The sequence below is a fragment of the Neoarius graeffei genome, chromosome 15 (genome assembly GCF_027579695.1).
Source record: "Neoarius graeffei isolate fNeoGra1 chromosome 15, fNeoGra1.pri, whole genome shotgun sequence".
NCBI classification, from domain to species: Eukaryota; Metazoa; Chordata; class Actinopteri; order Siluriformes; family Ariidae; genus Neoarius; species Neoarius graeffei.
The window spans coordinates 36,068,721-36,136,819 of NC_083583.1; the positions used below are offsets into that span (position 1 = coordinate 36,068,721).

The window sequence follows — 68,099 nt, forward strand, 5'->3', positions numbered from 1 at the left end:
CATCGATGCCTCTCACTACTAAGAGCGGGAATGACCTTGACGAAGTAGATGACTATAAGTATCTTGGCTGCTGGGTAAACTCGACAGAGCATGATATTAGATTCCGCAAGGCCCTTGCCTGGCAAGCTCTTAACAACATGAGCAAAGTCTGGAAGGCTAGTGTCTCCCAAGAGCTGAAATGTAGACTTTTTGTTGCCACTGTCGAATCTGTGCTGCTGTATGGTTGCAAGTGCTGGTCGCTTCCACTCTTGAGCGATCAATCGATGAGTCCTACACCCGGATGCTTCGGACAGCCCTAGATGTCCACTGGCAGGACCTGGTACCAAATGAGATCTTGTACGGCGATCTCCCAAGAGTTTTAGACAAAATTGCCTGGAGGCGTTTGGGATTAGCAGGCCACTGCTACAGACACGGCAACCTGGCTGGGGAGCTCGTCCTGTGGGAGCCCCGACATGGGCGGAGAGGCAGGGGTAGACCGCCCTCTACCTTCATTGACACCCTTAAGAGGGATGTTGGTGCGGCCTCTACCACAGAGCTCGCCGACTGCATGGCTGACAGGCTGGATTGGCGCGCCAGGCGTGAGACTTGGCTGCGGCCGCCGTGATATGTTTTATTTTATTTTGTCTTCCTCAGGGTAGTAAAACTCACTTTCACTGTGAAGACTTGTCGCTCTCCATGCTGTAAAATTAATGCCATTTTGAATTCTTGTTCACGGCTTTAATGCAAATTGCTTCCTCCTCGGTATACAAGTGCACTTCCATGGTGGGAAAAAACTACATTTTGCCACCTATATAGTCCCCTATTTATACAAATAGGAGTCATTCAGGATTCAGCCATGTTTTTGCTCGGTGTTAGCAAATTACAGGTTTTTAGCTTTCTCCTGAAATGTTTTATTTCTTCTTCCTCAGGGTAGTAAAACTCGCTTTTGCTGTGAACACTGTCGTTATCGCTATCCATGCTGTAAAATTAATGCTATTTTCCTGAGAAATGCTGGCAAAAATTTAAGATTTTTGATAATCATAAATAAATCTTAAAAAAAAAAAAAGATATATGTTGACAAAAAATGCTACTATGTTTGTTGCTCATGTCGCTCCTTGTTGAGTTTTTTTATGCCCGAGTTTGAAACCAATCTGGGTTTTCTGTGTCGAATAAGGAAGCTGCTTCACCTTTAAGAAAATCAAACACTTTCATGAAGGCGATAACTCGAACGCGAGCAGAAAAAACAAAACAAAACAGATTCATAAGCAAACTCTCCCATCCTCACTTCTGACTTTGTCTTTGTAAAATACATTTTAAATACAATCATGAATTTCTCTGGAGTTTTCAGGTTGAGCTCCTCTCCTCGTATTCTTTAACCACTCATTTCCTCGTTGTTCTTGAACCACTGGATTCCATTTGTTTACATTTTTATTGATAGCGGGGAGACGGTAATGCCTTTTATCCATTTCTCTGCTTGAACAAGCAAAAACAGCCCAAAAATTAACCATATTGAAGACAGATTAAGCTGCTTGCATGAAAGCCGGTGTCTGTCTGACCCCAGCTGTAATTATCACGTGATGCGTGACGTCATGCACAAGGAGTCTATAAAAACAGTACGCATACCATACTACAACAGCGGGGGTAGATAAAATAACTTGCAAAGCAGTAAATGAAACCGAGACTAAGAATACAGCCAAGACATAATGGCAGATACGTAGTGAGGGACGCTTTTAGGAACTGAAATAAAAGATCAAAAAGCCTAATTTTTGTGGTGCTAGTTCATAATATATGCTCATTCCAACTTGCCCGAATGCATGTTTCACTTGCCCCAGGCAATCGGGCAGTCCTTAATGTCGAGCCCTGGACTTAAGATAGCTGTCCTGACCATCTTACACCAAATGATGGAGACAAAGGGCGTGCACTACAACTCGAGCAAAACTCTCATGATTTTATTCCAACATGGGAAATTTGTCTGCGACAGTGAAGTTGCTTGAAAGATCGTTTGGCGTAAGGCTGGCATTAATGGTATGTACACACAGGCCACACCTTCTTAATGGGGACTGAGGCAAAAACAAACGGATAGAAATAAAGAACATTAGCAAATCCAGCTTTCAATGTCAAAAATACTTTTATTGAAATGTTAAGATACGGCATGTCATTTACACACTTAGCTGATTACAGTTTGACTGTATGTTAAAATTAATAAAGGCAGCAAAACATGATGAGAGAACATAGAAAAGCTGAAATAACCAGAACACGACTGATTCATGCCTGCCATCATTCAGTAAAAACTTCTACTTGATTTGGTCAAAATGTTTTTGTCTAAAACAAAACAAAAAAAACCCTGAAAAGTATACAAGGCCACTGAAATTCCTCTCCTCACTGAGCTTCTGCACTTCCTACATTCAGACTGGTCCCTTCCACAACATTCCTAAAGCTCTGCATGTTAGCGTTTCCTGCTCCGATACACTGAACTATTATCATTAAGGTAAATTCAATCAAGTGTATTACAGGAGGAGAAACACAAAATGTGCGGGGGGGGGGGGATAGTGAGCAAAGGCACCAAAAACTCTGAAGTGGTATGAATAATATACAGCCATCTGTGTAGATAAAGGAGCTGTAAAATGAAACTGAAGACGTGAAAATTTATCTTTCATGCTGAAGCTGAGCTGGAAAAGCTGTAAGGAATTATAGAGGCATCAAAATAGCTGATCTGTTTACACCTCACATTAAAGGAAGGATCAACAATCTAACACACACACTTACATAGACAAGACATGTTTGTTGCTTGAGTTTAAAAGGATAATTGTCGCCAGCATTTAATGGAATTTAACGTCACCCAAAACCTTATGTCGATATTCACCTCAAACCACAGCTAGATCCGCATCCAGCTGCACCTTTTATGAGGAAAAGTTGGCACTCAAAATTATGCAGCAAAAAAACAACAAAAAAAAACCCCACAACGCACCGGCCTTCTTTTTGCCCACCCAATAAACAGGACAGATGTGCAAAACGACTTATGAATCTGGAATTATGGAAAGTTCAAAACACCTACACAACTATCAGATATTAAGTGACCCTCTGGAAGCTCCACCACCTTTCCCAACTCACGTTAATAAGGTTTTGAAATTATGTGGTACCCTTGAAAACTAGTCCTTCAATGTTTATCTGATTTCGCCAACATTGGACACGTGTGCGCCATGGCACAGTGCTTCGATTGGCTCCCATTATCTATACTGGATAAGCAGTACAGATAATGGATGAATTGGGGGGGGGGGGGGGGGGGTGTTATATAAAATCAGTTAACTAATTGTCACCAAAAATCTACAGCAGAAAAATGGTTTAAAAAAAAAAAAGATTTAACCAAAATAAGATTAAATAGCACAAAAGTTTGTTAAATTTTTCTATAATGCTATTGAACGACGTGAAAGTTTTATGAGGATGTTTTCAGCCCTCCTTACATTTCAGACAGCGTTTTTTTTTTGCTATTTGGTTCATTTTAATTATGTGCAAACCAAACCAAATAGCAAAATCAACCAAAATAATAAATTGCACTCTGATCCCAACTCAAGAAACAGACTAATAAGTGTGAAAGCACACAAACACTCAGCACATGTGACTTTTCACTGAACTATTCCATTAACATGAGGCGACTATGGGTTAGCATGCTGCGTTCAGAAACGCTCCTGACCGAGCTTCGTGTCCCTGAGTGAGCCCTGTCTAAAATGGGAATGCAAACACACACGCACAAAAAAAAAAAAAAAAAAAAAATCAGCAAAAAGATAAAGAACTATAAAATGAATAAATACAAGCCACTGCAACGGTACCACTGGACAGAACCGTCATTAAATACATGTTCCTCTATGTACATAGGTTTTTTTTTTGTTTGTTTGTTTTTTTTTTTAAAAAAAAAGCTCTTGGTCTGATATAGATTGGCATTTGTCACATCTCTGGTTCAGAGTTTTCTTTCACACGTTGGTGTCTTGCAGCAGTGGCTCCTTGGCCTCTGGAGGCTGAGCGTTGTGCTGGTGCCCGTGAGCCGAGGCATGTTTCTTCCAGCTGCCCACTCGGCTACCCAGCTGTGTGTGTTCAGGGATGAACAAAGCCACGAGCAGCGCCAGGAGCACTGAGCATGCTCCAAAAAGAAACGGAGGACCAGGAATTATCGCGCTCTGGAATGAGATGGAGTGACAAAATCAGCATACTGATAAAAGTTTAAAAAAAAAATGTTCCAGACACAGAAATAATCATATAACTATATGATCATAAAAATGTGATTATTATATTATGCAACTGATGTAATGCTCATTAACTGAACAGACATCAGTTTTAGACACGAGGGAGTGTGTGAAGTGTGCGGAGTGGCTGACCTGCTGGTGGAGCTGGGTGTGATGCTCAAAATCTTCACCTCTCTCAGGAACCTCATCCAGCTCCACGTGAAAGATGTAGAAGATGAAGCCATAGAGAGCTGGGCCGAGTCCGTTACACAGACCACGGATCCCTGTTATCATTCCCTGACCCACACCTGTACGTGTGTACACACACACACACACACACACACACACACACACACACACACATTAAACCTCGAAACATCACCTGTATTACAGTGCTGTTGAATTCTGAACTCTGATTGGTCAGATGTTATTGATTAATTTTCTAGAACAGCAGCTCTGACAGTAACGCAGCTGCACATCACATGCACTCGGTTCGAATACACCATCATTTCTGTAGTAACAGTGGGACTTGGATGGTGGACGCTCCACATGAACTGATAATAAATAAATAGTTTGTAATCACTGACGTGATACGAGTTGTTTGTAAAAGGTGTAACTAAGTTCTGTCTTGATGTCAGAGGAGTTTTCACTTTGCAAAACATGAAAAACCGCATTTAAAAAAAAAAAAAAAAGTCTTACTGTTGTATTATGATATTCGCACACCCTTCATAAAAGTCATTTTGCCACACTAATAAATCCAAGCGCATGATTCTCACCTTGCTGGTCTGGGTCTGCAGTGCGGGACACGAGAGCACTAACTGCGGGGAAGGTGATGCTGGACATGGCAGCTACGGCACCCGCAGCCCACATCATCCTAACAAGACAAAGATCATCATCACACATCTCAATCACTTCTGTAAATTCACATGACCACAAGGCCCTGCCCTCACACTCACCACGGCTCTGAACCAAACCCGTACCACGCCAGCTGGAGGATCTGGAAGCCCAAACCCAGCAGGATCGTGTTCTTGTTCCCGATGGAACGCATCAGTAAACTTAACACTACAGTCTGAAGAAGAGAGCATACACACAGACACTTAACAAATACGAATCTTCAAGTATGGAGAGTATAAAACTGGAATAATTAAAACAAACCTGTGCAACAATTGAAAGTAATCCTAGCACAGCTATGAAAGCAGCAACACTTTCCGATGAAAAGCCCATTATCTGTATAAAAAACAATTCATTCTTTATTCAAACACTAATGTTTCGAGAATATGCCACAGAACATTACAATTAAATAGAATTAGTGTGATTACATGATTGCACTGCCATTTAGTCTTTATAACTCCTAAAAAATTAAACTTTTTTTAAAATAAATTTCCCAACAGTAAACCTCAGAAAAATGGAATTAGTTTTTAACTGCAATAAAAGTGTATTTAAGGAAGACTACAAAAAATTCAGTCAATTATTCATATAAATTAACTGACAAAATCGATGAATCATCTTGAATGTGGCTTATAAAGGAGAAAGGCTGTAATATGTGTTTGCTTTTATCGACAGAAAAATCCATGGAGAAAGTATTTGATAAAGAATGTGTTAAACAATAAATACAAGGTACTTGAAATTTGTGGATTTAAACCATCTTTATTTAAACTGTACCAAATCATAAAATAAATTATATATTTTATAAAATCCATCCATTATCTGTAGCCGCTTTATCCTGTTCTACAGGGTCGCAGGCAAGCTGGAGCCTATCCCAGCTGACTACGGGCGAGAGGCGGGGTACACCCTGGACAAGTCGCCAGGTCATCACAGGGCTGACACATACCCCTTTGCCACCAAATCAGTTCCAGGGCTGGTTCGGGGCCAGTGCTGGTGCTGGTGCACAACTCGTTCAATTTGTGAACCAGCTGAGAATCAGTTTGCTTTTCCATAGCTCGGGGTGCTAAGGGGAGCCACGTCATTATGTCACTGTATACGTCAGTTACGTCGCTGCGTTTGCATAAACCTTGGCGCGAACATTGAAGCAACAACAACACAGAGAAGAAGAAGCAGCAGCAGCAACAACAACAATGGATGACTGCTTCTTTACTGCAGCCATGATATCTTGTCGCTTACTTAAAAATGGCGCCCTCTTGCTATTGTTGTTGGTCTTAACAACTCCGCCCCCCCCGCTGACGTAAGCGGTTCTTTCCTCTGGCCCAGCAAAGAGCTGGTGCTACCCTGGAACCGGTTTTTCTGGCCCAGAGCCAGTTCTTTGTCAGTGGAAACAGAAAACCCGGTTCCAAACTAAGCACTGGCCCCGAACCAGCCCTGGAACTGATTTGGTGGAAAAGGGGCAACAGAGACAAACAACCATTCACACTCACATTCACACCTACGGTCAATTTAGAGTCACCAGTTAACCTAACCTGCATGTCTTTGGACTGTGGGGGAAACCCGAGCACCCGGAGGAAACCCACACGGACACGGGGAGAACATGCAAACTCCACACAGAAAGGCCCTCGTCGGCCGCTGGGCTCGAACCTTCTTGCTGTGAGGCGACAGCGCTAACCACTACACTAAAATCATTATTCACATTAACTATAAAATATCATTGTTTTATAATTGACACAATGTTAATCAATCATTGTGGTCCTACACTTAACCATTAAAAATGTGTTAACAAATCACAGACAGCAATTTAGAATTACTTAAGTTTTCTTGGCTGTATTTAGGCAGCAACTACTACATTAAATGTAATTATAATTGGACAAAAAGTATGCAATTATGTAATAAACAAAAACGGACAATCATTGGGTGGTTGGTATAGTACTGGAGGAATTAATAAAAAAAAAAAACCTCTGCTTTTATTTTCCTGTAACAGCATGGCATGGAGTTTTATTCTCCTGTAACAGCATGGCATGGAGTTTTATTCCTTACTTATGACATGTATACAGCAATAATGATGTGATAATCAGACCTGTCGCAGGTAGAGAAAGAAGCTGGAGTACTGGCCAGCCTCAGGAAGGTACGACAGGAATACTGTAATACAGATGAGCAGCACCGTCGAGTCCTGACCCACCTTCTTCAGGGACTAGAGAAAGAGAAAGAGAGAGAGAACACACGAAGTATGTACTTGGCGGTTTCTTTTGCACTGAACAGAAAACACAGATCATTGTGCGCTCTTGCATATGAGCCTATGAACAGCGTTCCCAATCCAAAATAAAATCGCTCTACACTGCCTTCACTACATCTGAACTACTTTGCAAACTGTGTTGCAGCAAAGACAGACAACACCCTCTTTCAGATTATCACTCCGTTCTCAAACTGGACAGAAGGTGTTAATTTTCTAACACCGACTCTGACAATAGCACTGCTGCAAATCACGGGTTCACAGCCATGCACTCGAAAGACATTGTTTCTATAGTAACAGTAACTTTGGGGTGGTAAAAGATACTTCACTTCACCACATCACTATAACAGCACAAAACAGAGGGTTTCATTCCTTACGGATTACATTTTAATACACGTCTTGTACATCTAATTTCTTCTGTAAACTTTACAGCTTCTCGAGTCTGTCCAAACAGCGTGTCAACTTTAATTAAATCCTGTTGTAGATCAGGGTGTAAGAGTCGAGTCCTGTACCAGCCCCTGTTTACACTGCACTCTGTGCTGATCTCTCTTTATACAGCAAACACCACCACCACCGTGCTGAACATGCTCCGCGCCTACAGAGACCTGGAACCTGCTGACTGTGACTCACAGATGGATGTTCAGCGTGCATGTGATATTTCAGGACGCTGAATATGGGATACATCACTGTTCCCAGCTTTAGAGCTATTTTAGAAATGTGTGTAGTACAACACTACAGTACACCTCAGTAGACTCGATGGTAAAATGGTATCGGACTGTATTTTACCACTTTGGTATCTGTACTTCATTATGCACAAGGATTCTTCTCTCCATCTGTCTATTCATCCACCCATTTGTCTAACCATCCAGAAGCTATTCAAATTTTCTATTGAGCTATATATTGCATATACAGTTGTGTTCAAAATAATAGCAGTCCAACATGACTAACCAGATCAATCACTGTTTTTGGTAGAAATTATATTGCGACATGGCAAATAGGTGTAGTCAAGTCATAGAAAACCAACAGACCCAACATTCATGATATGCATGCTCCTGAGTCTGTGTAACTGAATAATTAAGTGAAAGGGGCGTGTTCAAAATAATAGCAGTGTGGAGTTCAATTAGTGAGGTCATTCATTCTGTGAAAAAACAGGCATCAATCAGGTGGCCCGAATTTAAGGATGAAGCCAGCACATGTTGTACACGCATTTCTCTCTGAAAACCTGAGAAACATGGGTCGTTCCAGACATTGTTCAGAAGAACAGCGTGCGTTGATTAAAACGTTGGTTGAAGAGGGGAAAACGTAGAAAGAAGTGCAGAAAATGATGGGCTGCTCGGCTAAAATGATCTCCAGTGCTTTAAAATGGACAGCAAAACCAGAGAGACGTGGAAGAAAACGGAAGACTACCGTTCAAATGGATCGAAGAATAGCCAGAGTGGCAAAGACTCAGCCAGTGATCAGCTCCAGGGTGATCAAAGATGGTCTGAAGTTATCTGTGAGCACTGTGACAATTAGAAGACGCCTGTGTGAAGCTAATCTATTGGCAAGAAGCCCCCGCAAAGTCCCACTGTTTTAAAAAAAAAAAAAAAGACGTGCTGAAGAGGATACAATTTGCCAAAGAACACATCGACTGGCCTAAAGAGAAATGGAGAAACATTTTGTGGACTGCTGAAAGTAAGATTGTTCTTTTTGGGTCCAAGGGCCGCAGACAGTTTGTCAGACGACCCCCAAACACTGAATTCAAGCCACAGTACACTCTGAAGACAGTGAAGCATGGTGGTGCAAGCATCATGATATGGGGATGCTTCTCTTACTATGGTGTCGGGCCTATTTATCGCATACCAGGGATCATGGATCAGTTTGCATAGATCAAAATACTTGAGGAGGTCATGTTGCCTTATGCTGAAGAGGAAATGCCCTTGAAATGGGTGTTTCAACAAGACAACGACCCCAAACACACCAGTAAGCGAGCAGCATCAGGGTTCAAGACCAACAAAATGAAAGTTATGGAGTGGCCAGCCCAATCCCCGGACCTTAATCCAATAGAATACTTGTAGGGTGACATCAAAAATGCTGTTTCTGACGCAAAATCAAGAAATGCAGAGGAATTGTGGAATGTTGTCAAATTATCCTGGGCTGGAATACCTGTTCACAGGTGCCAGAAGTTGGTCGACTCCATGCAACACAGATGTGAAGCAGTTCTCAGAAACCGTGGTTATACAACTAAAATATTAGTTTAGTGATTCACAGGAACACTAAATCCTAAAGATTTTCAGTTTATACAGTAAATATTTGAGTTTGCAATGAAAAATGCAGACACTGCTATAGTTTTTGAACAGCCCAATATTCATTTTTCTTAATTTTCTGTCAAGTAATTAAAATATTGATGCATTTTTCTTCATGTTTTGATGTAGAATATAATGTGTAGTGTTCCCAATGCATGGAAATAAAAACTAGTATAAGGATTTTGAGCTTTTTAAAAACGTGAGTAACATACTGCTATTATTTTGAACACGACTGTATATTTTATATATATTTTCTTACATTTGCCTATTCAACCAAGGTTCTATCCATCAATCTATCCATTCTTCTATCAAACATCCATCCATCCAACATTTTGTCTCATCATCTGTCAATCTATCACATCCTCCATGTATCCAGTGGTCCGAATCATCAGTTTATGTATTCATCCTATCCATTTGTCCATTTAACCATCTTTCTGTCTGTCAGCCAAACCATCTATTCTTCCATTTGTCCACTCAATCCCTCTTGTCGATCCCTGCAATCATTGGTCTGTCTGACCACAAATTCATTCATCAGTCTGTCCAGCCACCCATTCATTTGTCCATCCATTTGTCCAACCACCCATTCATCCATCCTCATATCTGTCTGGCTGGCCATCCAACTATCCATGCATCCATTGATTTGTCCAACCATCTATCCTTTCTTTCATCCATCGCTTCGTCCAGTCATTCACCTCAAAATCCTTAAAGCACCACAAATGAGTTAAACTACAACACAGTAAAGTACACTCACGGCAAAGGGATCAGCCTGTTCCCAGGAGATCGGCGCTCCCCATGACGCTGGTCTCATTTTCTCTGGTAGCGATTCAGGAACGGCCACCAGGATGAAGCAGATGTCCAGCATGGCGATCGCTGATGCTAAAACCACGACCAGACTGTCTCCATACGCTCGGCTGAGGTAGGCACCAATGGCTGGGCTGGTCACCAGGCTCGCTGCAAACGTGGCTGAAACCTAGTGGAAACCATTGGAAGAATAATACGTGAAAACGCAGTGTAAAAATAGGAAGTATAACCTTAGAACGCAAACAAACTGAGCAGTATGTTTAATTAATAGGAAAAAAAAACAGCTAAAGTAAATGGAACTAGCCTATATTAAAAAGATCTGGTGGGAGGAGGCAAACTGAATAGACAAATATATAGCTTAACACACCGCAGATGGCTCCTCCATCTTAAGGGGTGATACAGCAACTCCTTCCTCCCTGCTGCTGTGAGACTGCACAACCAGCACCTCACCAAGTACAGCACCAGTCACTCCTCACAATAATGAACAATACTGTCCAGATCACTTCTACATCCATAGAAACCCCTCTGAACGTATACTGTGTGCACTGACTATCAGCATCAGTACTTTATAGCGAACTGCTAGCTACACATGGTTAAAATGGCTCTTGTGCAATATACCGACTTGCTATCTGGGTAATACTGGTAATAATACCTGTGCAATACTTACACGTGCAATACCACCTTTGTAATACACTTATGTTAACTATATATCTCTAAATTTGTAGTTTATTTCTTTTATATATCCTTTTCCCCTCCTAGAACTGCCACCTTATTGTGGTGGAGGGATTTGTGTGCTTGAATGATCCTAAGAGCTATGTTGTTGGGGGCATTACGCCCGTTAGGGTTTCCCAAGGCAGACAGGTCCTAGGTGACAGGCCAGACCAAGAGCAGTTCACCAAAACCCCTTATGGGGGGGAAAAAAAAAAAAAAAAAAAAAAATCAGCCGGGGCCCCACCCTGGAGCCAGGCCCGGGGTTGGGGCTCATATGTAAGCGCCTGGTGGCTGGGCCTTTGCCCACGGGGCCTGGCCGGGCTCAGCCCAAAGCGGTGACGTGGACCCGACCTCCTGTGGGTTCACCACCTACAGAGGTAGCTGTAGGGGGCCGGTGCAGGGTTTATTGGGCAGCAGTCGAAGGCAGGGGCCTCGACGACCTGATCCCCGAACACAGCGGCTAGCTGTTGGGATATGGAATGTCACTTCGCTGGGGGAGAAAAGAGCCTGAGCTTGTGCGGGAGGTTGAGAGGTACCGGCTAGAGATAGTCGGGCTCACCTCCATGCACAGCTTGGGCTCCGGAACCCAGCTCCTCGAGAGGGGCTGGACTCTCCACTTCTCTGGAGTCGCCCACGGTGAGCGGCGACAGGCTGGTGTGGGCTTGCTTATAGCTCCCCAGCTCAGCTGCCATGTGTTGGAGTTTACCCCAGTGAACGAGAGGGTCGCCTCTCTCCACCTTCGGGTTGGGGAGAGGACTCTTGCTGTTGTTTGTGCCTACGGGCCGAATAGCAGTATAGAGTATCCAGCCTTCTTGGAGTCCCTGGGAGAGGTACTGAGAGGTGCTCCGACTGGGGACTCCATTGTTCTACTGGGGGACTTCAACGCTCACGTGGGTGACGACAGTGACACCTGGAGGGGCGTGATTGGGAGGAACGGCCTCCCCGATCTGAACCCGAGTGGTGCTTCGTTATTGGCCTTCTGTGCTAGTCACGGTTTGTCCATAACAAACACCATGTTCAAGCATGGGGTGTCCATAAGTGTAAGTGGCACCAGGACACCTTAGGTCGGAGGTCGACGATCGACTTTGTTGTCGTTTCATCTGATCTCCGGCCCTATGTCTTGGACACTCGGGTGAAGAGAGGGGCTGAGCTGTCAACTGATCACCACCTGGTGGTGTGTTGGATCCGCTGGCGGAGGAGGAAGCCGGACAGACCTGGCAGGCCCAAACGTATGGTGAGGGTCTGCTGGGAACGTCTGGCTGAGCACTCTGTCGGGGAGGTCTTTAAACTCCCACCTCCGGGAGAGCTTCTCCAAGCTTCCGAGGGAGGCGGGGGATATTGAGTCTGAGTGGACCATGTTCTCTGCCTCCATTGTCGACGAAGCTGTTCAGAGCTGTGGCCGCAAGGTCTCCGGTGCCTGTCGTGGCGGCAATCCCCAAACCCGGTGGTGGACACCGGAAGTAAGGGATGCCGTCAAGCTGAAGGAGTCCTATCGGGCCATGTTGGCCTCCGGGACTCCTGAGGCAGCTGACTGCCCGCAGCTCGGGCAGTTGTGGAGGCAAAAACTCAGAACTGGGAGGAGTTCGGTGAGGCCATGGAGGAGGACTATCGGTCGGCCTCGAGGAAATTCTGGCAAACCGTTCGGCACCTCAGGAGGGGGAAGCAGTACTCTGCCAACACTGTTTACAGTGCGGGTGGGGAGCTGTTGACCTCGACTGGGGATATTGTCAGGCGGTGGAAGGAATACTTTGAGGATCTCCTCAATCCCACCGTCACGTCTTCCATTGAGGAAGCGGAGGCTGATGACTCAGAGGTGGACTCGTCCATTACACAAGCCGAAGTCACTGAGGTGGTTTGCAAGCTCCTCGGTGGCAAGGCACCGGGGGTGGATGAAATCCGCCCTGAGTATCTCAAGTCTCTGGATGTTGTGGGGATGTCTTGGCTGACACACCTCTGCAACATCACGTGGCGGTTGGGGACAGTGCCTCTGGAGTGGCAGACCGAGGTGGTGGTCCCTCTTTTTAAGAAAGGGGACCGGAGAGTGTGCTCCAATTATAGGGGAAATCACACTTCTCAGCCTTCCCGGGAATGTTTACTCCAGGGTACTGGAGAGGAGAATTCAGCCAATAGTCGAACCTCGGATCCAGGAGGAACAATGCGGTTTTTATCCTGGTCGTGGAACATTGGACCAGCTCTATACGCTTCATAGGGTGCTCGAGGGTTCATGGGAGTTTGCCCAACCAGTCCACATGTGCTTTATGGAAGAGAAGGCATTTGACCGTGTCTCTTGTGGTATCCTGTGGGGGCTGCTTCGGGAGTATGGGGTTCGGGCCTCTTTGCTAAGGGCTGTCCGGTCCCTGTACGAACGGAGCAGGAGTCTGGTTCGCATTGCCGGCAGTAAGTCAGACCTGTTCCCAGTGCATGTTGGACTCCGGCAGGGCTGCCCTTTGTCACCAGTTCTGTTCATAATTTTTATGGACAGAATTTCTAGGTGCAGCCAGGGGCCGGAGGGAATCCTGTTTGGGAACCACAGGATTTCATCTCTGCTTTTTGCGGATGATGTTGTCCTACTGGCTTCTTCAAACCAGGACCTTCAGCATGCACTGGGGCGGTTTGCAGTAGAGTGTGAAGCGGCTGGGATGAGAAGCAGCACCTCCAAGTCCGAGGCCATGGTTCTCGAACGGAAAAGGGTGGCTTGCCCTCTTCAGGTTGGTGGAGAAGTCCTGCCTCAAGTGGAGGAGTTTAAGTATCTCGGGATCTTGTTCACGAGTGAGGGAAGGATGGAGCGCAAGATCGACAGGCGGATCGGTGCAGCCTCCGCAGTGATGCGGTCGCTTTACCGGTCCGTCATGGTGAAGAAGGAGCTGAGCCAAAAGGCGAAGCTCTCGATTTACCGGTCAATCTACGTTCCGACTCTCACCTGTGGTCATGAGCTTTGGGTAATGACCGAAAGAACAAGATCGTGGATACAAGTGGCCGAAATGAGTTTCCTTCGCAGGGTGGCTGGGCGCTCCCTTAAAGATAGGGTGAGAAGCACAGTCCCTCGGGAGGAGCTCGGAGTAGAGCCGCTGCTCCTCCACATCGAGAGGAATCAGCTGAGGTGGCTCGGGCATCTCTTTCGGATGCCTCCTGGACGCCTCCCTGGGGAGGTGTTTCAGGCATGTCCCCCCAGGAGGAGGCCCTGGGGAAGACCCAGGACACGCTAGAGGGACTATGTCTCTCGGCTGGCCTGGGAACACCTCGGTGTTCTTCCCGAGGAGCTGGCCGAGGTGTCTGGGGGGAGGGAAGTTTGGGCTTCCATGCTCAGACTGCTGCCTCCGTGACCCAGCCCCGGATAAGCGGAAGAAAATGAGATGAGATGTATCCTTTTTTTGTATACTTAGTACTTTTGCACTACTCCTTCACTGCCTTATCTTTTTCTCTTTATATATTTTGCTGCTATAACAATGTAAATTTCCCCTTGTGGGATAATAAAAGGCTAGCTTATCTTATATATACACACTTCATATGAAGCTGGAATAGTAATGTAAATGAAAAACAGATTTTAGGATAAATTGCTCCTAATTTTGTTTTTAATTAACATATCAATAAATGCAGTCTGGCATAACAAAACAATATAATTACACATCATAGAACAAATTTAATTTCAATTCATGACCTGTGTGTGTGTGTGTGTGTGTGTGTGTGTAAGTAAAAATATACATCATGAATATTTGTAATAACAGTACACACCAGGCCATATGCCATGCTGCGTTCATGCTCCTGCGTAATGTCGGCCACATACGCAAAAACCACAGAGAATGTCACAGCAAACACTCCGGACACAGAAATAACTGCAAAATACCACCTGAAGCAGAAGCAGAGGTCAGAATTACAGTATAGCCGAACATGCATCCGCCTCTAATTAAATCCACATCTTCAAATTAAATCACTCATTCAAAATTGTTCCAGCACTTTTCTCAGTGTATGGCTTCTCAACGTCACATGAGCGTGTCTGGCACCAATATCAAAGATATCATGTCACAATACTTAAAATCATCTTTATAATACAGAATACAGTATGAGGACATAGAAACACTGATTCTTTTTAAAAAATAAATTCAACATATACTACAAAGAAAAACAGAAAATTAAACAAAACTGGTGCAAAAAAATATTTCAACATCAGTTACAGTGATGAGACTGGAGACACATTAAGGTAGCTAGAAATGTGAAGCGTGTTGAGCCGTTATTGGAAAATAATTAGTGACCGATGGTATGATGAAGTGGAGTTACTGTTCCCACCCTTGCCCCTTTTCCACCAAAGCAGTTCCAGGGCTGGTTCGGGGCTAGTGCTTAGTTTGGAACTGGGTTTTCTGTTTCCACTGACAAAGAACTGGCTCTGGGGCCAGAAAAACCAGTTCCAGGCTAGCACCAACTCTCTGCTGGGCCAGAGGAAAGAACCGCTTACGTCAGCAGGGGGGCGGAGTTGTTAAGACCAACAACAATAACAAGACCGCGAAAGATCGCCATTTTTAAGCGACGAGAAGCAGCAGCTGTACAAACGCGAAGTCATCCATTATTATTATTGTTGTTGCTGCTGCTGCTTCTTCCGTGTTGTTTTTGCTTCGATATTCGCGCCAAGGTTTATGCAAACGTAGCGACGTAACTGACACATACAGCGACGTAATGACGTATACAGCAAAGTAATGACGTGTCTTCTTTTAGCACCGTGAGCTATGGAAAAGCAAACTGGTTCTCAGCTGCCTCACAAGTTGAACGAGTTGTGAACCAGCACCAGCACTGGCCCCGAACCAGCCCTGGAACTGATTTGGTGGAAAAGAGGTACCTGAAGTCGATTATTATTTATAACAGCATATACCAATATGTTTTACTCCTCTTGTCATGTCGTCAAAAAATCCACAAGTATAAACATCTCTGTCCTGAAGAGTCTGGAAAACTTTAATTTAAAGCTTTAACATAAAAATGTATGCTGCACTCGAATTACCTCATAAGTGGTGATTCACAGGCCAAAACTTTCAACGTTTGTGAGCGGCAAATTAGCCAGATAGATTCAGCTCTTCAAAATCTCTAACTGCATAACCAGTGTTATAAATTGAACAAGTGAATATATCTGCATGTTGAATAATCTAAAGCAAATACTTTTATATACAGTGCAACTCATTTAAAGTCACGAAGTGCCAATTTATTTACTTCTGATCCTGTGTAGAGTCATGTCGACTTGATGTCACTCCATAAACCAGGAAGAAATTTGTAGTTGAGAAGACTATCCTAAGAAGTCGGAATTTCAAGTTGAGGGGGTGTTTTCTTTGGGTTTAATCAGTTTACGTGGACCATCCGCTGTACAGGTCCCTGTGAATGAGCCGTTACTATAGTAACTGTTGTGTGGAACAGGTTTCCATTAAATGTCCATAGAGCCGAGTCGCCTACAGTCTTTAAGAAGCTTCTAAAAACGTATCTTTTCTAGAAGGCTTTTAGTGATGAGACAAGGAATTATCTTCAAATTATATTTTATGCATATTTTTAGCATGAATTATAGCATCCATATATTTATCTACATATCTACCTATTCAGCTTGTATTTTTATCGACATACTTTTATTATAATTTCTCTTATTTATTAATCTATTATTTTTTGCACACGTGAGAATATGTAAGTGGTATATGCACATTATAAATATTATTATTATTAAGAGCAAATTCATATAAACCTGTGAAATTAATAAACACCTTCTGATCAATCAGATTTGAGAATTTAACATCTCTCTGTCATACATACACATGACAGAAGCGTAATCATGAGATTCACTCTGTAGTCATTTAGACTTCTAAAATATCTGACTTGATGGCTAATAATGCACTAACGTCATGTCTAAATAACAATAATTACAAACTTGTACAAACTAAAATAATCATCAGTTGGAGATGCCGAAATCTTTAGGAATTTACAACCCCATATTGTGTGATGTTATGCAGTAAACAAATGCTCCTAAAAAGGATGTTAGGAGTGTAATAACAGGACTTAACTTGACTGAACCACTGAAAAACCTTAAAATACGGTTTAGCTAACTGCTAGTTACCTGAAGTGTCGATGTTGCCATAGAAGGGACTGATTTCCCCAGTTCAAAGAGCTCGGAGGTGAACGTCCAAGTCGTTATCTTGTAATTACTATAATTCTGACTTGAGGTGAACCTTCTAATGCTACCAAACTACCTAAGAAGTTTGTTGATGCGTTTGCACTAATAAAACAGCTTCATCTGCCTATTTTTTTCCCCCAACTACTCTTAAAGTCTACGCTGATAGAGTAAATGGAAAGAGCTACTAAAACAGTAATGGAACGTGTAAGGTGTGGAAATAGTAGTGAATGCTGGTAAACGTACCATGGGCTAATCTTCATTAGAGGGATAGGAGCACAGGTGAAGAAAACGGTGAGGAGAAGAAATGACTTCCTGCCCCAGACATCAGACAGAGCACCGATCAGAGGAGCGCTCAGAAACGACAGCAAACCCTGTGACCAACAAGAACCAATCGTTTATGTCTCCAGCCATGCTTTATTGACATCAAACCTATCCGACAACAGATTAAGTACTGCACCTTAACTCCCTGTATGAGGCCATTCATCAAAAACGTGTGCTTTGGAAATGTTTCATGAAGAACCTGGACAATTGAAAACAACAATAATTAGGATCAATACTGATGATGATTTAGCACAGTATCAGGTTTTAAAAGAAAATAAGTTTGAGTATAAAAATCAAATTCAACACCAAGAAATGTTTGCATCTCAAGAGCACTTTGCCACTTATTAGTCCTTTTGCTCAATCTGAATCAGAATGAAATTGATTTTTTTTTTTTGCCATTTGGTTTAGTTTTATTTTCTGTTGAAATAATGGTGCCGTGTGGCATCACCTTCATTTTCTGGAATCAAACTTCAAAAATGACAAAGCAAAAGGTGATATGACAGATAATAGATCATAACTTTTTCATTTTTAAAATAAACATTCATAAAAAAACAACAGGATTTTTTTCCAGGTAATTAAGGCTTTTCCAGAACAAATTACACTGTAACCCTGTTATAATGAACGCTTACTACAAACTTTCACATATAACAAACCAAGTTCATGACGTCCCCCGCCTTTAATGACAAGGAGTCGGACTCTGAAAGTAAATAATCACTGAGCCATGCATTCTTCTTTCCCCAGAGACAAACAATAAGTAATCAAGTCCACAGTCAAGTTAACAGTACACATTAACACCATAAAACAAAAGCTTAACTAACCAAGCTCAGTTGGCAATCACTGACTTAAAAAAAAAAACAAACCTTAAAAGGACTTTATTTTACAAGCTAAAAACAACTTTACATGAGTCTTTACTCCATATGCATTGTTGTCATGGCGACTCGCTGTTATGTCCACGTGCTCTGAGCGCGCAGCGCCATTAGGACTAATTACCATGCAGCTGTCTCAGATTAGAGCGCAATCACAGCAAGAGCTTATCAAGACTCCCTAAACACACAGACTTTGCAAAGTATACGTGCTGTCGCTAGTGCCTCACATTACCAAGCCTTTGTGCTGTGTACTGCTTTACTGATTTTGACTTGCTTTTCTATTTTGGACTTTGTGATTACCTCTGATATTCTTTTTGTGCCTCGCTTGACCGTTGCTCGTTCCATGACCATGCCTTTGTCATTATTTTTTTAATTGTTTGCCTCCCATATTTAAAATAAAACACTCTGCCTGCAATTACACCAGTCATCCACCTCCATTACATGACACTCGTAAACATAAGATACTTTCTGTCGAAGTCAAATTTCATATCCTGGACCATCTAAAGCATGGTGAGAACGCAGGGAATTTGTCTAAAGAACATGGTATCCTAAAAAATTCAATTTCAACTTTTACAGAAAAAGAGCTCCGAGACTTTATCCATAACTTCATTCAACATGATGCACTGAAAAGAAAGAAAGATGCGGCAAACAAACGATGGCAAGTGCGACTTACAGTGGGGCAAAAAAGTATTGTCAGTCACCAATTGTGCAAGTTCTCCCACTTAAAAAGATGAGAGAGGCCTATAATTTTCATCATAGGTATACCTCAACTATGAGAGACAAAATGAGAAAAAAAATCCAGAAAATCACATTGTCTGATTTTTAAAGAATTTATTTGCAAATTATGGTGGAAAATAAGTATTTGGTCAATAACAAAAGTTCATCTCAATACTTTGTTATATACCCTTTGTTGGCAATGACTGAGGTCAAACGTTTTCTGTAAGTCTTCACAAGGTTTTCACACACTGTTGCTGGTATTTTGGCCCATTCCTCCATGCAGATCTCCTCTAGAGCAGTGATGTTTTGGGGCTGTCGCTGGGCAACACGGACTTTCAACTCCCTCCAAAGGTTTTCTATGGGGTTGAGATCTGGAGACTGGCTAGGCCACTCCAGGACCTTGAAATGCTTCTTACGAAGCCACTCCTTCGTTGCCCGGGCGGTGTGTTTGGGATCATTGTCATGCTGAAAGACCCAGCCATGTTTCATCTTCAGTGCCCTTGCTGATGGAAGGAGGTTTTCACTCAAAATCTCACGATACATGGCCCCATTCATTCTTTCCTTTACACGGATCAGTAGTCCTGGTCCCTTTGCAGAAAAACAGCCCCAAAGCATGATGTTTCCACCCCCATGCTTCACAGTAGGTATGGTGTTCTTTGGATGCAACTCAGCATTCTTTCTCCTCCAAACACGACAGGTTGAGTTTTTACCAAAAAGTTCTATTTTGGTTTCATCTGACCATATGACATTCTCCCAATCCTCAGACAGGCCTGGACAAGTACTGGCTTAAGCAGGGGGACACGTCTGGCACTGCAGGATTTGAGTCCCTGGCGGCGTAGTGTGTTACTGATGGTAGCCTTTGTTACTTTGGTCCCAGCTCTCTGCAGGTCATTCACTAGGTCCCCCCGTGTGGTTCTGGGATTTTTGCTCACCGTTCTTGTGATCATTTTGACCCCACGGGGTGAGATCTTGCGTGGAGCCCCAGATCGAGGGAGATTATCAGTGGTCTTGTATGTCTTCCATTTTCTAATAATTGCTCCCACGGTTGATTTCTTCACACCAAGCTGCTTCCCTATTGCAGATTCAGTCTTCCCAGCCTGGTGCAGGTCTACAATTTTGTTTCTGGTGTCCTTTGACAGCTCTTTGGTCTTGGCCATAGTGGAGTTTGGAGTGTGACTGTTTGAGGTTGTGGACAGGTGTCTTATACTGATAACGAGTTCAAACAGGTGCCATTAATACAGGTAACGAGTGGAGGACAGAGGAGCCTCTTAAAGAAGTTGTTACAGATCTGTGAGAGCCAGAAATCTTGCTTGTTTGTAGGTGACCAAATACTTATTTTACCGAGGAATTTACCAATTAATTCATTAAAAATCCTACAATGTGATTTCCTGGATTCTTTCCCCCATTCTGTCTCTCATAGTTGAGGTATACCTATGATGAAAATTACAGGCCTCTCTCATCTTTTTAAGTGGGAGAACTTGCACAACTGGTGGCTGACTAAATACCGGTACTTTTTTGCCCCACTGTATTTCCTTGACTTCATACATATGCAAGTGAAATAAGTATAAATATAAATAAAATCACAGTGGGTCTTGTTTTATTCAAGTGTGAGTGTTTGGTGTGACAGGTGGGTCTATTTCAGTGTAACAAACTATTTGGACATCCCCCAAGGAGTTTGTTATAGTGGGGCTGCAGTGTAATTACATTTCACAAAAACCCCAAGAGCTAAGCAGAGTTTTGCCTAAAATTTTTAAAGCCGTTTAAAGCTATCAAACTATTTAATTTACGATTGATCAATTCTCATATCAATTTAACTATCAATTTAACAATTGAACCATTTAATTTAAAACTATTAAGCTATTTAAAGCTGTACACCCAACTCCAGTGAAATGTTCAATAGGTTGACTATTGTGCATGTTCAGTTTCATGGCTCACTGAATCTCAGACATATTTTGTAGTCACTGTGATAGAAAGCACAAGTAATATATTTTGACTTACCACGAGCGTGGGTGCAGTCAACAATCCCCAAGCGAAGAACTCCAAAAATATGACAATGACAGCATGGTAAACACTGGGGGACCCAAAACCCTGTGGCTGGAATGAGACATATACACAGGTAAATACCTGGTAGTAGTGCTGGGTGATACATTGATAAATCATCATTATCCCAGTATGACCATTCATATTGTAAGCCAACTGAGTATCGTATTGCATCGCAATTTAGTGGAAATATCAACCTTCCTCCAGAAATGAACAGGCAGCTGCAGTATTTTTACCACCATGAATAGATCAATGAAGAAGTGTGTATAACGTAGCATAATGCATAGAACTAGCTTAATAAATATTAGGCCCATTATATTACAAACTCGATTCCAAAAAAAAAAAAAAAAAGTTGGAATGCTGTGTAAAACATACAACCCCAATTCCAAAAAAGTTGGGATGCTGTGTAAAATGTAAATAAAAAACAGAATGCAATGATTTGCAAATCTCATAAACCCATATTTATTCACAATAGAACAAACACCACATCAAATGTTTAAACTGAAACATTTATTATTTCATGGAAAACATTAGCTCATGGCGGCACGGTGGTGTAGTGGTTAGCGCTGTCGCCTCACAGCAAGAAGGTCCGGGTTCGAGCCCCGTGGCTGGCGAGGGGCCTTTCTGTGCGGAGTTTGCATGTTCTCCCCGTGTCCGCGTGGGTTTCCTCCGGGTGCTCCGGTTTCCCCCACAGTCCAAAGACATGCAGGTTAGGTTAACTGGTGACTCTAAATTGACCGTAGGTGTGAATGTGAGTGTGAATGGTTGTCTGTGTCAGCCCTGTGATGACCTGGCGACTTGTCCAGGGTGTACCCCGCCTTTCGCCCGTAGTCAGCTGGGATAGGCTCCAGCTTGCCTGCGACCCTGTAGAACAGGATAAAGCAGCTAGAGATAATGAGATGAGATGAAACATTAGCTCATTTTGAATTTGACAGCAGCAACACATCTTAAAGCTGGGACGGGGCAATAAAAGGCTGGAAAAGTAAATGGTACTAAAAAGAAACAGCTGGAGGAACATTTTGCAACTAATTAGGTTAACTGGCAACAGGTCAGTCGCATGATTGAGTATAAAAGGAGCAGCTTAGAGAGGCTGAGTCTCTCAGAAGTAAAGATGGGCAAAAGTTCACCAATCTGCGAAAATCTGCGTCTACAAATTGTGGAACAATTTCGTAATAAATGTTCCTCAACGTAAAATTGCAAAGACTTTGAATATCTCATCATCTACAGTACATAATATAATCAAAATATTCTGAGATTCTGGAGAAATCTCCGTGCACAAGGAACAAGGCTGAAAATCAATATCGGATGCCCGTGATCTTCAGGCCCTCAGGCAGCACTGCATTAAAAGCAAGCATGATTATGGAGTGGAAATCACTGCATGGGCTCAGAAACACTTCCAGAAATCATTGTCTGTGAACACAGTTCGCCAAGCCATCTACAAACGTAGGTTCAAGCTCTATCCTGCAAAGAAGCAGCCATATGTGAAAATGATCCAGAAACGCCACTGTCTTCTCTGGGCCAAAGCTCATTTAAAATGGACCGAGGCAAAGTGGAAAACTGTTCTGTGGTCAGATTAATCAAAATTTGAAATTCTTTTTGGAAACCATGGATACCGCGTCCCCCGGACTAAAGAGCAGAGGAACCATCCACCTTGTTATCAGTGATCAGTTCAAAAGCCTGCATCTCCGATGGTATGTGGATGCATTAATGCCTATGGCATGAGCAGCTTGCACATCTGGAAAGGCACCATGAATGCTGAAAGATATATACAGGTTTTAGAGCAACACGTGCTCCCATCCAGATGACGTCTTTTTCCAGGAAGGCCTTGCATATTTCAGTAAGACAATGCTAAATCGCATTCTGCATCTATTACAACAGTATGGCTTCATAGTAGAAGGGTATGGGTGCTGTACTGGCCTGCCTACACTCCAGACTTTTCACCACTTGAAAACATCTGGCGCATCAGGACACAAAAAATACGACAAAGAAGACCCAGGACTGTTGAGCAGCTAGAATCCTGTATCAGGTAAGAATGGAACAACATTCCTCTCCCAAAATTCCAGCAACTGGTCTCCTCAGTTCCCAGACGTTTAAAAGAAGGGATTTAGAAGAGAAGAGGGGATGCTATACAGTGGTAAACATGGCCCTGTCCCAACGTTGAGATGTGTTGCTGCCATCAAATTCAAAATTACCTTATTTTTTTTTCCTTAAAACGGTACATTTTCTCAGTTTAAACATCTGATATGTTGTCTATGTTCTATTGTGAAAAATATATGGGTTTATGAGATTTGCAAATCATTGCATTCTGCTTTTATTTACATTTTACACAGCGTCCCAAATTTTTTTGGAATTAGGGTTATAATTAAAAACAGAACATATTTAATATAGGTCGAAAAGGATTTGCAAATCATTGTATTCTGGTTATATTTATGTTTTACACAGCGTCCCAACTTTTTTGGAATCGGGCTTGTACAATCTTACTACGGGAGATGAAGGAGCAGACACTGGGGCACAGGTGGAAAAAAACAGGGCTTTAACAACCCAAAACTGTAGCAGGCAACAGGAAAAAAAAATACATACAGGCCAAAACAAAGCCAAAACACCAGGAACCCACAAAGCAAATACTGGTAGAATTCTGGAGCCAGCATGGCACTGGAGTTCATGAACGAACGCACTGCACTGGGTGTGGCACGTTTATGGTGTCTGATGAGCCTGAAATGGCCGCAGGTGGGCACAAGAGCACGTGAGTGCACCCTAGCTCCCTGGCATCTGCATCCTTACAGACGGTCTACACTTGCTGTTACCATCTTTTGTCCCTGAACATTTTCATAACATAATATCGTGAGAAATATCAACATCATGAAAATGTCAGAAAATATTGAGAGAATTCTTATAGCATAACTCCCGGCTCTATCTGGTAGTAAGAAATAAAACATATCTGGGTGTGCTGTTCGAGGAAAACAACGACAGTGAATATAATTTCAGATAACAGCAGGTTCTGTGTTTTATTCCTCTTATACCACAGCAATGTCAATTATTACATTATTACTGATTAAAGAATAACAGCTCATACTATTTATTTATTTATTTATAGTTCCATGTTAATGTTGTGGAACGTTCAAGAAACAAGTTAGCTCCTGCTCTTCATTAGAACTATAAGCAGTCATTCCCTCACCAGACTTTTTTCCTCTTTCATAACGTGAATAACACGCATCACAAAGTGTAAACTCCCTTGTCCTGAACATGTCAAAAAACTTTACCTCGGACACTTGAGATTCATTCTATAAATGTTAAATGAACATCTTGCAGAACAAATGCACCATATCAGCAATTACACATGCTTTTTAAATCCAGTTATGTGGCGTGTCCTTCATATAAATCCCCATGAATAAGCTGTTGATGTAGAAAGAATAATTAGAACGAGCGCATTAATATGAACCTAGGATTTGAATTACAGCTGGAATGACTGTCAGAGCTGCTGTTATAGAAAACGAATCAACTTCTAGCCAAGGAGAATCGAGAATTCAACAGTGCTGTTCGATAAAATAATATAAAAGTGGATGTGCGGGTGCACAAATATTTAAGCAATACATTTCTAGGTCGTAAATTATCCAGGGAATCTAATTTGAAGCGCCCCTGAAGTTTTATGCATATACGTGTGTGTGTGTGTGTGTGTCCTAGATCTGAGCTTCATCAAGCACAAGCAGCTGTACTGTACAAGTTGTAAAAACACTGACAAATTTAACAGAACTGAAGATAACCATCATAGCAACTATATGCAAAATGAAAAATTCGAGTTTGGAACAAGTCCGCTGTGTTTAGAGACCATCACGTCGTTTCTGACGGGCTGTAAAATAACATTCTTACGGCTGTAATGATAACGTGCGTTTACTACAGCCATACACTGCCATGTCTCAGCACAGGAACGATACTGCACTGAAAAAACTTTGGCTGCGTTTAATACGTCAAGTATGTTGCTATTAAATACCTTGACCTTAGTTTCTCTCTAATGTTGCTTGATTTCCATACTTTGTTAAGTTATACAAATACTGATCTTGCCTTCTGAAGTCTGCTTGTGATATCTTTTTCTGTGGCATTATCTTTACGCACTATGCTACCCAGGTATGTGAACTGATTAACTTCTTCGATACATTCATTTCCAAGGTGAATAGGTTGTGCTTTATTTGACAGCTGAACCGTTTTAGGGTTGTTTTTTGTTTTTACTGATGTTTAAACCCACTTTTGCTGCATTTGCAGAGAGAGCGTTCATTTTGCTTTGTAGGTGGTTACTTGAGCTCGCTAGTAATGCAATATCATCTGCAAAGTCCAGATTTTCTAGGGTTGAGTGAAGAGACCACCTTATACCCCTCCCTCTGCTTACCAATAGTTTTACGCATTGCCCAGTGAATTGCCATGAGAAAGAGAACAGGTGACATTATGCAGCCTTGTCGGACACCACTGGAGATGTTAAACCAGTCAGAGGACTTGTTATTGTGTGAAACGCTGCAGCAGAAGTTCACATAGAATAGTTTTATGATGGTAACAAACTTTCCAGGGAAACCGTATGATTAATATTATGATAATATTATATTGTTATATGGTTTTAACTTGCATTTGTGGATGCAGTGACGAACCGTGTTCACAGACGATGGTTTTCAGAAGTGTTCCTGAGCCCATGTAGCGATTTCCACTACAAAATCAATTGCAAATTCTTTGCAATTTTACACTGAGGAACGTTATTCTTAAATTGTTGCACTGTTTGCCCACGAAGTCTTTCACAAAGCTGTGAACCCCTCCCCATCTTTACTTCTGAGAGACTCAGCCTCTCTGGGATGCTCTTTTTATACCCAATCAGGTTACTGACTCATTGCTAATGAGCCCTTTTTTTTTTTTTAACCTTACACAACTTTTCCAGTCTTTTGTTTCCCCCATCCCATTTTTTAAAAATAAGTTGCTGGCATTATACTCAAAATGAGCATTTAAAAAAAAAAATTTAAAAATAAAGAAAAACTAAGATTTTTCAGTTCGAACATTTGATATGTTGTCATTGTACTATTTTCAATGAAATATAGGGTTCTGATTATTTGCAAATCATCACATTCTGTTTTATTTACATTTTACACAAATACAGAAGGTGAAAAATTTCCTCATGTTCTGAAAATAGAAGGATGGATGTCAAATCTAAAAGCTCAGGAGAATATTCAGAACGAGCGACATATTCCAACAGAAACATGTACATATCCACAAGACAGCAAAACAGAAACAGAGTTACAGTTGTGGTCAGAAGTTTACATACAGTGACATGAATGTCATCTTGGATATGAATGTCATGGCAAAATTTGGGTTTTCAGTAATTTCTTTGAACTGTTCTTTTTCTGTGGCAGAATGATTGTACGGGCGGCACGGTGCTGTAGTGGTTAGCGCTGTTGACTCACAGCAAGAAGGTCCGGGTTCGAGACCCGTGGCCGGCGAGGGCCTTTCTGTGTGGAGTTTGCATGTTCTCCCCGTGTCCGCGTGGGTTTCCTCCGGGTGCTCCGGTTTCCCCCACAGTCCAAAGACATGCAGGTTAGGTTAACTGGTGACTCTAAATTGACCGTAGGTGTGAATGTGAGTGTGAATGGTTGTCTGTGTCTATGTGTCAGCCCTGTGATGACCTGGCGACTTGTCCAGGGTGTACCCCGCCTTTCGCCCGTAGTCAGCTGGGATAGGCTCCAGCTTGCCTGCGACCCTGTAGAACAGGATAAAGCGGCTAGAGATAATGAGATGAGAATGATTGTACAGCATACAGCTTGAAAAAAAAAAAAAAAATTATATATATATATATATATATATATATATATATATATATATATATATATATATATATATATATTTTTTTTTTTTTTTTTTTAAATCACTAGAATTTGGTGCACAAGTTTTAATTTTCTTTGGGTTTCCTGTAATCAACACACGGTCAACATTATACATACAGGGTCAAAAATTTACACACACTTAGATTATTAATTCAGAGGTGCTGAAACTTCCAAAATGTCTCTTATCTTGCCAAGGCCGAGGTCTCTTAACTTCCTGTTAGTGATCATGATTGACTACAGCTGGTAGCTTCTCTGTGCCTTCATAAAAAGGATTTGTTTACCACACTCACTGGATTGGCCAACACACAGTAAAATGGGAAAGTCCAAGGAGCTCAGTGCAGATCTGAGAAAGAGGATCGCAGATATACACAACTCCGGAATGTCTCTTGGAGCCATTTCTAAACAACTACAAATTCCAAGGTCAGTTCAAACAATTGTATCCAAGTTGTTGTGAGGTGTCGTCACTTTGCCAAGCCACTTTGCCTCAAGAAAACCCAAACTGTCACCCTCAGCTGAAAGGAAATTGGTTTGGATGGTCAGGAACAACCTGGGAACCACCATGGCACAGCCCTGCCATGAACTGGAAGCTGAAGAATCACTGTCTACAGTTCAGATCACCATGGACTAAGAGGCTGTTATCCAAGAAATAACCCCCTGCTCCAAAACTGACACCTTCAAGCTTAACTAAAGTTTGAAGCGGACCACATGGACAAAGAAAAAGCCTTCTGGAGGAAAGCTGTATGGTCAGATGAGACAAAGATTGAGTTGTTTGGCCACAATGACCACCATGTACAGAGGGACACTGTACCAGCTGGTGGTGGTGGTAGCAGCATCATGTTCTGGGGCTGTTTTGCTGCCAGTGGAACTGGTTCATTGCACAAAGTGGATGGAATAATGGAGGAGGAGGACTACCTCAGAATTCTTCAGCATAAACCATCAGAAACTTGAACACGACTTGGGAGTTACAACAGGACAATGAACCCAAACACGCATCAGAGCTGGTTGTGGAGGATAAAGCAGGCTAACATTAAGCTTAAAACAAGTCCTGACTTCAACCCTATTGAAAATATACGGACCGTGCTTATAAGTCGAGTCCATGCCAAGAAAAAAAAATTTAATAGAACTTCACCAATTCTACCATGAAGAGTTGTGAAATATCCAACCAGAATTCTGCCACAAGCTTGTTCATGGTAAACAAAAATGTTTGGTCAAGGTGAATCTTGCGAAGAGGCATTTTACCCAAATATTAGGTGTACTGTATGTATAATTTTGACTGTGTTGATTTCAGAAAACCCAAAAAAAATTAAAACTTGTGCACCAAATTCTAGTGTTTTTCTTATTAAAGCTGTATGCTGTACAATCATTCTGCCACAGGAAAAGAACAGTTCAAAGAAATTACTGAAAACCCAAATATTGCCAAGACATTCATATCCAAGATGACGTTCATATCACTGTATGTAAACTTCTGACCAAAGCTGTACATCATGCTGAGGAATGTACAGGCTTGTATGTGTCTGTGTGAAACAAAACAACCATTTCATAAGGACTGGAGGCCAAATTCTTCTGGTAAGGACACGTTTAACTACTGACCTTTGAGTGGCTGGGTGTCTTTCCATTTCACTAACATTCAAACAACGTAACAGTTGGAGTCCTTAATGGACACACCCCAACAGAATGGCCAAAGAAAGATTCGTATCCACAGATACATCCTAAGATCACGGATCAAAATTTTAGATAAGAGTAAAACCTGTAAACAAGTATTGTGAAACAAAATAATCGCTGACACAATCTGCCAGTCATTGAGAAACATTCACCAGACTGGTTTACACTGCATGGTTTATACAGTGGCGATTTTCCCACCATTCAGTAACTGATGAAATCCCTCAGGTGATTTGAAAAATTTCTTTATGACTGAAAAACAAAGTTTAAATCATTAAGGATTACTTTTACGAGAGTTCCCAAACAGTCATGCATGAACAGATAAAGCTTTAATTCTGGTTTTCATTTGCTGCTTCCAAATCCACCTTTGGAAACCATCCATATCAATTAAGCAACAGTGAAGTTATTAATGCTGTCACAAACCAGTCAAATGTTGCCCAATGCAACAGCATTTTCCCTACTATTATTCTCTGTAACACTATTATTATTATTATTATTGGAAGCAAAAAGAGAGGCTGGTAAGGGAATGACTCTTTATAGCCGCTAAAATCTAAGTGATAACAGAAACTAACTTGACATCAAATGGCAACTTTGCTGTGGTAGAAGAGGAATATTTCCTCCAAATACACACTTCAAGGTGTGTAGGTATAGATCCCTTCGCAGTAAACGTCATTCATACGTAAGCGGAAATTGCGCGCGCAGCCTGGACCCAAAAAAGACTCAGAAATGCCTAGTTGTTGTGTTGTCGGGTGTCAGAATCGTAGCAGTGATGGGGTTAAAATGTTCAGAATTCCAGCAGGATCTCACCCGTTCCAAAAAAAATCGCCGACATCTATGGCTACAAGCCATCAAACGTGTAGACTGGGATGAAAGCACCATCAAAAATGCGCGGGTTTGCAGCGCCCACTTCATCACAGGTAAGATCAGGCTTTTATTAAATCTTGCTTTTTTATTCTTTCTAGTCTTCGTTTATTGATGTAGCAAAATACTTTGGTAACGTTTGTCTGATTAGCTGGTCATAGTTACACGACGTAATGAATATTGTTAGCATGTTAACTTAGCTTTGCATGCAATTTTGTTTGTAGGAGAGCTCTCGCTTGACTCAAGCAGTCCAGATTTTGTGCCATCATTATTTGTGTATGCCGAAAATCACAATTTTAAAGCAAGGATGGAAAGGTAAAATTGTGTACCCTCACTCTAAATGCCAACTTACGTTGACTGCTCTAACCTAGCTCCCGCCCCGTTCAGTTTCATTTCTGCTCTCTGCCTCTCGCTTTTTACGCAGCTCTGATTTCTCTTAGCTGCACTCTTTACAATATCATTCCTTTCATGCCATTACCTCCTGCAAATTGCGGTTTAGTGTTGGTATTTGCTGTTGTAGCTAAAGCCACATTTCCATCACACCACTGGCATAATTTGATTAAAACAAAATGAATATGAATGTCCCATTGTTAATCAAGTTGTACATGCCCGCACATAATCATATGCGTCTAAAGACTTGAGGGCACGAAGTTTTTCGTGGGTGTACACTGAAGTCTTGTCAATAAGGTACGAGTATATATCTGGCCATTGTATACCAGGGAACTTACTAACATCGTCCGTCCACTCTTTAATTAAATGCGGATCCGGTAGGCGATGTCCACTTGTTAGAGTTAACTTATTTATGTAGCATTCTCGATCTTGTAACGACAATTGTTTGGCATAAGGCCATCCTTAAAAAAAAAAATCCGTTTCCTGTCCACCGGGTGGGCAAAAAAAAATTCAGTCAGGAGGGAGGGATTTATTTTTTTATTTATTTTTTTTTAAATTATATATGGATGGATAAGAAATCGCAATGCTGTGTTTGCTTTTTCTTTCAGTACTTTTTTTATTACAAAAGCAGACACATTTAATAAAATATGATGGTTTAATCAACTGAAACTTGTACAAAAACTTTAAGTTAGCATTTTAAATGCTGACTGCAACATTTGCAAAACTTTTACAAAGGTACTTAAAATGTCCGACACACGGACTTTTTGTAGTTCTAAATCGACCGTTAGGCCTAGTTCGGATGAAATTACACTATTAAAATGATCACTGAATGATTTGTTTTTCTGAATCTTTATTATTTGGTTGTTCGCCAGAATACCATTTTGCAATTTCACACTTCAGCAAATGTTTGAAAACTCCGGATCTCCTTCCTTCATGGTGGCTGCCATTTTTTTGTGCCGCACGGCGCATGCGCAGAGCTGATTCGACAGGGCTTTCCACAAGCGCCGGCTGCCAGCCACACAATTAAGTCCAGCCGGCTACTTTAATGACTATTTTTGTAGCCCACAGGCTCTAAATATTAATTTTCGATTTTAATAAAATTAAATGTTTATCTAACGGACTGACAATGTCAAACTGAACCGTTGATCAAGGGAGAAGAACTCATCCGCGCTCCGACATGCGGTGTGCGTGCGCACTCAGCTTCGTGAATGTGTCATGCACCGAAAATAAGAGATTTACAAGCCAGGAACGCCTCATGATGCAATACGCAAGAAAAGAAAGAAGATTTACTGCCATTTTACTTTGTATTTGAGTAAAGTGAATAAATAAATGGTCTGTGGAAAATACATTTAATCCTGGGAACTGCGTGCACAGGAGTTTATTTTGTGTTTACTCTCCCCCTGGCTGGCTACTTATTTGTCATGGCTGGCTAGTATGAGCCCTAGTGGAAAGCCCTGGGAATGCGGAAATGTCAAGTTCGATTTTAGATTTATGAACCCGAAAAAAATGTCGAAAAACCGGCGTTAAAAAAAAAAAAAATTCACCCACACAAACGGCACTCACCCGGCTGGTGGACCGGAAACAGAACATTTTTTTAATAATGGCTTAATCTGACAGCTCATAATGCCGGTCTATGGGCAGCGCCATTGTTTCTGGGTCCAGGCTGCGCGCGCATCCTGGCAACGGTCGGTTTGTTTACAAACATGCGAAGAGGTCTATTGGAAATTAATCAACTTCAGGGTGGTAACAGTCCACTTCTTCACTCAACTTGCTTGTTATCATCATAACCATGGTTTCCACATTTAGTCTAGCATGCAACCACATTGTTCATTTCATCGGCATGTCATCTTTATCACTTTCATTCCCTTTGCAATACTCAACTGAAAAACGTTTCTTTCCATCCAAGCTCGTGTTGCTGAGTTTCAGTGATTGCGCCAGTATCAAAAAGGAGGAACTTGGATGATGTTTAACATCACAATATTACCAATGTCATGTGTAGGTTTACTAGTTCCTGTAACAAATATGACTCTACAATAGCATCCATTCATAGCTGCTTATCCTGTCCAACAGGGTCGCAGGCAAGCTGGAGCCTATCCCAGCTGACTATAGAGAGCGTGCACGTGACGTCACGAGGTCACGTAATATTTGTTTATCTGCCATCTTGGACGGCATGGCCGCGCATAGAACTTAGACGAACCCGTTCTAATTATCAAGTGTGCGGGAGTAGATCTTTCGAGAATGGTTATATCTTGTTCAGCATTTGGTTGTACCAATAGACAGGGCCAAAAGGAGGGCCTGTCATTTTATAGATTCCCCGCAGACGAGGAGAGACACGCAAAATGGGTGTCCGCTGTGCGAAGAGAAAACTGGTATCCCAGTTCTACCAGCCGAATTTGTAGTGAACACTTCATATCAGGTAGGTGTAATCTTCTAATTCAATACTCCTAGTACATCTGTTAAGTTGATTTTCGGATTGAATGATAACTGCATACTTAGAAACTAGACAGAACAGTGTTTGTGGCTGTCAGTCCGCTTGATCTCTAACGTTTAAAATGGCTATGCCTAGCCCTACTACCCTGGCCTAGTCTATGACAATGTTTTATCTTTTTGGCTCATATATGCCTTTGAAAGGCCAATCCATAGTGGGGATGGCGAAAACTAAAAAAATCTTGACCGACCACCGAGCCTCATTAGCCGGTTAAAGTCGGTTAACCTATGAGTTTAAACAGGGATGCAAACGGCGCGCCTTTTGGCGGATGCCGCCTTTTTCATGGCTGAATCGTGCAGATTCGCGGAAGCTGCGCAAATGTGCGCAGCTTTCTGATTTACCGTTTTCTTCTTATATCTGGAACTGAGTTTAGATTTCGAACATTCTTACGATAAAACGTCCTGCACAGTCTCTTTATGATAAACGTCTTAATGCCACTTACCCGTGAGGTTATCAAGTAGACATTCTTCTTCGGAACCTTCCAGAGGTATACTTGGGATACCCATCCCGCAACAAAATATTTATAAGCTTCCAGGCTCTTGTAAGCTTTGAGGGCTTTGCCAGTGTAACACGATTCACGATTAACAAGAAAATTGTAAATGTCGTGGTAGGCCAGATCGGGCAAATCGCCGGCACCGCAGCTCCGAATTTCCCTGAACAAGGATTGAGGCAAGTTGTATGGATCTGCAATCCCCAACCTGGAACACTTTTCCACGCAACGCTGCCTCACATCACCTTCAAGATGCTGAACAAACTTATGGCCCTTTTCCACTACCCTTTTTCAGCTTCACTTCCGGCTGGGGGCGTGAGCAGACACTCCCCTGTGCACTGACTGGTGAGGAGGAGTGTCCTCACATGCCCACACAAGCCCCGCGAGCACACTGGGATCTGTAAACACCGTAAACCCGGAAGAAGAATAATTACGAATTACGAGAATTTCTGAAGCCTTATGCGCCTCGCCTCATCTATACGCTCTTGCCAGTATCTGTTGGCGTTCTCGGTGACAACAAGCCACAGCACCAAGACCAGCAACACTAACGACTCCATGTCCTCCATGTTTATTGTTTACTATCCGGGTCGTGAGACTACCACTTAAAAGATCACTGATGTCACTGTTTGCACCGCCTAACGACATCACGTGACATCCACCCACTTTCGCTAACTCCACCCAATGTGTCCACCCACTTCCAGCCAGCACGGTTCAGCGCGGTTGAAGTCGAAATGCAACTCCAACAGCCCCGCTCAGCTCGACTCAGCCCAACTCAGCACGGCACAGCCGCGTTGGTAGTGGAAAAGCGGCAATAGACAAGTTATCGCGCAATGTAGATGGGGTATTTTTCGAATTTTCTTGGGGATTACTCCCTGGATCCATTACACTCGCGCAAGGTAAACAATCCTGAAGCCGTCCAATACGGCGGAGTATACACGGACAGGTCACGGGACTGCACATCCTCTACAGGAGAGAGAGTCGGGGTACACCCTGGACAAGTCCCCAGGTTATTGCAGGGCTGACACAGAGACAAACAACCATTCACATTCACACCTACGGTCAATTTAGAGCCACCAATTAGCCTAACCTGCATATCTTTGGACTGTGGAGGAAACCGGAGCACCCGGAGGAAACCCACGCGGACACGGGGAGAACATGCAAACTCCACACAGAAAGGCCCTCGCCGGCCGCTGGGCTCAAACCCAGAACCTTCTTGCTGTCAGGCGACAGTGCTAACCACTACACCACTGTAAATTATATCACAATATTGTGTTCTGAAAGTATTGGGTTTTGTTTATTGTCGCTAAAATCTGATATTGATTTTTTTGTAGAAGACATTACTGTTTTGTGAACTATATGCACACTCACTGGCCACTTTAAAAAGAACACTTGTACACCTGTTCATTCATGTAGTCATCCCAGCAGCACAATGTATAAACTCATACAGATCAAGAGTTTCAGTTAATGTTTACACCAGAATGGCGAAAATGCTTGTTGGTGCCAGACAGGATGGTTTGAATATTTCAGAAACTGCTGAAGCCCTGGGATTTTCACACAGGTGTTCTGGTTATAGTGGACAGGAAATAACATAGATACACATAGTGCATTGTGAAAATGTCTTGAGAGACGAGTACAGCCTGTTATATCATGAATACATTCATTCATTATTGTAGAGAGATTCTTTATTGTCATTGCACATTACTATACAACGAAACACTGTTTAAGGGCTCAGATCACAACAGCATATCAATAAAAGAAAAATAAATAAATAATATACAGTACATAACCTTTTTAAAAAGCAGCATACTGGCATATAAGCAGCAGTATAAATTGCAGTATGTAATTATACAATGCAACCAAACACAGTAAGGTGCAGTTGTGTGTGTGATAATACTGATGCATGCAATATTACTAACCAGTGCCTGTGATAACCCAGATATATTCACTATGGACAGTACTATGAGTGTTTACACTGTACACAATAATAATAGGGTCATTCCATGTCAAATCTCCGAATGCTCCCACTCGACCATCTCAGATTTGGCTGAAAAAATTCCAGGAGGTTCACACACTTCCCAATAGGAAAAGTCCCAAATTTTAGCTCCCAACTCCTTATAGTTTTGTCATAAAAAATATTTTTGCAACTAACCTCGGACCCGTTTTGAGCAGAGTTTTTTTGGGGGAGCCACTTTGAGATTGCTCTACCTAGAAAAGTATTTAAGCCAGGTCCTTCAAATTTTCAAGGGTCAAAATCTGGCACCAGTACTCGCAGAATATGGACTTTTACATGTGTGCTTTTGGTTCATCATAGAATTCTGGGGGCTTGAATTTGCTTGGAAATTCTACACTACGCTCCGTGGCAGCATATTTGAAGGACTGTGGAAAGTGCAATTTCAAAGATGGAGGCTTGATATTGCACACACACCTTCCCATATATATTGTGCACTTTGTATTCTAAAGCTGCCCCTCTGCGATGAGTGGTTTGGAAGATATTAAAGTTTAAAAATGGAAAAAATTAATTTGGTGACATTTTTGGTATGTTATAGCCAAAAAAAAAAAAAAAAAAGACAGCGTCCACCAACATAAAATTGACTGTTTTAGAAAGATTAGATGTCTGTTTTTAACACAGCCAAAATTTGCGATGGTGTTCTGCCTTATTTTTGCAAAATGATTTTTTGAAAATGTGGTGTTCGCATACACGCACAGCATTCATGGCCTATGAAAGCATTTTCAAATGCTAACAGAACGCCCTGAATTTATGACACACAGCTTAAAGGGGAACAGAGGGCAATATATAGAGTAAATATAACAATAAAACGCACATTGATGAACCTTATTCAAGACTTACAAAAGTTTTTTGTTCTAAGGTTGGAAAGTTATAGTGTTTTGAAAGTAGCTCGAGCAAACTATTTCCGCAGTTTGAACAGCCCGCCATGATATTAATTTTATCCAATCAGAATGCACGTTCATTTTCTCTGCATAACACTCATGACGTATGTATGTGCCCAGTTGTGTTGGCTCATTGAGGTTGGGAATAGCACGTGTGAAATACCTGTTTCTGCCTCTTGCGACGATTTCGCAAGTCCACGGGTGGCGCCTATCTCATTGCAGCAAATAAATTCTGCTGGACTCGTGAGCAACTCCACGTTACATTTTCCGCACGAGCACCACGCCGTGTCATCTGCAAGCAGACGCTCTGCCCCACGCTCGCCATGCCCATGGTCAGCATCAGTCTCATCCTCGCCGTCATCCGAGCTTTCTTCTCTTATTTCATCACCGGAGTCGAGAGTACCTCTCCTAGGTTCAAACTGGTACCCTTCTAAGCCATAGCCTGCTTGCAGTGTGTCTTGCGGGATCTCTTTGTATGATTCGACAGAGCTGTCGCTTTCACTTGATGCGCCCGACGCCATGATTACACGCTAGTGCAGTGGGTAGCGCTGACGTCACGGTCTTTTAAAAATGGCGACTCTTGTGCGGTTTAGCGTATAAAGTATTATATTTACAATTACCAAGATATTTCGTTGTTTTCTAGTACATAAATTTGATAGAATACTTAAGAATACGTTACTTTGTCACATCAGCAACCGTATATATATATATATATATATATATATATATATATATATTATATTTTGTACCCCTTTAAACTCAACAAAATGCTTCATTTGGTTGATGGTAAACTAAGACCTGAAGGATAACCTGTATGCAGCCTTTACAGACTGAAATATTGGAGCTCCAACATGGGTGAAAACAAACTTGTTTTCATCACAACATTTCTGTTGTACCATAATTTAGAAGAAAAAGCAACCTGTATGCTTCAGTTAGTATTTATCCATGATAAGTCTTTGACAGTCCAGTAGAATTGATTATTATGATTGACACTTATTGAATTTATTAGATTTATTATAGGAGCTAAAATTTGGGACTTTTCCTATTGGGAAGTGTGTGAACCTCCTGGAATTTTTTCAGCCAAATCTGAGATGGTCGAGTGGGAGCATTCGGAGATTTGACATGGAATGACCCAATAATAATAATAAAAAAAATTATAGATGATATATAGTTAATTTGAATGAGTTAACAGTAGAGGTGAACAATGCTGCTTTGCCCAAACCTACTGGAAGTTGCCTTGCCATTACTAACTTCCCAAGCTGAGAATATTCAGAGTGCGACTGATATTTATCTTCAACAATAAATAAGTATAAGTAAAAGCCGATATCCTGAGCTGTGAGAGACCGTTCAGAGAGGCTATTTCGGTGTTATTTCGTGAACTCACCGTCCCACCATCCTTGATGATGATTTTCTTGGCCAGCAGCAGACTGCGATTCACCCGTTTCTTCTTTTTGCTCTGTGTCATGATATTACCATCCTAGTTGATTTCAAAATTTTTTAGCGACGCTCAACTGGGAATCCATTTTAAAAAGAAGGATATTGTAAAAGTACGGAGAACATTTCCAATTTTCTACAGTTCTACACTTCGCGTCGCCCATTCAGTTGTACACACGGGCGCCATCTTGGCGGCGGGGAAACCCGAGCGGTAAGCCGTGACGTCAAGACGTCACATCATACGATTTGGGTGCGTGTACGTGATGACGTAGACATCATTCGATTTCCAGGGTTGCCTCTGAATTTCGTTTCGTTTTTAGGTGCTTAACTCTGGTTCACGTTTCCCAGTGCCCAGACTGAAGAAAATTAACAATCAGACGGTTTTTTTTTAAATAATTTAGAAAAATTATAAACATAAATGAGGTTTCCAGGGCGAAGACGAAACTATAAGTAGTGAAAGTGTAGGCTTGATGCATACGCGTTGGTGGTATAGTGGTTAGCATAGCTGCCTTCCAAGCAGTTGACCCGGGTTCGATTCCCGGCCAACGCAGAGAATTTTCTTTTTCCTCCCCAAACTGACCTAATCATATTTTCTTGCAATAAAGGTGTGTATCAGTCTGGGAAAACACCTCGCATGGCCACATGTGTTATTCTCTATTATATACGGGGTTTCTTGAACTGAAATAGGTTTCCCATTTCTCAAACTGAAGTAAAGTTCTTGCATTTTAAAGAAAGAGATAAACTTACTTGAAAGGAAATCTCTTCTCTGAAAGACAAGCAAGTTTACGCTGAAATATTCCTGATGTGTTTAGGGATTGGGCGACACGGTGATGTAGTGGTTAGTACTGTTGCCTCACGGCAAGAAGGTCCTGGGTTCGAGCCTAGTAGCCAACGAGGGCCTTTCTGTGTGGCATTTGCATGTTCTCCTCATGCCTGCGTGGGTTTGTTCTAGTTTCCCCCAAAGACATGCAGGTTAGGTTAATTGGTGGCTCTAAATTAACCGTGAATGGTTGTCTGTGTCAGCCCTGCGATGATCTGGCGACTTGTCCAGGGTGTACCCCGCCTCTCACCCATAGTTAGCCGGGATAGGCTCCTGCGACCCTGTAGGACAGGATAAGCAGCTACGGATAATAGATGGATGTTTAGGTTGGTGCTATATTTTAGTTCTCCCTGTAAGTAGCCCACTGGCACCACTTTTTCTCATCTCATTATCTCTAGCCGCTTTATCCTGTTCTACAGGGTCGCAGGCAAGCTGGAGCCTATCCCAGCTGACTACGGGCGAAAGGCGGGGTACACCCTGGACAAGTCGCCAGGTCATCACAGGGCTGACACAAACACAGACAACCATTCACACCTACAGTCAATTTAGAGTCACCAGTTAACCTAACCTGCATGTCTTTGGACTGTGGGGGAAACTGGAGCACCCGGAGGAAACCCACGCGGACACGGGGAGAACATGCAAACTCCACACAGAAAGGCCCTTGCCGGCCACGGGGCTCGAACCCGGACCTTCTTGCTGTGAGGCGACAGCGCTAACCACCATACTGCCGGCACCACTTTTTCCAGTTTAAAAATCAAAACCAGCTCAGAATTTGATTACAAAGTCAGTCTTAGATTGCAATGAAGGTCAGCATGACAAGCTTAGAAAGTAATCTAAATCAAAATATTTCAACATCATTTTGGGAAAAATATACATTTATTTATTTGTTCAACACATTTATATATTTGTCTGTCTGTCCGTATATCTATCCATCTCAATTTCTAGGTTTTTGTAATTTTTGGCTGTGGAGCTTCTCCTGAGAACACTGGGTGTGAGACAAGAATACACAGTGGTTGGGATGTCTAGTACACACATAATCACACACTCATTCACACCTATGGGCAAATTACTATACTATACTATACTATACTAAAGATAACTAAAATTAGGAAATAAGAGACATACAGGGTTAGTCAAAATTATGTTAACACTTAAATGGTAGAAACCAATCGGATCTGTACTGGAAGTTCATCAATGGCGTACTGCTGCGCCATCTGTAAGTAGACTTCTGACGTCACTGTTGGGGTGTCAAAAAAGTAGGGCCCAATTACGCCAGCAGCAATCACGGCGCACCATACATTCAGGAGAAAAATAATCCATTAGTGCTTGGGTGGCCAACCCGCGGCTCGCGAGCCGCATGCGGCTCTTACGTTCATATCGAAGTTTGTGTTTTGTTTTTTTTAATGTGCGTGTGCGCTTTGCTTGAGTTCAGTATGGTATTTTCGTCAAATGCATCTTCGCTTTGCTTGGGTATATTACGGTATTTTCAGGTCATGTCTAATGCGCATGTGCGTGAGATAATCGCTAAGTTTTTGGGCAAGGTGTATCTTGTGTAAAGTAGCCTCTCAAAATGGCAATGAAAAAATGCACAGCAAAACGAAAATATGAAGACGAACATAGGACATTTTTAACAGAGTGGGAGAGTTTATACTTTTTTGTTGAACGTAATGGCAAGCCATTCTGCCTTATATGTCAGTCGTCATTAGCTCATTTCAAAGCTTCCCGCCTCCCTGAATAAGCAAGGAGCCAGATATGCAACACTAATTGAAAACCTGCACGAAAGCTTTGTAACCCGGTTCCGTGATATACAACTGAAAAGGCCACAGGTTACGTTCCTCGTCGACCCATTCAATGCAGAGACGGACTGTTTGAAAGCCCCGCTTGTCACAGATGAGGCTGCGGCTGAGTTGGAGATGATCGATCTTCGTGAGGAAGACCAACTGAAACGTGTTTTGAGGGAAGGCACCATTGAGTTTTGGAAAAGTGTGCCATTGGAAAAATACCCGAATGTGAAACAGGCTGCGCTTAGTCAATGTTTGGGTCAACATACGTCTGCGAGTCTGTGTTCTCTACCATGAAACACGTGAAGTCAAAGCGTCGTTCTGTTCTGACTGAAACCCATGTGAAAGAACTGCTTCGAGTGGCAACGACGGAATACAAGGCAGATTTGAAGAGGATTGTTCAAGGCAAGGAATGTCAGAAGTCCCACTAAGCAACATGCATAGTAAGTGCATACAATATTGATTGCTGTAAATGACTGGCCTGTGGTATTAGTACTGACTGAAGGAGTAAATTTCTCTCATGTTGGCGTGTGACATTTACTATTAATCTGGCTGAGCAGAGGTGCGTGTTTGAGCGTGTGTGTCTGTGAGGGAGAGAGAGCGGGGGGGGGGGCGATGTTCATGTGCGGTCATGTGTATGGTGTGGCTTTTTTTTTGGTAATGCCATGAGTCCCACTAAGTTGCATGCATAGTAAGTGCACACAATGTTCATTGTTAAAAATGACTGGCCTCAGCCTGTGGTCTTAGTACTGTAGGAGTAAATATGTTGGTGTGTGACATTTACTATTAATCTGGCTGAGCAGAGGTAGGTGTGTGTGTGTGTGTGTGTGTGTGTGTGAGAGAGAGAGAGGAAGGGATGGGTGATGTTCGTGTGCCCATGTGTATGATGTGGCTCTTTGCAGTAATACAGTAAAAAATGTGGCTCTTGGTCTCCAACTGGTTGGCCACCCCTGCATTAGTGTGAACATAATTTTGACCAACCCTGTATTAATGAATTGAAATTTGTGTTTTTACAGTGGAGCTTTCTAATCCACAACGGTGTCCTGGAAGTACAGATCAGCGTACTGCAGGATGTGATCGACAGCACTGAGCAGTAAGATATCCGTGTTGTCATCAAGCTCAAGTTGGGAAGAGTAGTTTCTCACAGGTATGATGTAGGACGTTGCCATTCCAAGAAGTGCTCCTGTCTTCACCATCTGCACATTACAGCACAGAGCAGGGACAATGAAACATACATTATGTTAACACACACACACACACACACACTCATACTGTGATTGTGCACATACCAGCTGCTGAATTTGGTGGCTCCTGTACACCTTGCTGACATCTCGCGAAGTCTCTGTGCACACTTCATCCACATGAGTCAGCAGTGCCACCTGGTGCACACCTGCAATCAAGAGTTATTGTTTATGTGCATGCTAATGGGATTTATATTTCCTTTATGGAATGCGATTTCCTTTAAATAAAGGCTAAAACACTTGGGGGCATGCTTTTAGAGATAAATAATCAGTCGCAGTAGCAGCAGGGAAGTGTGTTAAACTGGAGTTACAATTACCACCCTGAAGTTGATTAGTTTCCTAAAACAGCATGTCCCAAAATGTTTTATTCCTCTTATATCAACAATTTGTCTCTACTAACTATTGATTTTTTTAAAGAATAACACAACAATTTTTCTCCACTTATAGTTAAATTCACTGTTGCTGGATGTCTGCAAAACTAGTTTCTGTTCTCACTGAAGTCGTAGCAGATATAAACAGTTGTTCCCTCAGCTCTCTTTTTTTCTTCAAGTTATTAAGACCAAAAAAAAAAACACAGCTTGTTATATTACCTAGAACATGAGGCATATACTCCTCTGTCCTGAAGATGTCAGAAAGCTTTACCTATCTTAACTTGTTTTTCAGCTTTTGTTACAAAGTGATAGCACTGGAGACTCCTTCCGTAAATGTTACATAAACGTCTTACAGAAACTGTCACAATATCAGAAACTAAACACACTTTTAAAGGTTCCATGGCATGAAATTTTCACTTTCTGAGGTTTTTTAACGTTAAAATGAGTTCCTCTGACCTTCTTAAGTCACCCCAGTGGCTAGAAATTTCATAATGTGTAAACCAAACTATGCCCAACATTTGAGAATGGCGCGTCAAAACGGCGCGTTCAGAAGCTCTTCCCTTGCCGACGTCAGCAAGAGAGATGATCCCCACGCCCCCCCTCTGAATTCCCACCCACCGTATGGATTGCCCGCCCAGTTGTAGTGAGGAGACCATAGAGGACACAACAACATGGCATCACCTAAGCGAGCGAAACATGGAAATTGCGCTGTACATGGATGTGACAACACAGAAAGGAGTCTGTTTTTACTGCCGACGGGAGAGCCCCTGAAGACGCAGTGGCTTAATTTTATTTACTTCAATAATACGCCGTCGAGTCTACCTAAGACGGTGTATGTTTGTTGGAAGCATTTTACTGATGAATGTTTCCACAACTTGGGACAGTACAGGGCAGGTTTTGCACATCAACTGTTACTGAAGCCTGGGTCTGTACCAAGCATCCCTGCCGCATCAGCCACAAACACCGAACAAGTAAGTGTATAACTGGTCGTTTTGCCGTGTTTTAAAATCGGTGCCACGTTAGTCTTGCAATGGCTACATTAGCTGTGCAGCTAACCGCTTCCTGCAGTTAGCCAGGTACTCTGCGCTACAAAACCAAAAAGCATGCAGCATGCTCTGTTAAACTGAGTTTAGTCTGGAAATTGACTGTAACTTATGAGCTTATGTTTTGCCCTGTTTTAAAATCGGTGCGTTAGCCTTGCAGTGGCTACATTAGCTGTGCAGCTAACCGCTTCCTGCAGTTAGCCAGGTACTCTGCGCTACAAAACCAAAAAGCATGCAGCATGCTCTGTTATAATAGCCAATCAAAACAGTTTTTTGCAAAGACACCCACATTCTTTTTTTTAAGTCACTCGTTCATTTTATTTGTTTGTTTGTTCAGTAAAAACCCAAACATTTGTTGAATTTATTTTATTTCCTCGCGTCGCACCTTAATGACGTCAGCGCGCGGTATTTTTCCCTTCGCGGTTTGTTCCTTCTCTCTCGCCATAGTAAGACACCCACATCCGCTTGTTCTGACCCACTGGAGGTAGCGTCACAGTGCTGTTAGCCAATCAGAGGTAACACGTTTACATGTCATGAATATTAATGATAAGACCCGCCCCCACCCTCTACCCTTCCCCGCCTCCTGCTTCTCATTAGCAAAACGACGCACTGGGAAAAGCGCTGAAATGGGGCTTTCTCCCAGGAGGCTATATCTACATGCCGAGGGTTCATTTCGAGAAAGGCTGCGGATATATCATCCAGAAACCTCCACGAGCCCGTTTAAAGCATCAACAAACCACCATGCCATGGGACCTTTAATCAATTTATGTTGAGCGTCTGCCGTGCGAGTCCCTGTGAATGAGTTGTTACTGTAGAATGTAGTAATATAACAATGTCTATAATAGAATAGCTATTAGAACAAGCTGCACTACTACAAATTTTCTAATTTTATAGAAAATTAATCCACTTCTTCTTACCACTAAACATTCAGCAGCACTGTGGCAGGAACATCACAAACAGGTTTACCAGTGAATCTTTCTATTCTAAAACTAAATGTCTGGATTATTACCACGTTTGTCTATCTGAGATTTATGTAAAACATTTTGGCGCTTTCAAATGTTTGCTGATGTAGGTGATGGAAGCCTCACCCAGGCTGCTGATGTTGTCTCTGAGCTTCTGGAACATGGTGCTCAGTCCTTTGGGGTAGGTGTTGATTTTTGATGCATCCACCACAAACACCACACAGTGAATCTTGTCTTTGAAGCTCGGTTTCTTTGTGAAGCCCGTAGTGTCAGATCTGACCGGCTCTTCTGCACTGAACTGTGAGCAATAAAAAGACTATGAACACTAACACTAGATTTACCTTTTTGTGTGGGAATGTGGAATTGGTTCAGGAAAATAGGATTCCTGTAATAACACAGGCCAGGCCACTGGAATCGATTAATATACAGTTGAGATTTATACAAAAGCAAGATATTTGGAAATACAGAGATGTGTGTTTGTTTGTTTGTCCACAAAGCTCTTTTGTTAATGGCGTTATTTCACTTATTTTATTTGTTAAACAGAAGTCGTTGCCTCATCAGAAAGCACCATACCCTCACTGTTGCAGCACAGTAATCAAATATACCATGCACGGAGAGGCTCCGGTTGAAATTCTGGATTCTCTGAGGTGACGGGTATTGTACTATTTTGTGAGGGGCGCAGGCCAGAAGAAAACAGTACTATACCAGTCACCGAAGAGAATCCAGAATTACCGGAGCCTCTCAATGCATGGTATATTAGATTTATATCCCTCATCAAAAAAAAAATCCAAACTAAAAAAAAGTGTTAACTACAAAGAATTAGAAGTAAATCTGAAAAAAAATATTAGATGTCTGACAACGATCACGATATGTAGATCTACACACACAGAAATGCTCACGGAGCCACAGCTGTGACTCGACTCGGCCGTGTAGCTTGAAATTGTGACATCAGTTCATGGTATATCCAGGTCGAGGATATACCATGACTGACTCACACTATATGCCTTTTTTTTTGACGTCACGAGGTACATTGCTTAATCAATGGTGGAACTATTATGTCACGTGAGCCATCCTTGGCCAATCCCTGCATGAGAATTTTTTGATGAGGGATATAATATTAAATGACCTGCAGCCTTCACTGAAACTTACAGACACAAAAACCACACCTCCTTAACTGGGACTAAGAAAAATAGAGAACACGTCCTTGAACGAAACATACACACTAAGGCCACACCTCTTACTGGAAATGAAACACACAGAGGTCACAACTCTTTCAGCAGACTGACACACTGATACCCCTTCTCGACCAACAGGGAACCGGTTCCGTTCTTGTTCTGCACCAAATTTTGAACTGTTCAGAGCATTTCGACCAAAAATAAATTGGTTCGGAACCTGAAAAGTTGGTTCTCAGCTGGAACCAAAATTTAGCTGTTTTTTTCCAGCACAAATTGTGATGACATCAGTAGGTGTGTCATTAGTTTGGAGAGGAAGCAGAGCGCAGCAATGGAGAATGCAACAGAAGAGGATGCATCTTCAGAAAAAATGGAAAGACACCAAATATCTGCAATAACAGAACAAAAGCTCACAGGTAATCAATGCGCTCTGCCATCTTGCTACTACTGTCTACTTCTGTTGTGCATTGTGCAATGCCCTAAAGTTACGACGCATCCTTGATTACAACAGTTCCACTCAAAACTGGTGAAAACAGGGGCTGGTTCGCTACCTGACACCAATGGTCAAAGAATCCTGAATGGAACCGGTTCAAGAAACCATTCTCTGTTGGTTGAGAAAGGGTACCAGTGGCCATGCTTCCTTCTCTAGGACTGATACATACAAAGGCCACGCCTCCTTTAAAGAACTACACACAGAGGCCACGCCTCCATCACTGGGAATGCTGTTGTATTTGTAACATCTTTCTACATCATCTGTATATATTCCACAGTGTTAACAGCATAAACTACTGAAGAATCCATGATCGCTGCATACCAGCACATTGATATATCCATCACATCCCAGTCTATACAGGTTTAAAAGTCATACCTGATGTCCCTCCATCACATGTCCCTTAATAACACACAGTGCATCATAAAGACTCAGTCCTGTTGAGTCTCCTTCTCCAATCCCCATAATATCACACAGGACCAGAGACGTGGGGTCTGATCTCGCTCCGCTCCGTCTGATGGGGAATGACTGGAGCTGTGAGAAAGGACACTTTCTTTTAACCATTTTCATGCAATAAATATAGGTTACACCACAGAGCTGTTAAATTCTGGATTCTGATTAGTCAGAAGGTGTTGATTAATTTTCTATAACAGGAAGGGTGGCACGGTGGTGTAGCGGTTAGTGCTGTCGCCTCACAGCAAGAAGGTCCGGGTTCAAGCCCCGTGGCTGGCGAGGGCCTTTCTGTGTGGAGTTTGCATGTTGTCCGTGTGGGTTTCCTCCGGGTGCTCCGGTTTCCCCCACAGTCCAAAGGCATGCAGGTTAGGTTAACTGGTGACTCTAAACTGACCGTGAGTGTGAATGTGAGTGTGAATGGTTGTCTGTGTCTGTGTCAGCCCTGTGATGACCTGGCGACTTGTCCAGGGTGTACCCCGCCTTTCGCCCGTAGTCAGCTGGGATAGGCTCCAGCTTGCCTGCGACCCTGTAGAACAGGATAAAGCGGCTACAGATAATGAAAGATGAGATTAAGTTCAAGAGATAGAAAACAATGCCAGTGAAGGAACAACTGTTTATAGCTGATATAACAGAAGTGAGAACAGCAATTAACTTGTTTTGCAGATCTGCCACGACAGAACAAAACATGTCACTGTATAATAAATAGAAAATTGTAATCATTGACAGGTTGTTGTGGTATAAGAGGAAGAGAACAATTCATAAAAAATTACATCATTCGTGAATAAATAAAAATAGTGCTGATGTATTTGCTGTAGTATAAGAGGAGTACAACACTGAGCTGTGCTGTTGTAGGAAAATAAATCAATTTAGGTGTGGAAACAAATCATGTAATAATTTCTTATTCCTTACACAGTATAGAATAGCAATCAAAAGTTTGGACACACGGACTCGTTTATGGGTTTTTGTGTATTTTGACTATTTTCTACTGTCACATCCATTACCTGTTCTCCATCACCTGCACATTCATTCACTGACTCCCGTGTGTACCTGCGTGTAGGACTCTGCACACACACTCACATTGCAAAGTATTGTTCTGATTCATCTGTGCAGTACCAAGCCGTTTTGTTTATTCCTGCACTCTGGGTTTGACCTGTGCCTATTTTGTGTTTTCGACCTCTTGGATTAGAAGAAACCTTTATTTGTCACATGCACACTTCAAGCACAGTGAAATTCATCCTCTGCATTTAACCCATCTGAAGCAGTGAACACACACACACCCAGACCAGTGGGCAGCCACACTACAGCGCCCGGGGAGCAGTCAGGGGTTAGGTACCTTGCTCAAGGGCACTTCAGCCCAAGGCCACCCCACATTAACCTAACTGCATGTCTTTGGACTGTAGGGGAAACCGGAGCACCCGGAGGAAACCCACGCGGACATGGGGAGAACATGCAAACTCCGCACAGAAAGGCCCTCCCCGGCCGCCGGGCTCGAACCCGGAACCTCCTTGCTGTGAGGCAACCGTACTAACCACTACACCACCGTGCTGCCCCGTGATTACCCTGTTTGTAAATCGCTCTGCTTGTGCCCGTTTACTGTCTTTGTTTCTGCCTGCTGTTTCGGATTTGTCCGCCTGTGTGAAGGTTCATTAAAACCCATCGCAACTGCACTTGCATCCTCTTGTTCTGAGCTTGGTTTTCACAATATCTACACTGTAGAACAATAGTGAAGACATCCAAACTATGAAATAATATATGGAACATATATGGAATTATGTGGTAAACATCTCATCTCATCATCTCTAGCCCCTTTATCCTGTTCTACAGGGTCGGAGGCAAGCTGGAGCCTATCCCAGCTGACTACGGGCGAAAGGCGGGATACACCCTGGACAAGTCGCCAGGTCATCACAGGGCTGACACATAGACACAGACAACCATTCACACTCACATTCACACCTACGGTCAATTTAGAGTCACCAGTTAACCTAACCTGCATGTCTTTGGACTGTGGGGGAAACCGGAGCACCCAGAGGAAACCCACGCGGACACGAGGAGAACATGCAAACTCCACACAGAAAGGCCCTCATCGGCCACGGGGCTCGAACCCAGACCTTCTTGCTGTGAGGCGACAGCGCTAACCACTACACCACCGCGCTGCCCATGTGATAAACAATAAAGTGTTAAAAAAACAAAATATTTCAGATTTAATATTTTAGATTCTTCAAAGTAGCCACCATTTACCTTGATGACGCTTTACATGCTATTGGCATTATCTTAACCAGCTTCATGAGGGAGTCACCTGGAACGCTTTTCAGTGAACAGCTATGCCTCGTCAAAAGTTAATTAGTGCAATTTCTCGCCTTCTTAATGCATTTGAGATCAAACAGTAAATCTCATCTCATTATCTGTAGCCGCTTTATCCTGTTCTACAGGGTCGCAGGCAAGCTGGAGCCTATCCCAGCTGACTACGGGCGAAAGGCGGGGTACACCCTGGACAAGTCGCCAGGTCATCACAGGGCTGACACATAGACACAGACAACCATTCACACTCACATTCACACCTACGCTCAATTTAGAGTCACCAGTTAACCTAACCTGCATGTCTTTGGACTGTGGGGGAAACCGGAGCACCTGGAGGAAACCCACGCGGACACGGGGAGAACATGCAAACTCCACACAGAAAGGCCCTCACCGGCCACGGGGCTCGAACCCGGACCTTCTTGCTGTGAGGCGACAGCGCTAACCACTACACCACCGTGCCGCCCCAAACAGTAAATAGTAAATAATAAAAATACAGTAAATAGCTCTATTCCACAACTGTAGTCATCCATATTATGTCAAGAACCGCTCAACTAAGTAAAGAGAAACGACATCCATCATTACTTTAATTATTAAAAATAAAGAAAAAAAACATGGAATTAGATGGTGTGTCCAAGCTCTTGACTGGTATTGTATATGTTTAAAAACATGTTTTCAAATTATAATAAAATATATATTAAAGAGTGTTCTTGTCTGTACTTTTTTTTCTGGTCACTGTTTCAGATTAGCTCTAATAAACAAACTTCCATGCTACAGACCATTTCTTTCTTGTCTTCTTTACCTTTTTTGTGAAGCTTGTGGAAGTAGATGAGCCCACCATAGCCCGGTTCAGGACGCGTCCAGAAAAGACTGACTGCACAGAACTAATGAAACTGGACTTCCCTGCACCAACAGGACCCAGAAGCAGGACTCTGGCCTCAGACACAGCCGTGCAGGCCGGTCTGTATGACTCAACCTTTTCCATCAGTTCTTCCCTGGATCTTTTTGCACCATACACAACACATTTTAAACACTCTGTGTACACATGTATTTTACATGAGTATGGAGTAAAGCTGCTGGAATACTGACTTCGAGGTCCAGTTCACTGATCTCCATGGAGTCTCTAGTTGAGGTGAAGCTGGCCACACAGCTGCAAAGTGAGTTAGTAATACAGTATGTAAGGGACAAACAATCACAGGACACAGAGTTATAGGAAAATAATCAACAATATGATAAAGTTACTGTTGTGGTGATTATTTTCCTGTAACAGCATCTTCTGAAAATGTTTTCGTTCTCTTATACCACAGTAATATGCCAACAATTTCATCTCATCTCATTATTTCTAGCCACTTTATCCTGTTCTACAGGGTCGCAGGTAAGCTGGAGCCTATCCCAGCTGACTACGGGTGAAAGGCGGGGTACACCCTGGACAAGTCGCCAGGTCATCACAGGGCCGACACATAGACACAGACAACCATTCACACTCACATTCACACCTACGGTCAATTTAGAGTCACCAGTTAACCTAACCTGCATGTCTTTGGGCTGTGGGGGAAACCGGAGCACCCGGCGGAAACCCACGCGGACAACATACAAACTCCACACAGAAAGGCCCTTGCCGGCCACGGGGCTCGAACCCGGACCTTTTTGCTGTGAGGCGACAGCGCTAACCACTACACCACCGTGCCGCCCTGCCAACAATTTTTTTTTTAATTAAAGAATGACAAGTTGTACTTTTTATGTTTATAATTACATTTAAAATATACCAAAAGAGGCAGTGGCGGCTAAGTGGTTAAGGTTCTGGGCTAGAAATAAGAAGATTGTGTTCCAGCACAATTCCAGCACAGTCCATAAAACAAGTTGTTTCTGTTCTCCCTGACATTATAACAAATATAAATAGTCATTCTGTCACCAGCTTCTCTTTTTCTCTCTGTAAGTTAATAAGACTATATTATTTTTAGAGTAACAGCTCATTTACAGGGACAGTTCACATAACATAATCAAAGCCTAATAACAAATGGATTTAAAAAATGTGTTATTTAACAAAAAAACAAAAACAAAAATGTAATCACGGAGATGGTTGTTTATAGCTGCTATAATGTAAGTGAGAACAGGAACTAACTTGTTTCTTGGGCATTCCACAAAATTAAATGTAACTATAAACAGATACAACCCCGATTCCAAAAAAGTTGGGACAAAGTACAAATTGTAAATAAAAATGGAATGCAATGATGTGCAAGTTTCAAAATTCCTTATTTTATTCAGAATAGAACATAGATGACATATAAAATGTTTAAACTGAGAAAATGTATCATTTAAAGAGAAAAATTAGGTGATTTTAAATTTCATGACAACAACACATCTCAAAAAAGTTGGGACAAGGCCATGTTTACCACTGTGAGACATCCCCTTTTCTCTTTACAACAGTCTGTAAACGTCTGGGGACTGAGGAGACAAGTTGCTCAAGTTTAGGGATAGGCATGTTAACCCATTCTTGTCTAATGTAGGATTCTAGTTGCTCAACTGTCTTAGGTCTTTTTTGTCATATCTTCCGTTTTATGATCCGCCAAATGTTTTCTATGGGTGAAAGATCTGGACTGCAGGCTGGCCAGTTCAGTACCCGGACCCTTCTTCTACGCAGCCATGATGCTGTAATTGATGCAGTATGTGGTTTGGCATTGTCATGTTGGAAAATGCAAGGTCTTCCCTGAAAGAGACGTCATCTGGATGGGAGCATATGTTGCTCTAGAACCTGGATATACCTTTCAGCATTGATGGTGTCTTTCCAGATGTGTAAGCTGCCCATGCCACACGCACTAATGCAACCCCATACCATCAGAGATGCAGGTTTCTGAACTGAGCGCTGATAACAACTTGGGTCGTCCTTCTCCTCTTTAGTCCGAATGACACGGCGTCCCTGATTTCCATAAAGAACTTCAAATTTTAATTCGTCTGACCACAGAACAGTTTTCCACTTTGCCACAGTCCGTTTTAAATGAGCCTTGGCCCAGAGAAGACGTCTGCGCTTCTGGATCATGTTTAGATACGGCTTCTTCTTTGAACTATAGAGTTTTAGCTGGCAACGGCGGATGGCATGGTGAATTGTGTTCACAGATAATGTTCTCTGGAAATATTCCTGAGCCCATTTTGTGATTTCCAATACAGAAGCATGTCTGTATGTGATGCAGTGCCGTCTAAGGGCCCGAAGATCATGGGCACCCAGTATGGTTTTACGGCCTTGACCCTTACGCACAGAGATTCTTCCAGATTCTCTGAATCTTTTGATGATATTATGCACTGTAGATGATGATATGTTCAAACTCTTTGCAATTTTACACTGTCGAACTCCTTTCGGATATTGCTCCACTATTTGTCGGCGCAGAATTAGGGGGATTGGTGATCCTCTTCCCATCTTTACTTCTGAGAGCCGCTGCCACTCCAAGATGCTCTTTTTATACCCAGTCATGTTAATGACCTATTGCCAATTGACCTAATGAGTTGCAATTTGGTCCTCCAGCTGTTCCTTTTTTGTACCTTTAACTTTTCCAGCCTCTTATTGCCCCTGTCCCAACTTTTTTGAGATGTGTTGCGGTCATGAAATTTCAAATGAGCCAATATTTGGCATGAAATTTCAAAATGTCTCACTTTCGACATTTGATATGTTGTCTATGTTCTATTGTGAATACAATATCAGTTTTTGAGATTTGTAAATTATTGCATTATGTTTTTATTTACAATTTGTACTTTGTCCCAACTTTTTTGGAATCGGGGTTGTAAAATCTATAGTATCATTGTTTAACGACTAAAAAGTGTAATCAGTGAAAAATTACTAGAGTAGAAGAGGCATTGAATGGTTTGTGCCAAGATTCCTTATGGTAAATAAACCTTTGAAAGAAAACAAGACTGAGGAAGCCAGCAAATTATTGTTCACAATAATATGATTATTCTGATTTAATATTTTCTATTTTATTTCTTACCTCTGGTTACAACCGCATCCTTGTTTTTGCCTTTGGAAATGTTGTTTTTATTTTTATCCAGGAATGAAACATCTGCTGGTTTTCCGAAACTGAAAAGTGTTCCGATCTGCTTATCATCGTTCTTAACTGTTGGACATACTACATTGTCAAAAAGTCACAACATACACACTGTTGGCTGAAAGATTAACATGCTGTCAAATATTTCACAGTGAGTGAGATTATAATTATGTTATTAAATCAAAATATTGAGACACAAAACAAAATGGAGCTACCTACAACTGTTCCAAGTGCTGTTGCTGTCTTTGTCATGCATTACTATTATAATCATACTGCATAATAGCATTCAATAAAATTAATTACTATACATTCGGGCCACGTTTTCCATGGAATAAAAACATATATTCTATTCCCTTCTAGTGGGTTTATTGATGGCATGCAATATTGTTATCATATCACTTATCCTCCATGTATTACGCCACTCTCCCCAATGGAGAATGAGCGTGCAATATAGTTATAATATTGTCAAGACAACACGACATCACACACAAAGATCTAATGACAAAACTTTTCTGTTGCGCATGTGCACAATCATTTCTTTGTCGGCCAGGAGAGAGAGATGGGGTTAATTCAGTGCTCTGTTTAAAAACTAAATAAATAAACTGAAACTAAAGATGCGCTGAACACCCGAAAGGCTACCAAAACTTCATTATATAGTCTTCACACATAATTACAAGAGAAAAACATATCAACGGACATTAAAAAAAACTGGAAAAGAGACACGTCGGAGACGTAAAACTTCCGTGCTAGCGAGTGACTGATGGTTTGTTCACAAAAATGGCCACGAGGTTTGCTTCATTAAAAGCTGAAGCTTTAAAGAGAAAGATGCGCTGAACACTCGAAAGGCTACAAAAACTTCCCTGGATATTCTTCACACATTTAATCTTCCACATTAAATATATGGAAAAACTGGTAAAGACACACGTTGGAGACGTAAAACTTCCGCACTCATGAGTGACTGGCAGTTTGTTCACAAAAATGGCCATGAGGTTTGCTTCATTCAAAGCGTAAGATTTAAATAGAAAGATGCGCTGAATGCCCGATAGGCTACAAAACTTCACTGGATATTCTTCACGCATATTTACAAGAGAAAAACATGCCAATGGGCATCAAAAAACTGGAAAAGAGAGCAACATCAGAAATATAAAGTTCTACTTGCAGGTGAGGAAAAGTAACGGAGACTTTTACAAGAGGACTTCACTCAGCAAAGTCCTTTTGTTTTGAACAACTGCAATATAACAATGAATCCATCCATTATCCGTAGCCGCTTATCCTGTCCTACAGAGTCGCAGGCAAGTTGGAGCCTATCCCAGCTGACTATGGGAGAGAGGCAGGGTACACCCTGGACAAGTCGCCAGGTCATCACAGGGCTGACACATAGACACAGACAACCATTCACACTCACGGTCAATTTAGAGTCACCAGTTAACCTAACCTGCATGTCTTTGGACTGTAAAGGAAACCCACACAGACACGGGGAGAACATGCAAACTCCACACAGAAAGGCCGTCGCCGGCCACTGGGCTCGACCCCAGGACCTTCTTGCTGTGAGGCGACAGTGCTAACCACTACACCATCGTGCCGCTTGTAACAATTAACTACTACAAAAAGGAATTGTGAACTTGAACTGTCAACCTGTATATAGCTTGTATACAAGTTGGGTTGTTGTCCAGGCTTTTTGGACTTGTACCATTTTTATTGTTACAACTTTGTACATGTACACTGGATTAACAGAACGTCGAATTACATTTGATCAGCATTCAATATCGGTAAGTTATCACTCAGTTACAACTGATTTTTTTTTTATAATGATGAGTTTTATGATACGTTGTTCCATATTGGGGGCGTCATGGTGGTGTAGTGGTTAGCACTGTCGCCTCACAGCAAGAAGGTCCTGGGTTTGAGCCCAGTGGCCGGCGATGGCCTTTCTGTGTGAGTTTCCTCCACAGTCCAAAGACATGCAGGTTAGGTTAACTGGTGACTCTAAATTGACCGTAGGTGTGAATGTGAGTGTGAATGGTTGTCTGTGTCTATGTGTCAGCCCTGTGATGACCTGGCGACTTGTCCAGGGTGTACCCCGCCTTTCGCCCGTAGTCAGCTGGGATAGGCTCCAGCTTGCCTGCGACCCTGTAGAAGGATAAAGCGGCTAGAGATAATGTGATGTGTGATGTGTGAGTTTTATGATACGTTGTTCCATATTGGGGGCGTCATGGTGGTGTAGTGGTTAGCACTGTCGCCTCACAGCAAGAAGGTCCTGGGTTTGAGCCCAGTGGCCGGCGATGGCCTTTCTGTGTGAGTTTCCTCCACAGTCCAAAGACATGCAGGTTAGGTTAACTGGTGACTCTAAATTGACCGTAGGTGTGAATGTGAGTGTGAATGGTTGTCTGTGTCTCTGTGTCAGCCCTGTGATGACCTGGCGACTTGTCCAGGGTGTACCCCGCCTTTCGCCCGTAGTCAGCTGGGATAGGCTCCAGCTTGCCTGCGACCCTGTACAGGATAAAGCGGCTAGAGATAATGAGATGAGATGAGAAAACTCTGTACATAATAGGAAGAAATGCTTGATATACAATTGTAGGTGCTTATTATGCCCAGATCTATATAACTGATAAAGCCAAGTGGAAAACAACAATAGGCAAAATTATTAAACATAGTATACAACAAATAAAAACCCTGCCTTCAAAATTAAAAACACCTGGTGGCTTCTCGTTTGCTTCTTTAGTCTGAGTCAGTAAGGATGTACAGCTGGCGAATGGTAAAGAAGCATCCATGATGAACACTGACAGGAACCCTTCCAGAAATCACACAAGAATAAACGTGTAAACCGTGAAAGTAAAGTAAATAAAAACCAAATGAAATTGCTACTCTATTATTGAGCTAGGATCGCGAGGAAAACAAAAGACAGAATTAGAAAATTAGAAAAGTACAAAACTCGACCCCGAGTTAAAGTCCAGCACGGAGAGGTTACAAACGAAACTAAAGTCTCGCAGCTCGAGTGAAGAAACGAAACTGAAAATGTCTGTTTACTATTCAGGTGTGTCCCGCCCCCGACATAACCACGCCCCCGAGGCCTGTGATTGGGCAGTTTCCCTGTTACAGTTTGCCTCTCATGTAAAATACAAATTAGTGAAAGGATAAAATGATGAAACCTCTCCAGCATCTTCTATTATTAATTCAATATTGTAGAAAAAAAGACATCTGGGTATTTAAAGAATCCAAAAATGTCAAAATCCAAAATCTCACTCCTGAGTGGTGCAACACAAACACATCCACCCTATCCTGGGAAGACACCATAACCATCCAGGAGTACAAAAGACCAAACCTGGGCCCTGGACTACGAACGGAGGTTAACCTACCCAGAAGTAACCCAGGGTTCCCCCGCTAAACCGGGGTTGACAAAACCTGGTTATCTTGTTTGGGGTTAAACGGTACTACGACGCCAGTTATGAAGTTGATTTGTTGAACCTGGTTTAACCTAATCAGGGTTAATGCGCGTTCACGTTAAAGGGGAGGTTATCAGCGCAAATCCCCACTGTTCACAATGGCACGGTCGCCGTACTTCACGGAGGAAGAATGCGCTGTCATAATGCAAAGCTACGAGGAGTTCAAAACAACATTAAGAGCAAAATCTAACGCAGCAGCTGCCAATAAGGAGCGGCAAGCATGTTGGCAACGAATTGCCGATCGGGTAAATGCGCAAGTACATTCTCCCTTCTACATCCCTTACGAAAATTAACCATGGTTTTACTATGAATAACCATGGTTTTACCATGGTTTATAGTTATTCATGGTTTTCATGGTTTTTTGGGTAACCATGAAAACCATGGTGCATTTTACCAATGTTCACTTAAATTGTTAGGTTCTAAGTAAATGTTAATGGATCTGGGCTGTTAATCGAGATCCTTCTCTACAGCATTGACTGTTGGACGAAAGCATGGTAATACTACAGTTAGTGCATCCTTTTAAACCCTTACAAAAATTAACCATGGTTCTACTATGAAAACTAACCATGGTTTTTTGGGTAACCATGAAGACCATGGTTCATGGCTATGGTTTAACCATGATTTAACCATGGTTTCACTATGGTATAATCTTTGCACCCAATCGTTTCAACCCAATTGTTTGGGCTAAGATAACCTAGTGTTGAGTTCGTGCAATATTAGCCCAGTGGTTGGGTTAAAGTTGAGTTATTTTTGACCCAGTATTTTTAGAGTGTATTATTATTGTTTTTGTTGTTGTTTAGGATGTACTATATGCATTTTACCTCAATGTTCACTTAAATTGTTAGGTTCTAAGTAAATGTTAATGTATCTGGGCTGTTAATCGAGATCCTTCTCTACAGCATTGACTGTTGGACGAAAGCATGGTAATACTACAGTTAGTGCATCCTTTTAAAAACCATACTATCCCTTTTTAAACTAATTTCATAGTTACTATGACCTATTACACATACAACTATGATGCTACCACAGCTACTGCAGTCCTATGGATAAACCACAGTAATGCTATGGTTGGTTCATAGTACTTAGAATCACCATGAAATACCATAGTAGAACCATGGTTACTACCATGGAAGAACCATAGTAACACTATGGTTGGTTCATAGTACTTAGAATAACCATGAGATACCATGGTAGAATCATGGTTACTACATAAAAACCATAGTATAACCATGGTCACTACATAAAAACCATGGTAGATTTTCGTAAGGGATGTTCCAGAACAGATGAGAGAAAGCTTCATGATCAATCACAAGTCACAGAAAATGGTCCTTCGACGTGGCCCCAGTCATATATAGCTTGTTTAATGTCTGAAAAATCCTGAATAAAATTTGGTATGGTAAATTCATGGAGTAGCCTACTTAAGCTGATATGTGCACAGAGTCACATGAATTAGGATGACTGACTGTTCAGTCCCTTTGACTAAGTTGGTGTATGTCCTGTGAACATTTCAGAGGCAACAGCAGTGCCAAACGCACCTGGCAACAGGTGAAAATGAAATATAAAAACATCATTCATAATGGTAAGTGTGTGTGTGTGTCGTTCTTTTTCTGTACTGTGTTTCAGATGAAAAAGCTTTTGCCCAAGGACAAGAAGTAGGCTAAACAGCATTTGCCTTTTATTTATTCAAGTTTTATCTGTTTGCCTAATAGTTCAAATTGTTTTGTATATAGTTTATAATGTAGTTGTGTGATATTAATGATAACATTGTGGGAAAACTACTTTGCACGGACGTTCATTTAATTTATTCTATCGTCATTTTGTTTGTTCTATTTTTGTGTATTTTATTTATTTATCTGTTTGTCTAGTTGTATCTATTTTTCTAATAATATATTTTTTGCATTAATTGTTTTTTCCTATTAAAATAATCTTGTGTTCTTGTTATAACTTTATCTATTTATCTGACTGTTTAGTTGTATCTATTTTTGTTACAATTTCAATATTTTTAATATAAGTTTTTTTCTATTAAAATGTTCTTGTTCCACAGCCAAAAAAGAGAAAAAAATCTCTGACTAAGGCACTCCAGATTAAAATGTCTTTAATATTTTAGACAAGTCCTACATGGACAAATTAAAAACGAAGCCCACGCGTAGCGGCATGGGTGCCTTCTTCAGGGCAATATCACAAAGAAACAAGGTAGCTTTGTTCAAGATGTAGAAAAGGACAGGTGAAGACAATTGGATAATTAGTCCTGAAGCCCGCCCCTCACACAGCTCCCAACACTAAAAAGTTTTCCATCAAAAACTGTCAATCAATGGCTTGGGCCCGCCTCTCACACGGCTCCCAATCCAAGACAGCCATCATTCAAAATATTGCAAAAACATCAAAAATACACATATATTCCAGTCACTGCAAGTATACACAACCCACATACATGCACAAAGGGTACAGAGAGAGAGAGAAAAAAATAAAAGTCTTTTCTTTCAGATAGAACCATGCAAAGCCAAAAACCATCACAAAAAAGGTTGTGGATACCTTGGATTAAAGAGCACCCAAACTTAAAAAAAGACTCTAAACCATTGGAAAAAGAGCACGCCATAATCTAAAAAAACTAAAATGTTCTTGTGTTATATTTATTGTAGTTGTATCTATTTTATATCTCAGACTTGAATATTTTTGTAAAACAAGTGTTTTTCTAGGATGGCACGGTGGTGTAGTGGTTAGCGCTGTCGCCTCACAGCAAGGAGGTCTGGGTTCGAGCCCCATGGCCGGCGAGGGCCTTTCTGTGTGGAGTTTGCATGTTCTCCCCGTGTCCGCGTGGGTTTCCTCCGGGTGCTCCGGTTTCCCCCACAGTCCAAAGACATGCAGGTTAGGTGAACTGGTGACTCTAAATTGACCGTGAGTGTGAATGGTTGTCTATGTGCAGCCCTGTGATGAACTGGCGACTTGTCCAGGGTGTATCCCGCCTTTCGCCCGTAGTCAGCTGAGATAGGCTCCAGCTTGCCTGCGACCCTGTAGAAGGATAAAGCGGCTAGAGATAATGAGATGAGATGAAGTGTTTTTCTATAAAATATTCTTGCGTTCTTGATAACTATGTTCTTGAGTGGGTTCTTTTTTTTTTAACAGAAAAGCCGTTCTGCATGGACATTCATTGAAGCCCTCATTGTTTTTTAATGGTTATTTATGAGTGTTTAGGGGTTACAATAATGTAAGTCTAGGTTGCTTTATATAAAAGGTATGTCCAGAAATATTGTCACTGTCTAAGCAGAGGGATCTGGCTTCTTTAGACGCTGTCTTCTTAAAACTGAATAAATATTTTAAAAGAGCCAAATGAGCCAGTCTTTTGAACGGCTCTTTTCAAAGAACGGATCACAAAGATGCGGATCCCATCAAAGAGCCATAAATCCCATCTCTAATCTGCGCTCCGATATCGCACGGGTCATCCAGGTACGCTGGCATTGTCTCTAGAGGAAATGTCGGTGGAGAGGTGGTGTTTAAAAAGGGTGTGGTTAATCGGAAACCTCGGGTTAACCAAGAACATGACCTGAGACGAGCAGGTTTGAGATGCAGCATAAGTTGCCATGGCAGCATACCTCGGTTTGAACATAGCCAACTTTCGTAGTATGGGTTAATCGGGAAGTTACGCTGCACGTGATCAAGTTACTCTCGAAGTTACCCTGGTAAGCCAGAAAACCCGCTTCGTAGTACAGGGCCCTGGTGGCTTACTCCAGTGCGTTTACATGCACATCCAAATCGAGCTACTGTCGTTAATCGAGCTAAGGGTCCCGGCAGGGGTGCCAGAGAAATCCAATCCTACATGCACACAAGGAAATCGAGCTATTGTGTGAGGTACATTGTGCACTCGAGCCACAGGTGGCGCTACATGCCCCATCGTGTTGGTACACTTCCGGTTGTCGTCATGAAGAAGAGCTATTCAAGAGTATAAACAAAGTTATCAGTTCCGTGTTCATGCATTTTAATATATTCAACTCCTTAAGCTGAATGAGCATGAACTCTGTCACCTCATTGCTCCAGAAGTGCACGTTTCTGCTCGCCATTTTCTCTTCTTCGTTCGTTCGTTCTCCTTGTTCCTCCTGACCTCTTCTGCTGCTCGCTACTACTACTGTTGTCATGCCGACCGAGGCTGTTGTGTTTCCCGCTTGTGGTCTCGTCACTCGTCACTTCCGGAAGGGGCAGTGCTGAAGTAAGTAGCTTGACTACGTAGCTCGATAGGGTTTACATGCACTAAGTAGCTCGGCTACAATCGCATAATCTAGGTCGCGTACTGTAGCTCGATTACGAGAAATCCAGTTCGGTTCAATTTTAGCCGAGCTAAGGTGTTTCCATGGCATTTAGAACTTCGATTTCAGTCGAGCTACGACAGAAATTCGATTTTCTCTATGTGCATGTAAACGCACTAGTGTCTGCATGATGGTATTACTCTCTCTGATAAAGAAAGAAAGAACAACTTTATTCATCACACACTTGTGAAATTCCTCTCTGCATTTAACCCATCTGAAGCAGTGAACACACACACACACAGAGCAGTGGGAAGCCATGCTAACAGCGCCCAGAGCAGTTGGGAGTTAGGTACCTCGCTCAAGGCCGTCCCATATTAACCTAACCGCACGTCTTTGGACTGTGGAGGAAACCCACGCAGACAACATGCAAACTCCACACAGAAAGGCCCTCGCCGGCCGCTGGACTCAAACCCAGAACCTTCTTGCTGTGAGGCGACCGTGCTAACCACTACACCACCATGCCGCCCTACGAATTAATTGTCACTCTCTGTGAGCTCATGTATGCAGAAGAGAGCAGACAGCATTTTAGGTTTATATGAAGAAGCAGCATAATTCAAGTTCAGTACTGTAATTTAATAGAAATGTAACAATAATCATTATATAGCCAAAGACTATATAATGAAAAATATACACTCACCGGCCACTTCAATAGGAACTTGTTCATGATTCTAAGATTCCTGTTCTTGGCTGCAGGAGTGGAACCCAATGTGTTGTTCTGCTGTTACATGCTGAGATGCTTTTCTGCTCACCATGGTTGTAAAGAGTGATTATATGAGTTACTATATCCTTCCTGGCAGCTCGAACCAATCTGGCCATTTTCCTCTGACCTTTCTTATCAACAAAGCGTTTCTACCTACAGAACTGTCACTCATGCAGTGTTTTTGTTTTTCACACCATTCTGTGTAAACGCTAGAGACTGTTGCATGTGAACACCCCAGGAGATCAGCAGTTTCTGAAATACTCAAACCAGTCAGTCTGGCTCAAACCAACACCCATGCCACAGTGAAAGAAAGTCACACTTTGAGATCACGATTTTTCCCATTCTGATGTTTGAAGTGAACATTAACTGGAGCTCTTGATTTGTATCTGCATGATTTTATGCATTGTGCTGCTGTCAAGGGATCAGCTGATTAGAGAACTGCATCAAACAGCATGTGGATGGGTGTACATACATATCTGGTTTGGGTGAGCCTGGCCTACTGTAGCTTCGGATTCCTGTGTACAGTACTCGTTCTCTCCTCAAATTCGTTTACAGCAGTACTGACTTTAGATTCGTTAATGTACAGACACAGTATTTGGTTAAATGTATAACACTGACCAAACTAATCACTGTTTAAGGAAGGTAATCATCAACATTAAAAAGTTATCATTAAAGCCAGCTAGTTTGTTGCTAATGATACTGTTGTCTACTGGATTGCTTATTACTAAGCAACTTGCTACTGTTGTTGCTGTGCTGCAATTTCAGTCCAAAACGTTGCATGAATGTTTGAAGTTAACGATAGTAGAACAGTTCCAATAGCCACTCAGGCCTGTAAAGGCCTCTGCATGCTCTTGTGACAAGGCTTGCGCAGATAGCTTTTCGCAGACAGTTGTAATTTATTGTTGAGCGGGGAGTAATAGGCGTGCGCGATGTTATTCACCGCCACAACGCAAGGGGGCGCGAAGTCGCTAGGAGTAGTTGGTGGGTGTGGTTAGTGGAGTGTTTATCCTCCGGTTACTTATAATGACTAGAACTTTTTTTTTTATAATGACTAGAACTGGAGTCGTATAGATGTACGTACTTCCTTAATCAACCGCTCTTCATGCTGCTCCATCTTCGCTCGTGTTTTTAAAAATGCCGGTCGTGAAAACAAAACAAACCGGGAAAGTAGGGAAGCGGAAGTGCGTGTACAGCGGATGTAGAGTGGACCAATCAGAGCCCTCTTGTCTGCGATGCTGTCTGCGAGGCTTCTGCGGTGGTCACAAATTTTGGGAGGTGCGCGCAGAGCGTCTGCGAAGGTGGGGGAGCTACGCAGACGCTATCTGCGACGCCATCTGCGAGGACTGGGTTGTCAGCATAAATTGGCCTTAACTCTTTTATAAGCTTTACATACTCTGACAGAGCAAACAAAAGACATGCTTTCATGGTGGCATCCATGTGTGGCCTTTTTTTTTTTAAACATTTCACTTGTTGAATATGCTAAGGTGGGAAACAATATTATTATAACATGTAAATTACCACTTACAAGGCACCGTGAACGCAGCATGAATTTTATGTTCACCACAGTTATAAAGAGTAGTGATTTGAGTTACCTGTAGACTTCCTGTCAGTTCCAACCAGTCTGGCTATACTCTTCATGACCTATGAAGGTATTCCCACCCAAAGATTTGCTGTTCACTGGATGTTTTTTGTTTTCCACACCTGCCGATGTAAACCGTTTGTGCATGAAAATCCCAGCAAATCAGCAGTTTCTAAAATACACAAACCAGCCCATCTGGCATCAGCATCCATGCCACAGTAAAAGTCAGTGAGATCACATTTCCCCCATTCGGATATTTGACATTCACATTAACCGAAGCTGGGCGGCACGGTGGTGTAGTGGTTAGCGCTGTCGCCTCACAGCAAGAAGGTCCTGGGTTCGAGCGCCATGGCCGGCGAGGGCCTTTCTGTGCGGAGTTTGCATGTTCTCCCCGTGTCCGCGTGGGTTTCCTCCGGGTGCTCCGGTTTCCCCCACAGTCCAAAGACATGCAGGTTAGGTTAACTGGTGACTCTAAATTGACCGTAGGTGTGAGTGTGAATGGTTGTCTGTGTCTATGTGTCAGCCCTGTGATGACCTGGCGACTTGTCCAGGGTGTACCCCACCTTTCACCCGTAGTCAGCTGGGATAGGCTCCAGCTTGCCTGCGACCCTGTAGAACAGGATAAAGCGGCTAGAGATAATGAGATGAGATGAGATTAACCGAAGCTTTCAACCGTCCATGATTTTATGCACTGTGCAAAACACAGGTAATCAGTGTTACTTTGAGCTACAATATATTATATATATTTTCATTATATGGTTTCATTTAAAAACCACGTTTCATTTTAATTTATACTTTTTAAACAATTTAGGTTGAGCAATGTTTCTGCAAAACACTTGTTTCAAATTTATTCGCACATCCACAATTAACATTTGGTAAAAAAGAATAAGAGCACGGTGTCTTTTTTTTGTAATGCCTAACAGGGACATGGACCCCCCTTGAAACACTACATTTTAATCTTCTATTTAGGCTACAGGTTTTTAAAGAGGTTTAACATCCCGAGACTGACAACACTGCAAAACACAGAAATGTTTTCTGGATTGATTTCAATGTAGGCGGCATGGTGGTGTAGTGGTTAGCGCTGTCGCCTCACAGCAAGAAGGTCCGGGTTCGAGCCCCATGGCAGATGAAGGCCTTTCTGTGCAGAGTTTGCATGTTCTCCCCGTATCCGCGTGGGTTTCCTCCGGGTGCTCCGGTTTCCCCCACAGTCCAAAGACATGCAGGTTAGGTTAACTGGTGACTCTAAATTGACTGTAGGTGTGAATGTGAGTGTGAATGGTTGTCTGTGTCTGTGTCAGCCCTGTGATGACCTGGTGACTTGTCCAGGGTGTACCCCGCCTTTCGCCCGTAGTCAGCTGGGATAGGCTCCAGCTTGCCTGCGACCCTGTAGAAGGATAAAGCGGCTAGAGATAATGAGATGAGATTTCAATGTAGGTTTGTGCTCGTTATCTTATTGAAGGTCCTATCTACAGCAGTGTTATCCTCCCGACAGAGGCAAACAGGGATTGGGAAACATGTCCTAGTACTTTGCTGAATTCATGATGTTCTTCACAAGAGTCCATGGCTGCAACAACTGCAAAACAGGCCCAAACCAGTGATTATCCAGCACCAGATTTTACAATGGGCTCGGAGTATTTTTCTTGAATGTTGTCCCCTTTTCACCAAAATTCAGTGTTCAAAGCTAGTAGTGCTCAGAAGTCAATGCTAATATTTATTCAATCCACAATCATCGATCACAATCCTGGAGTCCTCATGTCCAGGTCATTAGCTCAATCAGCTCTAACACTAACTAACGAACACTTCCTGAGTTGTTAAGGGTCATTCAAGCAGGGGAACACTATAATGTGCTGGACCGTGGGTGACTACAACCAGGTGGTTGTGAACCACTATTCAAGCCAAACTCCACTTATAAATTTATGGGTGTGAGCTTAATATGGATATGTGGAGTCAAAAAAGAAGCACTGGAAAGAGGAAATTATCAAGGACGCAAAATGCTCTCCTGGACATGTGGTTCTGTCCAGCAGAGGATGCTAAATGGACTAAAGTGGATTAAAGAATGAAGAAAACTGACTTCATAAATCACTCCCACAGCAAAGTGTTAACATACTAATGACAATGAAGCATTTTAATGTTCTCCAATTTGAACAAAATAAATGAAACCATTTTATATCACAGCACTGTTGAATTATTTGAATCAGAAGGCATGGACTTTTTTTTTTTTAATTACTGAATAACTCTGACAATAGTTCTGGCTGAAACATAAACCAAAAGGTGTAAATTAATGCATGCATTTATCATATTATATGATTTCTTTAGTAACAGCTCTTTCACAGGGACTTGTATGGCAGATATGCCCCATAATCTAAAACTAAAAAAAAATTTAACAAAGAAAAATGGATAATCTGTGAAAATTACTGTTGAGATGTTTATGTAACAATTATTGAAGAAGGCTGCAGTGTCACTGCTTTGTAACAGCAAGTCCATGAGCTGCTTTGCAGTCACGCGCGAATATTTCGTTGGACTGCCTTTAGCTTTGATTACGGCACGCATTCACCATGGCAAACTTACGCAATGTCAACATTTATTTCCATCCAGATTTGCATGCAGTTTTTACTGAGATCTTGTCTTGATGACGGGAGAGTCAAACCACTCTGGAAAGTCTTCTCCAGCACGTCCCCAAGACTTTCAATGGAATTAAAGTCAGGACTCTGTGGTGGCCAAGTCATGTGTGAAAATGATTCCTCACGCTCCCTGAACCACTCTTTCACAATTTGAACCTGATGAATCATGACATTGTTGCCCTGGAATATGCCTGTGCCATCAGGGAAGAAGAAAAAAAAATCCATTGCTGTGATAACCTGGTCATTCAGGTCACCAGCTGACTTCATTTTATTGCCACATAAGCCTTGACCTTAAGCTGAGCCTTGACCCGGCCAACTGAAGCAACCCCAGATCATAACGTTGCCTCCAGAGGCTTGTACAGTGTCTGCCGTGCATGATATGTGCATCATTTTATGAGCTTCCCTTCTTACTGTGACACACCCATCACTCTGGAACAGAGTAAATCTGGATTCATCACAACACATGAACTTTTCCATTGCTCCAAAGTCCAATCTTTATGCTCCCTAGCAAACTGAAGCCTTTTATTCTGATTGGTCCCACTATGAAGTGTCTTTCTTATGGACACACAGCTGTTTAGTCCCAATTCTGTGCGTTCTCGTTGCATTATACATGTGGAAATTCTCTTACTTTCACTATTAAACATAACCGTGAGTTCTACTGCTGATTTTTTACAATTTAACAATCCGATTCAATAACATCTTTGCGACAACCATGTCTTCTGATACATCTTCGAACATGGTTGTTGAAGAAATGAGAAGCTACTCATCAGTTAGGGTTAAAAGAACTGTTGCCAGCTGAAACGTTAATTACTGCAGTAATTATCCAACCAAAGGCTCTTTAGATTTAAATTAGCAAATACTTAAGTGATTTTTTTTTTTGGCCAAGCAGTGCAAGAATAAACAGATAGAAAGCATTATAGGTTGTTCTTTAATGAAAATAAATTGTAATTAATGGTAAATTTATGTGGTATAATTGGAAACACCACAAAGTGTTTTATCTCATCTCATTATCTCTAGCCGCTTTATCCTTCTACAGGGTTGCAGGCAAGCTGGAGCCTATCCCAGCTGACTACGGGCGAAAGGCAGGGTACACCCTGGACAAGTCGCCAGGTCATCACAGGGCTGACACATAGACACAGACAACCATTCACACTCACATTCACACCTACGGTCAATTTAGAGTCACCAGTTAACCTAACCTGCATGTCTTTGGACTGTGGGGGAAACCGGAGCACCCGGAGGAAACCCACGCGGACACGGGAAGGACATGCAAACTCCACACAGAAAGGCCCTCACCGGCCACGGGGCTCGAACCCGGACCTTCTTGCTGTGAGGCAACAGCGCTAACCACTACACCACCGTGCCGCCCAAAGTGTTTTATATTAGTAATAAAATCAGTAGCCTAGTAAAAACGCAGCTTGGTTGAAACAGTGCAGTGTGGCTTGGAGACGCATGCTGCTCTGAGCAACTGAAGAGTTCCTGTGCTGATTCCCCACAGAGCAAGACTGATATTTACATGGAACTGTCCTACATAAGATTTTATTTTTGTCTCTCTCTCTCACACATGGAAAGTAGTTGCACATTTTCTCAGGTTGTGTGAACTTTATCGAGTGGTGATGAAGCTGGAGTTGCAGCACATTTTCATCATAATGACAATTTACCAGATCTAACACACAGGTAACATTGTTGGTATTTAATTACTGACTAGCCCATTAGGTTTTGCTGCAAAGTATTAGCACCCCTTTACACCATCCATTATTTGAAATGGTGCTGGTTTATTCACAGTACAGCACTGACAGGTGTTTTACTTGAAAGTGTTAAACACTGTATGGTGATTCTATGATTAGGAATCATTTGTGTCCCACTGATATTACATCTACAAATATGTATGTAAAGGTAAAAGACAGAAAAAATGTCCTTCACATGTCCATGTTTCAGACAAATTCCATAAAGAATTAATAAAACCAAAAAGGCATTTTTGTATTGGCACAGTCTAGTATAACTACACTTTACCTGGACTCTAATCATTAATATACTTCAAATTTTTCATCGCGTGCTTGAACCATCCTCTTCAACAAGTCGTCCATTGCAGGTCATGAAAAACGGAAATTCTAGTTCATTTACTCACTCAATTCTGTTACCTAAAAAACACATTCACCCCATGAAATAGTTGGAATATTCCACCAGTCACATGTTCAACAGGATGTGAAATCCTACAAAATTCTCAAAAAAACCCAAACCCATTCTTTTTCACATACTTTGATATTGTAATATTAACAGATAACCTCACTTTGAGGAGTGCAACCCTTTTACCCAAAATCCTGATGAAGTAAATCATTAGAATATCCTTAATGCCAAGCTAATTCTATGCTAGAGCCCCTTTTAGGAAAACAGTGCAGCAAAAAATCATGCAAATATGAGATTGTTGTCCAAAAATTGGTTAATGCATTTAGACTTTAATTTAAAAAAAAAAGTTCATAGATTCAATGTTGAAAAATACAAGGCAAGCCAAAAAGTTCTAAAGACAGATGCTATAATTTCAAAAGAGTTCAAAAAAGGAATTCTCCGATAGAAGCCTTGCTTACAGAAGTGTTTAGACTTAAATGGAGGATATGTAAGAAATAGCTTTATTTATTTTCATAAAGATTTTCATTTGTGGGGCGGCACGGTGGTGTAGTGGTTAGCGCTGTCACCTCACAGCAAGAAGGTCCGGGTTCAAGCCCCGTGGCCGGCGAGGGCCTTTCAGTGTGGAGCTTGCATGTTCTCCCCGTGTCCGTTTCCTCCGGGTGCTCTGGTTTCCTCCACAGTCCAAAGACATGCAGGTTAGGTTAACTGGTGGCTCTAAATTGACCGTAGGTGTGAATGTGAGTGTGAATGGTTGTCTGTGTCTATGTGTCAGCCCTGTGATGACCTGGCGACTTGTCCAGGGTGTACCCCGCCTTTCGCCCATAGTCAGCTGGGACAGGCTCCAGGTTGCCTGCGACCCTGTAGAACAGGATAAAGCAGCTAGAGATAAGATTTTCATTTGTCTCAGAACTTTGACTTACCCTTGTACATTTCAATTTTAAAAAAAAAACAAACAAAAAAAAAAAACAGTTAAAAGGGCTAAAATGTTACCACAGTAATGTAAAATCACCTTGTAGGTCTTCACTTGGACTAAAGCTTTTCTGTTCCATGTGAAATGTGTATTAATCATCCTCCAATTATCAGGATGAGTACTTTGACTAGTTAAAGTTTTTTGGTTGGTAAACCAGTTTCTAAAACCAGCAACACCACCCTAGTACCTGATCTACTCAAAAACTATGAAAACTTGTGTTTAACTCCCTATACACCGGGAAACATTTTGGAGACGTTACTGTACCGTTATAGTTCGGGCTATAGGACTCGCAGCTAGTCCTAAGCCATTTTCTAAACTGACTTGGATTAGTCTCAACCTTGGCCATTAGTCTTGCTAAATATAGTCTTGGTCTCAACCCCCCACCCCCAAAACTGGGTCTTGACTTGAGCTCAGGTAGTCTTAGACCAGTCACAGACATTTGGCATTT

General features: G+C 42.1%; 2 protein-coding genes and 1 non-coding gene across 5 annotated transcripts; 1 reads left to right on the forward strand and 2 right to left on the reverse strand.

The window, feature by feature from the left end:
* Positions 1 to 2,088: 2,088 nt before the first annotated feature.
* Positions 2,089 to 37,470, reverse strand: mfsd14a1 (major facilitator superfamily domain containing 14A 1). The gene is made up of 12 exons (XM_060941205.1): positions 37,205 to 37,470; positions 21,150 to 21,245; positions 17,705 to 17,767; positions 17,491 to 17,618; positions 14,844 to 14,958; positions 10,351 to 10,569; positions 7,162 to 7,275; positions 5,352 to 5,423; positions 5,153 to 5,265; positions 4,973 to 5,070; positions 4,350 to 4,504; positions 2,089 to 4,151 (listed from the first exon to the last, which is right to left on the reverse strand). The coding sequence occupies exons 1-12, from the start codon at positions 37,283 to 37,285 to the stop codon at positions 3,948 to 3,950; spliced, it is 1,458 nt and encodes a 485-aa protein (XP_060797188.1). The 5' UTR covers positions 37,286 to 37,470; the 3' UTR covers positions 2,089 to 3,947.
* Positions 37,471 to 37,732: 262 nt separating this feature from the next.
* Positions 37,733 to 37,804, forward strand: trnag-ucc (transfer RNA glycine (anticodon UCC)). The gene has a single exon. It is a non-coding gene; the product is annotated as a tRNA-Gly (tRNA).
* A 1,127-nt stretch (positions 37,805 to 38,931) lies between these two features.
* Positions 38,932 to 54,909, reverse strand: ifi44g (interferon induced protein 44g). 3 transcript variants are annotated; one of them, XM_060941208.1, is made up of 8 exons: positions 54,609 to 54,909; positions 51,860 to 51,985; positions 48,972 to 49,032; positions 48,685 to 48,883; positions 45,513 to 45,668; positions 43,599 to 43,770; positions 41,145 to 41,245; positions 38,932 to 41,051 (listed from the first exon to the last, which is right to left on the reverse strand). In XM_060941208.1, exons 1-8 carry the CDS (start codon positions 54,682 to 54,684, stop codon positions 40,881 to 40,883), a joined length of 1,062 nt encoding a protein of 353 aa, XP_060797191.1. In that variant the 5' UTR covers positions 54,685 to 54,909; the 3' UTR covers positions 38,932 to 40,880. The 3 variants fall into 3 exon arrangements, with proteins under 3 accessions (XP_060797191.1, XP_060797190.1, XP_060797189.1); XM_060941207.1 differs by having other exon boundaries at positions 51,860 to 51,997; XM_060941206.1 differs by having other exon boundaries at positions 54,591 to 54,909.
* Positions 54,910 to 68,099: the final 13,190 nt, after the last annotated feature.

Excerpts from the sequence above, each read along its gene's own strand:
- mfsd14a1 (XM_060941205.1), bottom strand. The coding sequence starts at position 37,285 with ATGACACAGAGCAAAAAGAAGAAACGGGTGAATCGCAGTCTGCTGCTG. Across the intron at positions 5,424-7,161 it reads TCTTTCTCTACCTGCGACAG|ATAATGGGCTTTTCATCGGA; the intron begins GTCTGATTATCA and ends TTTTTTATACAG. Across the intron at positions 5,266-5,351 it reads TACTTTCAATTGTTGCACAG|ACTGTAGTGTTAAGTTTACT; the intron begins GTTTGTTTTAAT and ends TCTCTTCTTCAG.
- ifi44g (XM_060941206.1), bottom strand. The coding sequence starts at position 54,684 with ATGGATGCTTCTTTACCATTCGCCAGCTGTACATCCTTACTGACTCAG. Across the intron at positions 49,033-51,859 it reads GGATGCGGTTGTAACCAGAG|CTGTGTGGCCAGCTTCACCT; the intron begins GTAAGAAATAAA and ends CTCACTTTGCAG. Across the intron at positions 48,884-48,971 it reads TCAGTGAACTGGACCTCGAA|ATCCAGGGAAGAACTGATGG; the intron begins GTCAGTATTCCA and ends TGGTGCAAAAAG.